We start from the raw sequence: 72,089 nt of genomic DNA, 5'->3' as shown, positions 1-72,089 counted from the left end.
CAAACCTAAGACCATGGAGCCTCCTGTGATTTCCTCTCCTCTTTATCCCTGCATCTGTGATTAAGTCTTATCACTTACATCTCCTTCGGATTTCTCACACCCATCCCTCAAGATATTGTCGCCTGGCTGCAGGCTTATTTCCAGGGCTGCTGGAATAGCCTTCTACCTGGACCTCCATCTCCTTTCTCCAATCCCTTCTGCACAGGCTATCCCAACTACAGTGACAATAATGCAGCAGTAATGTTAAAGAAATGTTTGAGCTTTAGTATTATATATACTGTAAAGCCCCATATTATAATGTTGAATGTCCCTATACTATATATGCTAAAATTGAAGAGACACACTAGAGCAGTAGTTATCAATCTTCGCAGCACATAATAATCACCTATATAGCTATGAAAAGGCCCTGCTGCAGGACCTCACCCGTTACTCCTGCCTTACCCCCCAGTGATTCTGATTTAACCCTCAGTCAGACAGAGCTCCTGAAGTGCCGGCCCTGTTCCCGCCTAGCTCTCTAGCGTTGGCATGGAGCATGCGCTGTGCGCCCCATCCAGCTGCTGATGGGTCCTCTGATTCCCATGATGTTCCCATGACATCTTGCATGCAATGCACTTTTCCTCTTTGTCTATTCACTTTTTTACAGTATCAGCTCAGTTCTTCTAGGAAGAATTTTCAGTCTTCTCTGGGTAAGTGGCCCTCTCTTTCTCCTTGCCCCATCTTTGATCTGTACGTCCTTGTATCACAGCAACTGTAAATTTTTAAACATGTGTTCCTCCCTCCCCCTCACAAAAAATGACATTGGAAAGGAAGCCATCTCCCTCATGTCACTTAAAAAATATATTTTCAGTGATTTTAAAACCATGCATGCCCAGCTGCTACTATGTGGAAATACACTGAAGCTGGAGTACGATTTAGCTATTTCTTTTCTATATTTGCTTATATAGTATCTTATCCATCAATCTCATTTTATATTAGTATAAGTAATAAGATCCTGTTTTTTCTGAGGCAGACATATTTGTAATAAAACATATATGAGAACTCAATTGGGAATTTTGAGAAATGTATCTTCCTCATTTGTTATTTTTTAAATCCCCCTTGGAATCATTATAAACATAGCATGATAAAGTTTCTATCGAAGACGAATTAAGCCCAGATGCCAATCTTTTATTTTTCTCCGGAGTTTCACATCAACATAAACCAGAGAAACAGCAGCTTCTACTTTTACAAGTGGTAGAGTCCCCTGGCAGATGGGCCTGGCTCAGCCTTGGAACCTTTGGAGGCTGTGGGAGGAGGACATTCTGAGCTTGCATTTGCAATTCTGGGCAAAATTTGCAAAATGGCTTCTCAGCAAGGAGTCTCTATTTGCATACTCATATTAGATCAGTGCAAATATGAATGCCTCCCACCTGATTTCCATGTCAAATCATCACTCTTCGGCAACTTGATTATGTATTATACCCTCTAGCTTTAAAAATTTAACCTTAGATTTTATGTTATTTCCCCTATGTCTTCATGATTTGCAAGTCATTAATCATAGTCTAGAGAAATATAAGTTCTCACTGCATTCTCTTATATACCCTAAAGGATATAGACCTCTCCAGTAATTAAACTTATGGGATATGTTTTAAAATGGATTTATTTCTCAAATAAGTTTTGCTGAATCTCTTTATCTCAGTCTTACCACTATTAGATTGTATAGTGACATTGTAATGAAAAACCACACTTATATAGGAATTCCTACTTTCTATATGCTATTTTTTAAATGTGGTCAGAAGACCACTTGTATAAGAGTAAGACACAGATTCTTGTTCCACCCCTAACAAGTAATTTGCTCTCCAGATGATTTCTATAAACAGTCAAGTTAGGGAACTACTGCTCTAAGTCATTTTGAAAATTACATTCTCCAGATAAAATGGCTCTTTCAATTTCCCTTTTCATAGTTTGCCAAGTGCGACTCTAGTTTCTGCTGGCATTTTCACTTCTCATGCTGGGTTGGCCATAGTTGACCCTCAAGATTAAATTTTAATAGGATTTAATTCCATGGGGCCAAAGACAGACTCCAATTATTATTAACCTCACCATTGGCTGTTTTTGTTTGTTTGGGGCTTTTGTGCACTTGACATCTTTCACTTTAAATCTTAGGTTCTTAAAATATGATTATTCTCTTGCTTAGTCAGCTATAAGTATTCTTTTAGAAACAGCAAGAATTCTTTTACAAAAAGCCCATATGTTTTAATGTCTACCCAATCTCCACCTAAATTCCAATGGAAGGCTTTTGGAAAGTAATGGTCAATACCTGCAAGAGTTATGATAATTATTGAGCATAGAGATCCTTCACTATTCTCACTTTCATAGTTTTAATTGACTTCTCTCTTTAATTCTAAATGTGTATCCATTTTATATTTATAAAAAGTTTTATTTTTATCATTGCTGCCAAGTAGTTTATAAAAATTGTCAAAAAGTGTTGGAGTGTTTAGATGACCACAACTTTATAAATATAATGTTTCTTTCTTCTTAGGTAACATGTCTGGAATTGCACATTCTTATAAGAAAAACTCTCTTCATAGTCTTAGGGTTACATACATGCTCTGAGGAGAAACAAGTGTATGGTTACCTTCCAAAAGAGCACTCAGTAACAATCTAATGTTTCCTGCCAAATACCTTAGGTTGTGGTAATTTTCAAACATTGTATAAAATGACACACATTCCATATATGAGGTGTGATTAAAACATAAGACAAGTCACACATGAAAATGGCTCTCGTTACTTTATAATCACACCTCATACATAATCTTAGGCAATCAGTCATGGAATATACTTTTTAAAACCCTCACCCTACTGCCCACCTACCTCTAATCCAACTTCCCCTCTGGCCACCCCGAGGTGAGAGAAAGTAGATTGCCATCCAAAGACATCTGGTTTGGAACAGAGGGGCGCAATCAAACATCCTCGGGTGGGATGTCAGCGGGGATCTGCCGCCACTAAAAACTCAGCATGTATGTGGTCTTGAAATTATTTCTGGCTGTTTCATGCCGGGCCAGCTCTAGGCAAAATCGTGCAGTCAGTGAAGTCTGGTTTCTGCGCTCCATCTCCCGTGGCTTCCAGAGCTGCGCTGCTGCGCCTGACAGTGGAGAGTCCTCCTCTGGGCCTGTGCCCCACAGGCAGCTCTGAATCGCTCGTTCTTGCCTCGCTTCCTACTCATCAACCTGTAGCATCTCACGTGCTTTCCCATCATTTGTTTCCTTTCAATGCACAAGAATTTATGCTGAGCAGCTATTATGTGCCAGGCACAGTGCTTGGTGCTGTAGGTACAAATGTGAAAAAACCATGGCTGAACTTCATGGAGTTTGTAAATTTAATTGCATGAAGTTAGAACAGTTTGTTTAGTTAATTGATGCATTCTGGGAGCTAAAACAGTGCACTGTGCACAGCATCTGCTCCATAGTATTTGTTGATGAAATAAAACTATTGTAAGTACTACGCTAGAGGTCAACAGTGGGTACCATGGGGCTGTGATGGCTCAAGGATCATATTCTGACAAGATGATGCCTGAGCTGGGCCCGAAAACCATGAGTACATTTTTCAGAATAAAACAGGCTGAAAAGGTGCTCTGGGCATAGGGCAGAGTGCGATGACCAGCAAGGCCCAGGGCTTTCATTGAAGCAGTGTGAGGACATTTTAACAACTGGGTATTGCAAGACTTTAAGGCACAAAACAAAGACTGGTAGGAGATGAGGCGAGAGAGGTATTTAGGGATGGGGTTAGGTTTTATCACGTGTGACACTATAACACAGTTTCTGTTTTAGTTGTAGTCAATAGGGAGTCATTGCCATATTTTCCCATATTTACTCTTTTTCTTTTTCTTTTAAAATATATTTTTATTGATTTCAGAGAGAGGAAGGGAGAGGGAGAGAGAGAGAGAAACATCAATGATGAGAGAGTCATTGATCAGCTGCCTCCTGCACACCACCTGCTGGGGATCGAGCTCACAACATGGGCATGTGCCCTGACCAGGAATCGAACCGCGATCTCCTGGATCCTAGGTTGATGCTCAACTGCTGAGCCACGCCGGCCAGGCTCTTCTTAATTTCTTTGATTTTAAGTCAAGGAACAGGTTAGAGGGAGACAAGAATTGAGGCAGATTGCACATGTAGGAGGCTATTGCGATCAATAATCCTAAAGATTGGAGGTATACATGATGGCCTTGAGCTAGCTTCAAGGTGATAGCTAGTGACTCTTATATCTTTACCCATGCTAACAAGCCTTTATATGTCCAAGACCTTTTCTCTCTGTTAAAATATGAACATTCTCTTGATCTTAGTTTCCAGGAAGCTCAGAACGATTGTTTGCATACTATTATACAAGCGGGTTAGAATAGTTACTATTAAGATTATCCCCCCACCTATAGAGTTTCAATATATGTGTTTTAATTTTACATTTTTTGAGATAATTAGCATACAATAGAATACACAGTTATTAACTGTGTATGTCGTTTGATGAGTTTTTAAATTGTATACATCCATGTAAACACTAGCTAAATTGAGATCTAGAATATTTCTATCACCCCAGAATATCACTTCTCACCCTTTCCAGTCAATCCTTTCTGCTCCAGGCAATGAGACTTTTGGATTTTAATACCATAGACATGGTCATTCCCAGGGGTCTTGGACTCCTTATAACCAAAGCCATGTAATATGTGTTCTTTTGTGTCTGGCTTCAGTCACTCAATATTATGTTTGTCAGATGCATCTATGCTGTTGATCTATCCGTAGCTTGTTCGCTTTTATTGCTGAGTAGTATTCCATTCCCTGTTGATGGACATTTGAATTGTTTGAAGTTTTTGACTACTAAGAACAAGGCTACTATGCACTTTCTAATAAACGTAACTTTTTTTGGTGGACATAGTTTCAATTTCCCTTGGGTAAATACCAAGGAGTGAAATTACTTGGTTATCGGGTAGTTATAAGAACTTACATGTTTAGTTATAAGAACCGTCAAGCAGTTTTCCAAAATGGTTGTTCTATATCTTTGTTACTATTAATTCATTTCAAGTTTTTCTGATATCAGCCACTTAGTGGGTATGAGATTGTAGTTTTGATTTGTATTTTCCTGATGACTAATGATATTGAGTAAATTTTTTATGTGCTTGTTGGCCATTGGTATATCTTTTGAAGTATCTATTTAAATATTTTGTTATTTTTATATTGGTTGTAATTTTTTCTTCTTGATTTGTAGGAGTTCTTTATCATTCTCAGTATAAGTCCTTAGTCACATATGTGTATCACAAACATTGCCTCCCAGGTTGTGTCTGACCTATTTACTTGCTTCATAGTGTCTTTGGATGAACATAAATTTTAAATTTTTATGAAGTCCAAGTTATCATTTTTTCTTTTATTGTTAGTGCTTTTAGTGCCCTAAGAAATCTTAGGATAGGCCATGAAATTATTCTCCTGTTTTTTTTTTCTAGAAATGCTTTGGTTCAAGCTTTATATTTAGGTCTATAATCTACCTTAGATTAATTTTTAAACATAGAATGAAGCAGGGGTCTAGGTTCATTTTTCCCCCATATATATATTTGATTGTTCCAGTTTGCTCTAAGAAGGTATCTTTCCCACTGAGTTGCACTGATACCTTTGTGGAAAATCAATCAACCATTTATACCTGGATCTATTTTTTTTTAACCCAATCGTGGGGAATAATAAAAGGAAACTAAAAATAGAATAATATGAATCCATAAATGTGGGTAAACTATGGGTTCTTTTTTCCCCCAGCTCCAATTCTCCATGCACAAACCCTTCCTAAATCCCGTTTCAAAGACTCTCTTTCCTTCTACTGGGAGGGCTATTATTAGCTACATTTATTCACCAAATTACAGGTCAAGAAAAGGAAGACAGAAGAGCAAGCTTAAATCCTCCTTCCTGCCTGCTTAAGTCCTGCTCCCTGGGTCCCCAAGTCCTCGTCAGGGTCTACTTTCTTGTCTGCATAATATTGAGAGTTCCCTCATTTTCAAAAGAGAAATGGTCTACCACCCAGGTGTGACCTAGGCTTAGAGAATGCAACAGGATAGCCAAAGCAATGCAAAATGACCACAGCCAAATAGCAAAATCTACACCGTCAGTAGCAAATTTTCTTTACCACAAACATGCTGTAAGTATTATGCTCAGTCCATTACCAAGGCAAATTATATGAACCTGCCATTTTTCCTCCCACAGGACAGAAGACATCCTCATTCTTTTGTGATCTCTTTCTGACCTTGATGTTTGTTTTAACCCAGTTTGATGAGTATAAGACTGTTGGGGGTTGGGAAGAGCATGCTGGGATTTCGTAGGTTCTGCATCCCCTCCATTGACAGGTGCTTTGGTCCGGTTGGGACCAAGACAACTTGTAGTTCTGCCATCGACATTCTACGAAGACAATGGCTTACTCTTCCCATAGCTTTGGTTGCCTCAACCTGCCTTCATGTTCTATCTTCTCTCTCTAGCTCAGTTTCATTTAGTGCTTGCACAAGGTAGAAGCTGAAGTAATAACACCTGGAATTCAGGTAGGTATAGTCACAGAGCTGGGTGAGATCATAGAGTCAATATAGACCAACCCAGACACTTTACATATGAGAAAAGTGGTTCAAGGAACTGAAGTCATGTCCTGCAGCAAGCTGTGGAGCAGTGGTAATGTTGACAATGGGTGCTGGTTAGCCAACAAATGGTGTCTACCTCAGAGACTCTGTTCATTTTTTACACATCATTGATTATATCCTTAATGACCAGCACAGTGCCTGGCACATCGTAGGTGCTCAAAAACATTGACTGACTGAATGAGTATGTGAAATGTGCTGAGAGGTGACTTAGCTAAAGCCACAGGCCTAGTAAATAACTGAGCCAGGATATATATTGAGGCCTAATGTCTTAACCACTGCTATTGGCAAGGAAACGATTGGTTATTTTGACTTTGCAGAAGGGCTAGACTTCTCTGTAGAGGCAGAGAATAATAGGAGTTACCAGCAGGAAGCACGGTGGGAAACGTGGTGAGGAACTGACCTTCACTGGGTGGTTCTACAGTCTCTCCTTATGCGGTGACGTGGGTCCCAAGTGTTTGTGGCCATATGATAGTTGGATCTCCCCTCAAAATCTATGAATCTAGATCCATGGTTCTAAGTGGTTTTAACAGAAGGACCCCATATCTTAAAAAAAGGTTGGCCCCTCACACACTATGAATGGACAACTGTGTTATTAAAACAAATATTTTCTTGATATTATAGATTTTGAATAAATAGTTATGGATTCAAGCTTATTTCATTTGAACTTGGAAGCATGAATTATTGATTTTTGTTTGCTATATACTTTCAAAACAAATTTTAAAGTCCTGAATCACTTCTAAATAACAATTGTATTGTTTTCAAATCACTGAGCACAAAAGAAATCATTATCTTGGGAACCATTCTGGTTTAAGGGTTTTGCTTTGTTTTTTTTTCTCTCCTTACGGATGTCTCTAATCTAGGGCCAAGAACTTTTTCATTTTCTTCTTTAACTGACTGATTTTCTCACTTTCTTGTTTTTCCAATAGAGAGTCTACATTATCCTATCATGATTAAAAAAAGAAAAAATACACACAGCCCAACCAGTGTGGCTCAGTGGATTGAGTGTCATCCCATCACCAAGAGGTTGCTGGTTCTATTCCCAGTCAGGGCACACACCCAGGTTGTGGGCTTGATCCACAATAGGGACCATGCAGGAGGCAGCTGACTAATGTGATATTTCTCTCTCATCGATGTTTCTATCTCTCTCTCTTTCCCTTCCTCTCTCTCTAAAAATCAATAAAAAAATATATTTTTTAAAAAATCACACAGAAAAGGAAAAAGCAACTTCTGAAAAAAGATTCTGTGACTTCGGGTGAATTTAAATAAAAGGAAATTATTTTAAAAGCTTTGTTAACATTTGTACTGGCTTCTGTAGTGGATATGAAAAACAACAACTTTGTCTCAGTTCTTTAAGGAATAATTTCGGCCAAGCTGTAGGCATATATTTAGTGGACAACTGTCTAGTTGGGTGATTTTAGAAACCCCAGATTGGCAAATAAGAAGTCAGAATCTATTGTGGTATTTGAGAAAAAGCATAAATATCAGGATAGAACTTGTTAAAAAATAAAAAGTCACGATTGTTAATATTAAAAAGTATTAAGCTCTTTTTTATGTACAAGGCTCTCTGGTAAGAAGATATTATTAGTTATGTCCACTTTACAGGTGAGGAAACTGAGGTTTGATACTGAACAAAAAGCTACCTAACCACTTTCTGTCTCAGAAGAGAATTAGTCTTGAATGCAAATAGGCAGGCAGATAAATTCATAAACTCAATCATAACAGGGAGTGGATTCTGGAACTGAGAAAAGGGTGGGATTAGAGTCCAGGAGTGAAAGACACAAGAATCTTGATATGCTTGAGTCTCTGTGGTGTCAGCTAATAGTAGGTTATAACGATGCTGAAACGAATGCATTAAAAACTAACAGAGTAGCATCTGGCATAAGCCTTAACAGTACTTACTTGTGTTATTTTCCACTGTAGAATCTCATTTGGATTTAAGTTTCTGCCTACAGAAAGGGCAGAACAAATCATTCTAATTGTGATGAAAATAAATGTTAAGTTCGCTTGCTTCTAAAATTAGGTCATCCTGAACGCTGGGTTTAAGCAAAAGAAATGACAAAACCAACATTAAAAAAACTTCTAAAATGTAGGCTGTTTCATCCCCCACACTATAAATAGAGATATTTTAACAGTGTGGTATTAGGATAGTGGCTAGTATCTAACTAGTAAGAACTTCTGAGAAATGGAATAATAATAACAGTAATAATAATAATAATGGATAACCTTCAAAAGCACTTAAAGTATGTTAAGCACTGTGCTAAGAGCTTTACATGGGTTATTTCAGATACTCTTCATAACAAGATCTTATGACTAGGGAATTAAGATTGGAGAAGTTAAAGTAGAGCTCAAGAATAATAAAACTAGTAACTGGTGGGGCTGAAAATAAACGCAGGCAGCCAGAGATAGAAATACAATCAAATTCATATCATTCAACAAGTATTTAATTAATACCTATTGTCCTTAAAGCAGAGACTTAGGCTTTTTCCCCTTTTTTCTTTTAGTTTAATCACTATTCATGAATATTTAAGAATGTTATCTTACATCGTTTCAGTCATTCAGGCTAATTTTTCCATTAAGGCAAAAGATAACAAAATGTCTCACATTGATCTCTGAAAGTATAACCCAGCATGGCCTTTGTGAGCTACCAAACACTATGAACAAGTGAAATGATAGATATAGCCCAGTCTCTAGGTGCTTCCCTACTTGTATCCCTAGACTGTTTGCAGTGAGCAATAATCAATTAGTCAGGTGCATCCCCCTGAATCTCCCGAAGAGAGGAAGTAGTTTTTATGAGGGGGTGTACAGTGTTCACTAAGTGCCACCCCCTACTCCATGGAGGAGAGAAGGAGATGCTTGGCTTTATCTGAAACCAAGAAAAGGTTCCAGAGAATCACTTATAAAGATGTGGGCAGGTGTGCAAGAAGGGAAGACTAGTATCTTGTTCCCCCATTGGTCAGCTTGGAAGCAGACTTGCTGCCCTGTCCTTGTGGTACTGGACTGGGGAAAGAGGGCTGGGAGGGAGGGCACTATGGATGGATCACAGGGGGTTGCCATCTGTCTTCCACCCTTAGTTCTTAGTTGCTGAGAGGTACGGAAGGCCCAACCCACAGGTCTGACAACCGGCCCTAGAAGATGAGATTGGAGCCCCTGGCCCTTGCTTTCAGGGATCATGACAGCAGCAGCATGGGCAAAGAGGGGATCATCACAGGAATTTGGCTTGTGTCAGTGTCAGCTGGAAGAGGTGGCCAATTTTGCAAGAGGTGACCAGTGCTCAGGGGAACTGTGTGGGTTCTCCAGCTCTCAAGGACCCCTTTTTGGTCTTCTGACCAGAAAGTTGGGCTTCTCTTAGACTTTTTTGCCATTTGCATCCAATAAAGAGTGGCCGCATTCAACCCGCCCTCCAGTCAAAGTTGGGAGAAAAATGAGAGGAAAAAATCAAGAAATTCACTACTATTGATCTTATTTTTGAAGTTTTAAATTTTCTCTCCAATCTTCCTGCTATTATTTACTTTTCTAAGTCTTTAGGCAGTTTCTTTTTGTATCACATCCAGAGTTTTACATTTTAGCCAGTGGGAGAGATAGGCAGCCATGGACTTAATTTATCTTGCCAAAATGGGAAGGCCCCTCACTTCCCCATTTTTAAGTACTCTCGTTTTTTTGTGTGTGTTTTTAAAATATATCCTTATTGATTTCAGAGAGAGGAAAGGAGAGGGAGAGAGAGAGATAGAAACATCAATGATGAGAGAGTCATTGATCAGCTGCAGCCCACAACCCGGGCATGTGGCCTGACCAGGCATCGAACCCTGATCGCCTGGATCCTAGGCTGACGCTCAACCGCTGAGCCACCCCTGGCAGGGCTTAAGTACTCTCGTACTGAATTAAACCTCCAAAAATGATGGGATAGTTTCTTGGGGTCATTTGGTTTTAAATCTGCGTTGGAGGGGTCTGTCTCTTACCTCTTTGGGTCCAGAGAGCTGTCATCCTGGTGTAGGAGAGCCCCACCCTAAGAACCTGCTGCTATGCTTGGGCACATCTGACCAACACCTGTGGCATGGGCGGTGACATTCCCAGGAAGGGCTGGGGCACTACTGAGGCATCTCCACATGGCTTTGCAAATTGTGAACTTGGACAAGTGGGTTGGGAACTGGAGCCAGGTAGAAGGATAGAAATGAAGGGAAAAGTCTGAGGAAGGATTTCCTGTTCTGGAGTCAGTTGCGTGGGTTTGTATATTCTCACCCGGGAAACCGTGAGGTGTTTCCTCTCTAAGGTTCATTCCCTTGTCTCTAAATTGGGAACAACTCAATGCTTAGGTGAGTGTTAGGATTAAACACAGGTGAAGTGGTTGTTAAAATGATCCACGCAGAGTAAGCACTCAATAGCATTTAATAAATGTTAACTATTATTATTGTTATGCTAAGTGCTACCTGCAGCTGACAAAGTGCATTGTGGGTGCCTGAAAGGTACCCCTTTGTGTGTATCCAGAATTATTGGGGTGGGGATATGAGGTGGGGCTGAGCTCCTGCTTTTACTCAGTTGGCTATAAAGCCAATAGATAGTTGGTTTAGCTTTAGACAAATAGGTACAGATTTTGCCCTTGTGAGTTTACAGTGTAATGTAGGAGGCAAATAAAAGTGCCCTTGTGATAACTCAGGATCGCGGTAACCTCTGGGGAGTAAGAGGAACGGAACCACGGGGCGGGCTTCAACTGTACCTATGAAGGTGAAAAGGAAAAGGGATCTAAAGCAAACAGAGCACAATATTAAGATTTGTAGGACCTGGGTAAGTTGATATAAGGTTGCTCTTTGTATTACATTCTAGACTTTTTATATGTTTGAAATAATTACATTAAAAAGTTGCTTTTTCCCCCTCTGTTTCCCTGCTGGCACCTAACATGGACTTGCAGAAACAATGCTGCATTAGCAGATTATTTTGCACAAAATAATCAATGCACTGGGGAGACAGAAGATCACCCTGTGTCTTCAGAGAAGTGGGGCTTGGCTGATGCATCAAAGACAGACTCGAGGAGAGATTAGGATTGGAAGAAGAATAACATATAAGGCCTCTTATTTTCCTTTTCCCTCCCCCAGGAAAATTACTTAACACTTCTAGGGTGGAGAGAAGGGGTCATAAATATTTTCTCCATTTTCAGGGATACTGAAGAGGTACATTTAGGGGCCTCAAAGGGAAGCAAGAGAGGAATAGAGCTGGATGGACACTGGGCCGGAAAGCCTGGAGGCAGGGCTGACCTTCTACTGCTGAGCCCTGCTTGTCTGCCTCACAAGCTGGCAGAGCCCCAGGGCAGAGCCCCTCAGCAACAAAGATGGGAGAAGGCAGGACAAAGTGCTCAGAATGCAACATCAGGAAGGAATTCCAATAACTTGCTCATTGGCAGAGCTAAGATTTTATTTATAGGTGAGTGTTCTCTTGTCTCCACCTGTTAAGGTCCTTTCCTTTTGCGCAAGCCAAGAATTCTGGTTTTTCATGTTTTTATTCTCAACTGGGTCCTAGAATGTGTGTGATAGAATCAGGAGGAATGGGCTGGGGGGAAAAGAAAATCTTGCTGAGAATGGTTCAATCAACATCATAAAGAGACTTTCTGTCATAAATAGATAAAAAGGGAGGGAGAACTGAAACTTGGTAGCCTGGGAGAAGTTCTTTGGAGGATGCTGTTGAATGAGAAGCTTTGGAACAACTGAGGTGCTTGAGAAGACTGGAGAAAAGAGAAGATGTGGGAAATGTGACTGTGCATTGATTCTCAACCTCTCTAAATGCTCTTCAAGAGCACAAATGAAAAATGGAATCCTCTTTCATTTCTCTAGGCAATTAGACTGTGGATGTTTATGTGCAACTTCCAGCAAGATGAGCCGTGTAGGGCTCCAGGAATCATTCAGGGTATAGCTGTGCATTTACAGTGTACAATATCAGCTTTAAATATCCTAATCACAGGCATGAGAATGTCTCTGTGATAGACAAAACTACCTATGTTCCAAATACTATGCTGTACATGTGGGAAAATGTAATTTTAACGGTATTAGCTCCCAAGAATAGAAAATATAAGAACAGCAAAAATGTTGAAAACCTGGAGTTAGAAAATAGTGAAAAGGCCAAGAGTGGAAGGCCTATTTCAGAAAGGCTCTTAGAATAGAGTTAAAGGAACTAGTGATACTTTTCTAATTTTTTTAATATTACAAATTAGAAAAAACAAATGCCATGTGGTATAGGACTAGGCCATATGGTGCAGAAAGTTGGCAAAGAAGTAGCAAGTGCCCTGGAGAGGTACCCAGATGAGCCTGTTCCTGAGAATTAAGGAAGTTAATAGAATGCTCTGTTTGACTTTCTGCCCAGACAACTGTTCACCCTCACACCTGGGGTCATGTAACTCCTCATAAGGCTTGGCTCAGACCTAGATCAGTAATTTGCCATTAGAAAAATGAAAGAGCCCTGGTCGGTGTGGCTCAGTTGGTTGAGCACTATCCCACGCACACAGGAAGTTGCTGGTGGTTCAATTCCCTGTCAGTGCACATGCCCAGGTTGAAGGCTTGATCCCCGGTAGGGGGCGTGCAGGAGGCAGGCGATCGATGTTTCACTCTCACATTGATGTTTCTCTCCCTTTCTCCCTTTCCCTTTCTCTCTCTCTCTAAAAATCAATCAAACATCTTAAAAAAGAAAAAAAAAAGAAAAATGAAAGAATTCCTGGGCCAGTGCCTTATCATCTGTAATAATGCTGATTATAACTAACACATATTGTGCAAATATACATATATTGATATATATAGAAATATAGGTCTATCAGTCTCTCTCACTATCCTACAAACTTTAGATACAATATCTAACTTAATTCTCACAATATCTCTTTGAATCATCTTATATAAGAAGAGACTGAGGCTTAGGAAATGAAGTAAGAACGTCACAGCTGGTGTTCAGTGCAGGAAACAGAAATGACTTCGGTAGTTTCAGATAGGAAGGGATTTGATTTTTCTGAAATTTAACTATGAGATACCTAGGTGTAATTTTTTGTTATTTATCCTGATTGTTGTTTTCTGAGTTTCCTGGATCTGTGGTTTAGAATCATTTATTCTGGAAAATTGTCAGCCATTAACTTCAATGATTTTTTCTGTTGGTTTCTCTCTTTCTTCTTCTTTTGGTGTTTCCATTATGTGTATGCTGCATCTTTTGTAATTATCCCACAGTCCAGGTGTATTCAGTTTTGTCTTTTTCATGCCTTTTTCTTTTTAGATTCAATTAAAAAAATTTCTGTTGACATTTCTTTCTTTTTTTTCTGTTGACATTTCTTAAAACTTGTTGAGTCTTTCTTTGTCTGTGCCCAGTCTATTGATGAGCCTGTTAAAGTTTTCTTCATTTCTGCTGTTACCTTTTATTTCTAGCATTCCTTTAGAACCTTTTTTTGAGTCCCCATCTTTCTGCTTTTATAAAACCCATCTTTTTTTTTCATGTTGTCCACATTTTTATTAGGATCCTTAGTATCTTAATCATAGTTATTTTAAATTCTTGCTCTGATAATTCCCAAATGTCTGCCAAATCTGAGTCTGGTTCTAATACTTGTTTTGTCATTTTAGACTGTGTGTCTTGCCTTTTGGCATGCCTTGCAAATTTTTTTTTTTGAAAGCTGAACATGATACATCAGGTAAAAGAAACTGAGTTAAATAGGCCTTTAAAAACATTTCAGCTTTACTGAGGTGTAATGGACAAAGAAAATGGCAAGATATTTAAAATGTATACCATGGTGATTTGTTGTACATGTACATAAACAGGCCTTTCACCTGAGGTTTATGTTTATTTGCCTGGGAGTGAAGCTGGGTTTACTATTGACTGCAGCTGTGATGTCAGAGGCTGAAATTTCCTCCAGGCCTTGCTTTTGTTTCCCTTGTCTTTATGTTTTGCTAGAGACTCCTGAAATGGGGTCTGAGGTTTGCTGTTTTTTCAGCTATAATCTCCTGATTTTTTACAGATGCCCTACTGATGTTGGTGAGGTGTAGGGGGAAGGGAAGCATTCTATAGTCCTGTGATTAGGTCCGTCTTTTAGTGAACCTGTGTCTTGAGGCTGTAAAGTTCACTGTGCTTCTCAGTTCCCCTCCTGTGTCTTAGGTGACACAGGAATGATAGAGGGTACTGGAGGTGGACATTTCCCTCCCCCCATGAAGATTAGGCTTTGGTAAAACCCCAGTACTTTAGGCTCTTATAAAACAGTTTCCCTTAAGGATAGGCCTCATTAAGGATAACAGAGATCTTTAGGCACATTCCAAAACAGTTACTTTTCCCTCTGTGGGAAGTGCTAGAGAATTTTTTTCTGGTTGTCACAGTGAGAAATCTTGTGATGTTCCAAGGATAAAACTTATGAAGGTGTGAGAACCTCTCCCCATTTCTCACCAGTGGCCCCCTTGGAGTTTTTAATGCTCAAGCTAATTTACACTGAGCCTCCAGCAATTCCTCAATAATAGCTTGAAGCTTGAAGCGTCCTACCAAGACTGGCTCTAGGTATGGGTTGCATATTGACTCCTGTTGTGGGTTCTGCTCCTAATGAGCTGTGATTCTCTGTATTGCCTGTTTATCTAGTTTCAGAGGCAGCAGTTTGCCCTGTGACCTCATTCTCTGATCATCTAAGAACTGTTGATTTTTCAGTTTGTTCAGCATTTTTCCTTATTGTGAGGACAGAGTGACAAACTTTCAAACTCTTTCTATGTCCAACTGGAAACCAGAAGTCTCCTAGAAAGGAATGTAATACAAAGGATTAGATACTCACCAGATCTTAGGAAAGGCTGAAAGAGTGGAAGTTGGAGTCTGCCACTGAACTTTGTGTCTCAAGGTCTCACCAGCATAACTATAATCAAGAGGTAAGGAAGATGCTGCTGTGACAGTCATAACTGCCTCCAGTCCACAGCTGACCCAACAGTGCAATGTGGAACCTGGTCCTAAACCCTCTTGCCTGTCAGTCTGAACTGCTTGTTCACCACAGTGGCATCTAAACATCAGGACAATCTTGTCACTAGTCCCAAGTCTAATAACTGTACTCTGTATTATTTGTGTGTTTCTTTTTTCTTCTGATTTGCCAAGTCTCTACCTTGGTATTCCAATTTTAGCTCTTGGGTGTCTGTCTTGTTTCCTGATGTCTGATTCTTTCTCTACCTTACAATCAGCTGCTTATCCTGCACAGCATCCTCCCTTTCCTCTGGCCACTCCTTCCAGTCCTTGAGAGGTTTCCCACAACCTGTGGCCTTTTTGCCAAATCTCCACCTATCCCCACCAAGATTTGTTCCTTTGTGACACCTACTGTGAGTGGGAAAAGATTCACAATATATTAAATGAAAATGGTCTATTAGTAAATAGGATGTCATGCATAATCCAAATTTTATTTGTGTGTGTGTGTGTGCGCGCGCGGGCATGCATGCATTCACCTGGAGCCTGGAATTAAACATATCAAAATATTAACTGTGATTATCTCTGTGTGGCTGAATTAAGATAATTTTATTTTCTTTTTGATATGGGAAGAAATTTTTTTAAAATTTCCTATACTGAATATGCATTACTGTATGAAAAATGTAAAGTACTGTTTGGGGAACATATTAAAGATTTTGATGTTGATCAGCTTATTTTCTGTGGTTGATAGCCTAGGCACTCATTTTTTCCCAGAAGTAAACCAAATAGAGAAACAAGGACAGAAATATATTGTGTCTTTGGCAATCTCTGTGTGTAAATATCAAGGCATAAGAAGGTCTATCCCCATTCCTGCTTCACTTAAAATATGTAGAACAGAACTGTAGCAATAACCTCATGAGATAACTGGAGGCATAGCTCTTACAGCACCATCAGTCATTTTTCAAAGGTTTAAATTTCACAAATGAAATCATCAAACTGGTAAGGGCATCACTATTTTATTTTGTAAAACTGCATTATTGTCTAATGCGTTCTTATTTTGAGAATTCCTTAAATGACATGAGGTTGTTGGCAGATTTCACAAGAATGAAAAGCTTAAAAGCAGTTTCTCTCAAGAACTAGAGGGACCCAGTACGATTGTTTTCAGTAAACTAGTCCCTCACTTCACTTGAAAGTCAGAACAAAATATAATAATAGTCACCATTTATTAAGCATTTACTATGTGCCAGGAACTGGTATAAATATTTTTTAGAAATGGTAGTGCTATTATTATTTCAATTTTTATAGATGAAGAAAATGAAATACAGAAAAGTTCAGTATCATGCACAAGATAAGACCTTGAACTTACAAGCATATGTTTCCCATCAGTTTCACAAGCCTAGGAGATATATCAGTTATGCTAGCACCAAAATCATGTAAGCTAAGACTATATTAAGAAGTATGCTATTTAGAGAATGCTCTCAATAAATTCTGACTTTTCTCCCTGCTGTGGTGGAGGCTTTTGCAAAACTTAACCTTTATAGCTTATCAACAGTGGCTCATCAGCAAGTAAGTAAAAACAGTTGGGGAACCTTGACTAGCACAGAGGTTATCCAGAAGGCTGCATCGTTATTCAGATCCTCCCTCCCTCCCTCCCTCCCTCCTCCTTTCCTGCTTCCCTCCTTTCCTTTTACTAGAGCTAACGAACTGTTCAACAAGGAGCCTTTGGAGTCAAATACCAGAAACTTCTGTTGTAGCTAGGATATTGCTTTTTTCTTTTAAATTAGAATATAGATTATAGAATTCCAAGAATTACTTCTAATTTTCACGATATGAACATGGATGAGTAGCAGCAGGAGATGAACTCACAGAACATTTTCATTTCAATAAAGTGATGAAAGGAAAAGCGCTTCTTAGGCACCTATAAAAATGACGTGAACCTACTCAAGAAAGAACACATAAAATCCATGATACTCCTCAAAAAAGAAAAGCTTCCAAATACCTAAGATTATTTCGTTTCTAAAACTTTTTATTTTGTATTTTATTTTATACTTTTATTAATTTTCAAAGAGAGGAAGGGAGAGGGAGAGAGAGAGAGAGAAACATCAATGATGAGAGAGTCATTGATCGGCTGCCTCCTGCATGCCCCCTGTTGGGGATGGAGGCCGCAACCCGGGCATATGCCCTGACCAGGAGTCGAACAATGATCCTCGGGATCCTAGGTAGATGCTCAACCGCTGAGCCACACTGGCCGGAAAGTCTCTAACATTTTTTCTCTTCTCCTCCAAGAGGCTCCATTTGGTCACACACTCTACAAAGACCCCCTATGGTTTGAGCTTCCAGTAGAAGGGTACTATGTATAATCTCAAGTTATTATTTGTCATAGATGGTATATTATGAGGAGCATAAGCCTGTTTCTCGTCACTGTTGCTCTCCCAACACAAAAAGTGAGAGGACACTGAGTGATCAATGGCTTACTAATTAAAACCTGTGTCCATCATTTCATCCCAAGAGGAACAAGAGGGCGGTGTAGGTAACAGCTGCACCCGCCGCCTCCCGCAACCACATCAAAATCACAACTAAAATACAGAACCACCCTCACTCAGAACCTCCTGAAATCTGGCTGCACAGAAGCCCCACAACCAGGGAACCAAAGGAGCATCGAGAGGGTAGGAGGGGGGGAGACGCAGGCGGATCAGGGCTGAATCGGAGACCCGAAGCGGGCCCACATCCAGTGCCGCGGTTTAAACCTGGGAGGGAATCTAGGTGGTTTCCGGGGGAGGGAGAGGTCCCAGCCCCACATCAGGCCCCCAGCCCAGGGCTCCAGGGCCGGGAAGAGACGTCCCCACAACTCTGGGCTGTGAAACCAGCGGGGACTGTCCCTGAGGGTCGCGGAGGCTGCGGGAGCCCCAGCAGCTCCTCTAAAGGGCCCGGCACGGACTCACTCGGACGCTCCCTCTGAGCCCAGCGCCGGGCAGCAGCTTGAAAGGACCTGGGACACTCGGGGAGGAACTAACCTGCCTGAAATTGGGGAGAGACGTGGAGGGGCAGCTTCCTCCCAGGCAGAAGGGCTGGCAGAGGCCATGGCTCCTTAGGCGAGTCCTCCCCACACACATCCGGCAGGCAGGCGCCATGTTTGAATCCCCAGCACCTGACTCACCTTTGGCCCCGCCCCGTGATTCCCGGAGGCCCCGCCCCTGCCCACCTGCAGCTCATCCAGGCCATTTCCAGGGGCTTTTCTATGAAAGTGGCCTCTCAAGCCTCATGCTTAGGACTTTCCTAAAACCTCTCAAACAAGCAGCAGCGGGCCCCATAGGGCTTGATAAGTGGCCCCAGGCCTGGCACTAGCGGCAGCTGCATTGGCTCATAGCTTGGCCTCTCCTGGACACCTCGAAGCCCAGCACAAGTAGCAGCCAACTACAGTTTGCTGTGTAGCTCATGCTGGGTGGCCCTGGGCAAGGCACTGGCACAGGCTGACTTTGCACCTCCAGGGAGGCCCCAGAGACAGTGCACCTGGTGGTCAGACTCGACCATGCTGGGTTCCAACCCTACCACATCCACGAGTGATACACTCAAGGGGGGCACTTGGTGAACACCAAAGCTCCACTGAAGTAAATCCTGCTCCATAGGGGTGTCTCCAGCACAGCAGCTCTTTGGCTGTAGTTGCAGCTGGTCCTCACAGCTGTTTGGTCTGGGGGTCAATTCCTCTTAGTGACACCAACAGCAACCAAGGCCCAACTACAACAGGACAGTGCACACAGCCCACACAGGGGAGCACCTAGAAGGGCCAGCTCAGGTGACTGGGAAGGCTGAGCCACTGGACCCTACAGGACACCTACTACACAAAGCCACTCTACAAATTCCAGGAGACATAGCAGCTCTATCTAATACATAGAAACAAACACCTGGAAGCAGCCAAAATGTGGAGGCAAAGAAACATGTCACAAAGGAAAGAACAGGAGATATCTCTAGAAGAGGAACTAAATGAAATAGATCCAAGCAAGATAACAGATACAGAGTTCAGAATTTTGGTTATAAGGATGTTTAAGCAGACTATTAGGGAAATAACTGAGAAAATCAATAACATAATAAAGTATCAATTTAAAATGAAGGCTACATGAATTGAAATGAAGGATAATTTACAGGGAATCAACAGTAGAGGACACTGAGAATCAAATCAGCAATTTGGAACATGAGCAAACGAAAAACACCAAACCAGAAGAGCAAAAAGAAAAAAGAATCCAGAAATATGAAGATAGTATAAGGAGCCTCTGGGACAACTTCAAGAGGCCCAATATTTGTATTATTGGGTTGCCAGAAGGGGAAGAAAGAGACCAAGAAATTGAAAACCTATTTGAAAAAATAATTATGGAAAACTTCCCCTACCTGGGGAAAGAAATAGTCTTACAAGTCCAGGAAGCACAGAGGGTCCCAAACAAGAGGAGCCCAAAGAGGCCCACAGCAAGACACATCATCATTAAAATGCCAAAGATTAAAGACAAAGAGAGAATCTTAAAAGTAGCAAGACAAAAGCAATTAGTTACCTACAAGGGAGCACCCATACGACTACCAGCTGATTTCTCAACAGAAACTTTGTAGGCCAGAAGGGAGTGGCAAGATATATTCAAAGTGATGAAAAACATGGAACTACAACCAAGATTACTCTACCCAGCAAAGCTATCATTTAGAACTGAAGGTCAGATAAATAGCTTCACAGATAAGAAAAAGCTAAAGGAGTTCATCACCACCAGACCTGCACTACAGGAAAAGTTGAAGGGTCTTCTTTAAGAAAATGCTAATGAACAAAAGAATCTGATGAACTAAATAGATCCAGAGACATTGACGCAGGCAACAGATGATCATATTTCAGAGGAAAGAGGGAAGGAGGGTGGAGGCTGGGAAGAGATTAACCAAAGAAGTTATATGCATATAAGATAGCCCATGGACACAGTCAATAACGGTGAAGGCCTGGGGAGGGGGAGGGAGCGAAGTAGAGGGGGTCAATTGGGGGTGGGGAATGGGACACTTGTAATACTTTCAACAATAAAGATAAATTAAAACAAAAACCAAAAACCCTGTGTCATCCATAGAACATTAGGCCAACGAAGAAATCCTTGCCATTGTCAGCATGGTCAAAAAGCTCTACAACCTCCTTTATAGTCATGCCTTTTATTTTGTATTGATCCAGTGCCTCTGTAGAGACCCTTTTATATGGATAACCCTATACCCTTAATTAGGTCACTGTGTGAGGAGCTCTGGAGTCTTTTGTTGAGCTCCTATGTCCTGGGACTTGTCGGTGAACTAGGGAGAGTTACTTTAAATATGGATGTCCCGATCCTTTTGCCATAGAACGAGTTGGATTGTGCTGTGTTCTGGCATTTTATAACTGCCCTGACTCATCTTTCCTAGGTGACTAAATAGATAATTGCGGTTTTTCCACACTGTCTCAGTCTTACATTGAGCGTAGATGAGATGCCTGAGGAGCCTAAGGAATTTAAATAACCATATGCATGAGTTATCTGCTCTGAAAGATGCCTTGAGTGGGGAAATTACATTGTTTCTCAGTACCTATAAGGGTTCAATAACAGTTGACTAAGTGAATTCTGAAAGAAGATCTTCACATTACCTTAGCCAAATGATAAGAAGTATATCAAAGAAATTGTTTCTATATGAGCATTAGCTAGAACCTATGTCTGGTAGCCTGGCATTGAGTCAGGTGGTGAAATAAATGGTAAGCCATGTAGCTCACTTATTCTATTTATTGAGCACTCGTTATAAGCCAGGATACTTGACATAAGTCATCAGTGCATTTATTTTAGGTGCAAAGAGACCCAGGGATCTTGATTATTGCACAGAAAGGACTTTATTGAGCTTTGGTACATACCTAATAAAAAAGACATAGTATACAGCTATCTTCATCTCAAACCTATGCAATAAAATCAGAGCTCTCCGCCAGGTATGTCAGACACGTTTGTTTCTCATAATTCTCTATATTTTATCCCAGTTCAATTATCTTCAAGCAACTAGTCACACCAAAGACAGAACAAATTCTAAGGTCGGTTTGAACCGGACTTCTTAGGTCTCTTTTGTTCATCATGTCCCCACTATTTCATTCACAGGACTCAGCACGATTGTTCCGGGTATGAATTCTGGCTCTGTCACCTAACCTGGGGATGACCACGTAACCTCCTTGAACCTCAGAGTGGCTAAACCAATACCATCACAGGTAATGCCTATAATTTGGTGAGGATTCTTTACAAAAATAAGCAGTCTTTCAACTAAGGATAGGCTTTCTTTAGGCAAAGAAGAAATAATATTTCAGGTAGAGGAAGTGTCACATGGTGTTATGTACACAGACAGTATAATATTTATTTGTTAAAAGCTATCATCTAAGGGAGGGGGGAGTCATCACTTGATCTAATTTGGAGGCACACCCAAGGAGTGTGTACACCGTTGTTTAATGACAAGCTATACTCTAGAGGTGGCTGCTGTGAGGACTTCATTTTCATCCCTGATCACCGCTACAGGCTCTCTCTCTCCTTCTCTCTCCCTCCCTCTCTTCTATATGAATACAGAATAGATATCTATATATAGAGAGAGAGAGCAAGTGAGATATCACACATATCCTAATAAATGTTATGTGACTTTCTTTGGTGAAATTAGTGGCTACTTAATTAACATAAAGGAGGTTGGAAATAGGTTTTCCGTGGTTAAATTAGTGGTGTTCAGGATACATGGATTGGCACATATATTTTGGAGATGCTCCTACCTCGCATGGATGGGGTACAGAAATTTGGTAAGGTTTTTTACTCTTAAAAATAGCACCCTGGATTTGATCTCCACTCAGTTCTGGGTCTAATGGCTTATTCCCGATTCTTGTTTGCCAGAATCTGAGTGTATAGTTAGCTGAATCTTGCCACCAGGATTGTCTCATTTGCCTCAGGGGAACTTTCAAGTGAGATAAGGTGACAAAGAGCTCAAACGTCACTGTTTTATGACGGCTTACTAATAAACTGTTGTGGAAGAATTTGGCCTGAAACTTGCTTTCATTATGAATGTTTTCTGGGGCTCTCGCTCTCTACCGTGAAGCATGGAAGAGTTGAACATACCCAAACTGGCTCCGGTCAGCTTGGAGCGAACATAAGGGTACAGAGGCCGGAGAGCAGGTGGCTCGGGGAACAGCCTGAGGTGTATAGTCTGTTTGGAGCACGGGAACATTCTGTGAAGGAAGAATAGTAGTAAGACAGGAGTTTAGAAAATAAGTTTGGGGCCACCTGGTGGAAGAGCCTTGAATTTCAGTCTAGTGAGTGCAAAGAAGCCGTCAGAGGCCTTCAAGGAGACTTACATATGTTCGGGCACATTCAGAGAGTCATCTCTGGCTGCCATGTAGAGGGAGAGAGACCAGACAGACCAGAGGTTTGCAAACTGTGCCCCACGGACCGAATCTTGCCCGTCTCCTGTTTTGGTATGATCTGAGAGCTAACAATGGCTTTTATAATTATAAGTGGGGGGAAAAAAGATATTTTATAACATGTGATATTGCATGAAATTCATATTCTGGTGTCCACAAATAAAGTCTTGTTGGATCACAGCCATGTCTATTCATTTATATATTGTCCCTTGCTGCTTTTACACCATCACAGTGGAGTTGAACAGCAGTCATAGGATCTGGATAGCTCGCGAAGACTAAAAACGTTGCTATCTGGCCCTTGACAGAAAATGTTTGCTGGCGCGTAAGTTAGACAATGATTGTCATAGGTAACGATAGAGGTGGCACTGTGGTGAGGGAGTGGGAAGGGGTATGCCCTGGTTGGAATCATAAGACCTTAGAAACGGCCGGAGCTTTGGTGATGAGGGAGAGGCTGACGACCGTTCCTCCTCTCATCCATCCTGTGAGGCTGTTAAATGAGGAAGACTATTCGGGAAAAGGGGCCTGGTGAGGGAAGCGTGGGCGATCATTTGGGTTAGGCTCACTGCGTCTGAGCTACCTGTGGAGAGCTGAGGTAGAGGAATCGCATCTGAATGTCCTGAGGGACAGAGGGGCTGGGGATACAGGTTTAGGATTTGTTCATTTACGGTCCTGTTTGAAACCTAGAATGAGTGAGTTGGCTTAAAGGTAGAGAATGTAAAGAAGAAGGGTTCAGGGGGGAAAAAGAGGAAAAGAAAAAGAGAGAGAGAAAGGGCCAAGAAGTCACTCTACAAATCTCAAACATTTTAAGGTTAGACAGAGGGAGACAAACCAGAGAAGGAAGAGATGCAGAGGGGAACCGTGCTCTAAGCAGAAACCGAAGACAAAGAGCCCTTGCGTCCAGGGAGGAGTGACAAACATGTCAAACCGCAGGTTCAGTGAGCTGCCTACTGCAACGGACCTACCACACTCAGCAAGAGGCATGCTGTTGGCAGTACTAGGCAGTTTTACTAAAGTTGAGGATTGCCTACTTCTAATTTCCACGGGCACCTCAAAGTCGGCGTATTCTAATTAGGACTCGTCATTTTCCCAGGCCTGACACCCGCCGCTGAATGGGCGTTTCTCCTTTCGGCGATGGCACCAACCTCTGGCTATCCAGCTGTCTAGCCAGGAACCTGGGGTCGGGCTGGACATGTCCTGACTCTTCACCCCAGAGAGCCCGTCAACCACCAAGTAAAGTCGATTCTCTCTCCTTAATATATATATTTTAAAAATATATCTTTATTGATTTCAGAGAGAGGAAGGGAGAGGGAGAGAGAAACGTCAATGCTGAGAGAGTCATTGATGGGCTGCCTCCTGCACGCCCCCGACTGGGGATTGAGACGCAACCCGGGCATGTGCCCTGACGGGGAATCGAACCCCAATCGCCTGGATCCTAAGCCGATGCTCAACCGCTGAGCCACGCCCGGCCAGGCTCTCCTTAATATTTTTTCAATATTTCCATTCCTCTCCTCCCACTGTCATCATTATAATGCAGTTATGGGGTCTCTCAGTTGGACTCCCATATTGCGTCTTAACTCGTCCTTCCCCTGACTCTCTACAATAAAGTCACAACAGTCCTCTTTCCGTTTCTTGGAAATACCACATTTGCTTCTGTCCCACGATCTTCCCATTCATGAGCCCCTTGCCTGGAATCTCTACCTCCCTCCCCACGTAGTTAACTCCCCTGAATTCTTTCTTCATCAGGTGTTGCGACTTCTTTAGGGAAACCTCCAAGTCCTCAGTCTAGTCATGCTCTTTCATAGCTCTGGAGCTTCTCCTCAGTGAAGAAGTGTAGATATTGTTTGTACTGCTTGGTGTCTATAGTCTTGAAATCAGAAGCTACATCTATCTGGTTCACTGCTGTGACCCCAGTGCCAGGGACAGAGGGTGCCTTTTCACGCAACGATTCCTCATGGAATGAACACGTGGTAGAAATGCAGAGACAGTGGATTTCATACATTTTGGGTTCAATAACTTTTCCATAAAAGTGGATCCTGAAGGGGATGAGAATAACTTTGTAATGGCGAAAGCAGATTCAAAATAGCAAATAGATTTAAAATATTTTTTTGATAACTGGGGAAGGCTTACATATATTTGCAGAATAAAGCAAAGGAATTTAATAGGAAGAGAAGTGAAGTTCTGAGATAGAGGTTGAGAGAGGAGATAACTGGTGAATCAGGGGAAGAGAAGGGACCCAGAAATCAGGTGACAATTCCAGTTATAGAAAGGAGAGAACCAACTGTCTTCTGACACTGCAAGGAAGTACATCAGATTGGAGTCACAATAGATAATTGTGGATATAGTGCCAATAAATCTGTTTTCTCTGAGAAGGAAGATGCTATGGGTTGAATTGTGTCCCCACCAAAAGATTTGATGAAGTCTGAACCCTCAACACCTGTTAATGGGACCTAGTTTGGAAGCAGGGTCTTTGTAGATGTAATCAAGTTAAAATGAAGTTACTTAGGTGGACCTTATTCTGATACGACTAGTGGCCTTATAAGAAGAAAACGTCATGTGACAAGAGGCAGAGGTTGGAGTGATGCAGCTGGCAAGCCATGGGACACTGAGGATTGATGGCCACCACCAGAAGCTAGGGAAAGGATCCGTTCCCAGAGGGAGTAGCAAGAGCCTGCTGGCACCTTGATCTTGAACTCGTCTAGCCTCCAGACCTGAGAGAGAATACATTGCTTGTTGCTTTAGGCCACTCAGTTTATGATGCCTTTTTACAACCCTGGGAATCCAAATTCAGGTTTATGATCATTTTTCTGAGTGTGGTGGAGGATAATGTTGCCTTCAGGACAGTGATGAAGGTATAGAAGAGTCACTGTGGGGAAAGACAAAGGATACTGATTAAAACCTAGCCAAAAGCTAGCTGAATATTTCCTGAGCCTTCAAAGCCATGACAGGGTGATTAAATAAGAATAGAAAGTTAAAAAGGACCACATGGAACAATGAAAACCACTTAGGTAAATATTACATTTTAAGTATTAAATTTAGCTATCCCTTTCCTGTCAGCCAAGTCTAAAAAGACACAAGTTGTATACGTCTCTTGATCTTTATAAAGAAGTATAACAATTCTCAAAAAGAATGGATATTTTCTTGGTAGTGGTTTCTTATTTGAAAGACTGTAACACAAAAGCAACAAATTTCATGTGAGATATAGATTCAATTCATATTTTAGCATCTACTCTGTGCCATACCTCTGTGCTATCTCAGTGACTTTAACCATTACCTAATATAGGAACTTTATTCCCTGATTAATATGAGAAACCTGAGCTTTAGAGATATCACTCCGCTAGTATGGGCACATCATTGAGCCTTAAAATCAAGGTCCCTCAACTCCTGACTTCTAATACCTTCTAATTCTTCTTTCTACCATATCGGGTTGCTGGAAATGTATTTCAGGCAGGTAGCCCTTTAACTGACCTTTAATAATTGCCAGGTTCATGACAATAAAATGTAAATCCACTGAAGATAGTTCTTTAAGGGTGTAAGTATATGTAATCCAAGTAAATAGCTTTCTGTAGATCTATTTTGATGAAGAAGACAGTTTAGAATACCTAAAGAGATGAATGGATAAACTATCTTGCTCAAATATTGCTGCTCTCTGTTACCTCTTGGCAGAAGCTGTGGAGCAGTCTGTTGAAATTAAATTCTGGCAAAAATCCTAGAGTACAAATATCAGGCATTATTGTTCGAAGGAGGACTCCCCTGATTTGGATATCAGCATGCACAAGGCAAGCTTAACATTCTACTGAAAGTTAAAAAGGCTGACTTGTGTTAGCACTTGGATGGAGGGTCATCTCACCTCGATGTCCTAATTAAAAATTCATTAAGTTAAATTAAAAATTGTATATTAGCAATATTAGCTCAGAAATCATAGGGTGGATGCTACATTGCCGCTATTTAGAGGAGCATAAGCTTTCCTCGCCTTGCTGCTATTGAGCATACTAATTTCATTGCTTCATGTGAAGGTCAAGGGCATGAACTTGATGGAAAAAACTCTCCTTTGGGGAATGATTAGAGGAAGTAAGCCCCAGTTCATCACCAGTGATCACAGAGGAGCTGGAGCAAATGGTGCACAAAGCATACTTGCCCTTTGGTGACCCTCAAAGCTCCCTGTGGCTCCATGTGTCTTTGACCAAGTCTACAGCCTTCCCTTGCCCTCTGGGTTATTGTGAAGCACCCAGGGGAGAAAGATGATCTCAGGTAGCCAAGACCCAAACTGTGCAAAATTGTCAAGATCACCATCAACAGTACTGATTATTTACATGCAGTACCAGCAGTGTGATCTTTATCTTTGGGAATCAGGAACCACACTGACATATATCATCCAGCACTGCCTTTTGTACCGTATCTCCTGGGCATCAAGAAGAGAAGCCGTAGGAACCCCGTAGGGGATGTGGATTTTCTAACAACATGATTTCTTTCTGGAAGATCTGAAAAGAATTGCTGAATGACTCAACGTTTGATTAAATCAGCATATCTAGTGAATTATCAAAATAAAAACCACCGCATGCAGGCTTCTTGAAGCCTCTGAAATGTTGGCTGGAATATAAATATCTCAATACCCACAATGCTTTTAATAGCCCAAAATCATGCTACCAACTACTCTTTCACTGTAACTTTTTTATAATGGCAATAAATTATACCTGAGTTTTAAAGGAGAGAGAGAGCTTTGACATTTATTTTACAACTTCATATAACTTTATTTGCTCTGGGTGGTTTCTCTCTTTTCTTGGTGCTGGGGATGGATCAGAGCAGAGATTAATGGGGAGGAGACAGAAGAGTCTGGGATATTGCACTGATACATTATCCTAAAATATGTTACCCTTAAACAAAATATATTTACTTACTCTTGCATAAAATTCTTGAGCTGGAATAAAGAGTAGGTATGAGAAAGTAAAAAAAGAAAAGAGGGAATGTGACAAGTTTCTATCTGAACCAAATAAAAGGATGTAACTATTTTGGGGTAGGAATTATATAAATGAAACAACAGAATGGGCATATCAACACTGTTTAAGTGATATATAGCATAGCAAATAGCCATCAAGAGATGGAATTATTCAAATAAGGTTGCTGTTATAGGAATTACTAGAAACATTTATAAAGAAAACCAACAATTTGCTGGAAACAAATGAGCTTTTCTATTAACGACATAAAAACTGGTAAAAGAGAAGCAGTGGCTTTTTAGGGTAAATTTGTTACATTTTTCACAATGAGAAGTAGGAAGATCATTGATGAAAAATATCAAAGGTAGACAAATTTTTCAGTATAATCTATTGTGAAAAAAAATTTAATTCTGAGTACATAGCCTTTTGACCTTAATTCCCCTGGCTGGGTTAAAAAAATATGAGCAGGCTAGACTGTCCAGCTGATAACTTAGGGGAAGGAATGCTGTTATTTTTAACTAGGCAAATACTTACAGAGTCATCTGTTTTGAACAAAGAAGACTGATAGTCCTGTCCTGCATTTTCCCTGCGTCTGGAGTCTGAACTTGGCTGACTCCAAATTAGGAAGAAAACACCCTTGACTTCAACACAACTTTAGAATCATTTAAGAGTCCCTGTTAACTATAACATTTAAGGTTTCCCTTACAATAATAAGACACTGACACATTTTCTAAGAACAAATGAAGAAATGAGACCCCTAAGAGTTTTCTGATAAGAGGGACTCATAGTCTAAGTATTTTCAGTAAATCATGAACTGATGTCACAAATGACAGATTCAGAAATATCAAATGGAGCAAACATCTAGCTCTGCAGCAACGTCTAACTGCCCTACATAACATGTTGGCATTTAAGAGAATGCTAAAAAACTGAATCAATTGTTTTGAAAGTTCATTGCTAATTTCTAATTACTTATGTTTTATTTTCAGAGATATACATCTTGAGGTAGTTGGCTCAACAAAGAGAAAAATATATTCAACTATTTTTTTTTGTAGACAGTTCACACTCAGTCTAAATTTATACAAATATAGGCTATAACCTTTTACAGCATTGTTAGAAATTCCTATTTATTTTACTTCACCACATTTAGGTGTATCAAGGCCACACTGCACTTTGATAAGTGCTATGGACTAAATTGTGTCACCCCCAAATTTATAGGTTGAAGTCTTATTAACTCCTAATGTGATGAAATTTGGAGACAGGATCTTCAGGAGGTGATTGAGGTTAAGTAAGTTCATAAGGGCGAGGCCCTAATCTCATAGGACTGCGGTTTTATAAGAAGAGAAAGAGAGAGAAAGCTCTCTCTCCACCATGGAAAGACTTGTGAGAAGACTGCGGTCTACAGGCCAATAAAAAAGCTCTCTCCAGAAATCAATTCAGCCAGCAACTTTGATCTTAGTCTCTTGTACTGCAAAAATAAATTTCTCTTGTTTAAGCCACCCAGTCTATTGTATTTTGTTATGGCAGCCCAAGCTGATTAAGGAAGTAAGGCTCAGCTACCTCTGATTGTCCCTTTTCCTCAGACATGACCCTGCAGGGCTTTTATCCAAAGCTTGGCACCGAGAAAGACAATGTGAAAGCTCTGCTTGAGAGATTTTAAATTTAGATTTTTAAGTTCTTGCCTCATGCAACTGCAAAATTAGTGAAGTCTTGGATGGTTAACTCTCTGTGTGTGAGGCTCCTGAATTCTCCCATTTTTGTCACTCCAGTCCTGGAGAAAGTGTCAACAGCTTACTATTTTCTCTGCCCACTGGATAGCCTCTGCCTGGGCCAAACTCCAAATCTCAGCCTCAAGTTCCATCCAGAATTAGTAAATGGCCTCAGGACCAAAGAGGCTGAGACCTTTAGTTCACCTCTGAGAGGCTCTCCCCTCTGCAGAATTTTAGTCCTTGAGTTTCCCTCACTTTTGAAGCTCTCGCATGCCTTAAAAATTATGAATTTTGTATTTTATTTGACTTTTCTGGATGAATTGGTGGGAGCATTGGTCTGCCTCGAACTGTTCCATTCAATTCTATCCTTTGCAGTTCCGTTTCGCTCTCATTTGATTAGGCATTCAGAAAGTCTAGGAGTACAGCCCCTCCATGGTCTCCAGGCATGGACCAGAGCTAGAGGAAGTAGAGTCTGGCAGAAAGAGCAGGGAGTCTGAAGCCAGGCAAGCTGGAGTCCTCTTTCTGGCTCTCCTACTCACCTGCAGGACTATAGATAGCTTCATCCCGTGGTCAGGCGAACCAGCTTGACAAGCAGGTGGCCTGGGCCATACACTGGTTCCACAGCTAGTGTGTGAAATTGCATCGTTTACTTAACCTTCCCTCACTCTCTGTTTCACATTATAGTATATGAACAATAACAGTCCCTACCTTTTAGGATTTTATAAAGATGAAACGCGATTTAATGTACTTGTCCCTACAAAAAGTAGCTCTGCCTGGCTGGGTGTGGCTCGGTGGTTGGGCATCAACCTGGGATCCAGGCGATGGTGGTTCAGTTCCTGGTCAGGGCACATGCCCGGGTTGCGGGTTTGATCCCTGGCTGGGGGCGTGCAGGAGGCAGCCGATCAATAACTCTCTCATCATTGATGTTTCTGTCTCTCTCTCCCCCCTTCCTTTCCTTTCTCTGAAATCGATAAAAGTATATTTAAAAAAAAGGAAAAAACTTAGCTCTTGCTATTATTACTAATTTGGAAAACTTACATAGTCTCCCTAAGTTGATTTCCTCATAAACAACAACAAAATGAATACAGTGGTACCTCTGTGGGTTTTTGAACCTAATCGGTTCCGGAAGCCCGTTGGAGTTCTGAAAGGTTCGAAAACCAGGGATCCACGGCGGACAGCGAGGCCTCAGCATCTTGCCCTCAGCGGAAGCCGTGGGGCGGGTTCCACTTCCGGGCTGTGTTCCACTTCCGAGGCGTGTTGGAAAACGAAGCATCTCCTTCCGGGTTTATGGCGTTCGTAAAGGGAAATGTTCGCCAACGGAGACGGTGGAAAACCGAGGCACCACTGTATAATGCTTGTCTCATAGGCTGAGTGAGTATAGAGATTAAATAAAAATGAATGTTAGTGTATGTGACAGTGTCGTTCTCTATAGTATTCTGGTCATGATGGCTACTCACTAATTAGTTTACTTCCTTTCTCAGAAACTTTCCCTGAGGCAAATTAAGACTGTTTACATTTCCAGTTCTGCTGGTGTGTCTCCCATGGATTCGGACCCTGGACGCCTTACTCACGCCTGCGTTCCCAGCCCCGGCCCAGGCCTGTGGTGCCCGCGCGTGTTTGCCGCAAGGGTCAACCAGTGAATACTACCTCCAAGCCCATCGTTCATATTCGCTCCAGCCCCCAGCACGTCTCCTTGTTCAAAGTAAGGGCCAACCAAATATTGGTTGAATAAATGAATTATTCAGAGTTATAAAAAAGCTTAATAGTTTATTCAGGAATAATATCAATCATTTTTTTCAACCTGATTTACTTGACAATGATTTTCATTTGGACCCTGATCTACTTGGCTCTGATAAATGTCTGGGGCTTATAAATATCTGGAGGGTTATAGAGAAAATGGGGCCAAGAATATTTCCTCATCAAATATAAGATCTTGACTTCTATTTACCATTTTTTGGACACCAAATACATTTATGTATTCTCTTTGATTATAGGGTGATGTAACAGGAATGTAAATTAACAAGACGGGGCAGGGTGTAGCTGGATTCAGAGTGGAAGCCAGATGGTTTTAATCCTTCAGGATTAAAACCTAAAACAACAATAATTAAAAACTTTTTTTTTTAAAGTGCACATACCATATGGACTCTAATCAGAATACAGGGCGTTTAACATTCAAAGGATAGACACACGTATACTTCAACTGACTAGGAAAATAATCTCTAAACCATTATCAGTTGCTACTCAGACTGTTAAAATAATATTTGATAAATTTTATGATGTGCCTGGTATTGTGCTACACATTTTCTGAACATTATCTCAGTTAATCCTCATAGAAATAACAGTACTTCTGTGAGATAGGTTCTGTTGGTGTGCTGTTACGTAGATAAAGACACTGAAATGATAAATGCTTAAGGACTTTCCCAAAGATACACAGACAGTATTGGGGTGGGGGGGTGTTGGTGGTGGTGGTGGTATTTAACCAGGTCTGGCCATCCATCTCCTGGTTCCCTATTAGTTGTTGCTGCGTTGGCTCTCCTCTCATTAGAACCAGTCACCTCTTTTCAAAACAAGTATCGTGTAATGTCTTCTTTACTACCTTGAAATGAAATTCACAGAATTTCATTAAGCTCCCTACACACATAATAAAAAAATTCCCTGGCTTTAATATAAAGGAGGATTTCAAGGATAGTAACTTTTAATGAAATAGTATATATTTCAATATGTAAGTGCTTTGATTTGATTACACTGGAAGACATGAAGTGGTCACATGTTTACACCCATCTCTAGAATCTTCGTGAATGGTACTGGTGTGACATATCGTAACTCAAATACCAGCTGTGCCACTGCCATTAGTTGAGGGATTTTTTCCAAAATGGTTAAGAATTTCTGGTAAAGATTCAAATTAAACAAAGTGCGGTATTCCTTCTATTTATACTCATGTTGTATTCCTGGAAAATTCAGTTTACATAAAAACCATGCAAGGACTTTGTGTTTACATGTAAAACATGAGATAATTATAAGCAGGCTGTTCACATTCATGAATGAGCAATGGGGCACTGGAAAGTTATGAGGGAAGAAGAATAAATTTTTCTTGGGCAGGGTGGTTCCACACCTGGAGGGACGCCAAGGATGAGTGAGTGTCCTGGCTGTCACTCATTAACGCCAGGAGCACCCTCCAAATCATTGCCCACAGGGGTGGTCCTGCCGTGGGTGAGAACTGCGCTATTGAATGCTCACAAGAAATAAGCATTGCAAAACTATGGGAAATTACATAGTGCTGGGTGAGCTAATGGAATATGGGACAGAACTGTATTAATGTCATTAATTATTGAGTCGTATTTAAGAGTAGAAACAAAAATAGAGTTTAGAAAGAATGACATTTTAGGAATAAAAAATAAGCATTTTCCAGAAGGACTTGAGGAAAACTCCTTTACCCTGCCCCACACCTGGGGCAGGTTTTCTTTTCATATCGTGTCATAACATCCTGTACATCTGCTTTATAATACTCATGACAATTGCCATTTAAGTAGGTAATTGTCTAGGGCTTATTTGATGTCTGTCCCTGCTATTAAAAGGTAAATGTCAATATCTATATTGTTTACACACACACAGACATACATATGTATAGGCTGCTTTGTGCATAGCAGGGGATCAATAAATATTTGTAAAATGAGTATTTTGCACCATGTTTCTGGAGGAGGAGGATTCTGAGAAGTTTGATTGACACAGCCTTGACTCTGGTAAATATATTCGAAGTCTACAAACTGACTTGTATACATCACGATTCCCCTTCTAGCAAGCTCTTTGAAATCTGGCTAATTAAACACTTGACATTTAGCAGTGGTTTTGCAAGCATAACTCTAGTGCCACCTTCTGCCAGGCAGAGAAATGTGCTCAGATCATTTGCATTCTGAGAATCTGGATTTGATGCTCATGCAGTTCTTTATGCTGCATAATTAACTAGATATTTTAAAAATGTTAAAATAATGGGGTTCTATAATTTCCCATTTAAAAACACAAATTTTTGGCAATCTATAAATAATGCTGACTGGAGTGAACAAAATTTCTATATTCAGTGACTGATATTAGAGAAGAGAGAGGATTTAGGTTTTTTCCCTATTGCTTCAATGTCATTGTGCATAGGTTTAAAAAGTAATTATTACAACATGCTCCAATTATTAGAAAAGAATATATACAGGGAGTTGATATAGGAAAGCAGCTTTGTGAATAGAATTCTCATTGAAGTTATCAAGAGTAGGTATCATGGAGAGAATAGTCTGAACCCTAGTATCTCTGAAAATACTTAATCAGAAGTTCTATAAATCAATGAAGTGTTTCACCTATAATAAAACTAAAATAGATGTTTCTTTATGCACATTCATGGTTAACCAGGCAACTTAAAATGCTCATTTTATCTCATAATAAAGTATCTTCTCTTTTTATGTCACTTTAAAACTTCTTGCAACCTTCTCTTCTTTCATGCAACAACCGGAGCTCTCTGAAGGCACATATGCCGTAGAGTGAATGAACTTAAGTGGTATGTTTCCACCACAGAATTCTGTAAAGCAAAAAGAATGAATGAACAATAACAGAGCTCAGTTTCACGTGCAAAAAATGCCCAGTGAAGGAATCCAGACACAAAGGCGAACATTGTGTATGATTCTGTCTACACATAGTGTGAGAACAGGCAAAACTTGTCTATGCAGTTAGAAATCAGAATAGGGGTTATTAGCCTCGACAAATGCTGGAAAGGGGGGGTAGGGTTAACCGGTGCTGGTAATTCTGTTTTTGAGATCTGGGTGCTAATTATCTTAGTGTTCTGCACACTTAAAGCATGTGTGTTTTTCTGCATGTGTATTATACGTTCCTAAAAAGTTCTTTAAAATCACACATGTCTGTCACTTTTGTTGCTCAGTATTCTAGCCGTATTTTTCTAGGTGTGTATGAATAGACTGCATCACAGAAGCTGACTGGTGTATTTTTCATAATTTCATTCAGGAAATACCTTTTATAGTAGGTTTAATGGCAACTACTAAGATTTCCCATGCTGTGACCCTAAGCTTAATATAATGTAGGTTTTAGGTAAAATATTTGAAAAGCGATGGGGCCATTATGTACTTTGTCACCCTGCACCCTGCACCCTGCACATGTAAATGGGTATGAACTGCCTTTTCAGAGTTAACGTGTGTAAACATTTCAAAAAAATTATTACAATCTGTATACTAGAGCGCATTATGTGAATAAACAATAATATCCCAAGACATTATGGGGTTAAGTAATGGTTTGTGATGCCGTTACACAGTAGATGTCTTTGTGCTGCACAAACGGGGGAATAGTTTTCCATTTGACTCCAGACGGGAAGAAAGACCCCGCTCCACTGGAAGCAGGGTCAAAGCCCTCTTCTCATATAAAAGCATAGAGCATACTTTTTCCTTAAAATATCAGATGGTAAATATTTTAGGCCATATAATCTCTATCACAACTGCTCAACTCTGAAGTTGTAACTTGAAAGCAGCCATAGACAATGTATAAACAAATGAGCATGGCTATGATCCAATAAAACTTTATTTACAAAAAGGAACAGTGAGCTGGATTTGGCTCGTGGGCCTCAGTTGCTAACTCCTGCCATAGAGCATTGAGAATGCAGCTTCAGAGTGGAAAACTCTGTTCTCATAGGGAGGAGCAGAGGGCTTGCTCCAGGAAGAGAGGCAGAACTCCAGGACCTGGCACTGCACAGTGAGGGGAAGCAGGGCTTTCACACTGAGCCCGCAGCTACAGACCGTGATGGAGTGGATAAGCTCAGACTAAGACATCACTGCGCTTAAATGTAAGACCTGAAGCCGTAAAACTCCTAAGAGAAAACATAGGTAGTAAACTCTTTGACATTGGTCTTAGCAATATATATATATATATATATAATATGTCTCCCCAGGCAAGGGCAACAAAAGAAAAACTATGGGAGTACATTAAACTAAAAAGTTTTTGAATAGCAAAGGAAACTATCAACAAAAATGAAAAAAAAAACAACAACCCACCAAATGGGAGAAGATATTTGCAAATGATATACCCCACATGAAGTTAATATCCAAAATATATAAAGAACTCTGCAATTCAAAAAAACAACAAATAATTTGATTAAAATATGGGCAAAAGACCTCAAAAGGAATTTTTCCAAAGAAGACATACAGATGGCCAATAGATATATGAAAAGATGCTCAACATCACTAATCATCAGGAATTACAAATCAAAACCACAATGAGATATCACCGCACAACCATCAGAATGGCTATTATCAAAAAGTAAAAAATCACAGGTGTTGGCAAAGATGTGGAGAAAAGGGAACCTTGGTCACTGGTGGTAGGACTGTAAATTGATACAGCCAATATGGGAAACAGCATAGAATTTCCTTTAAAAATTAAAAGTAGAACTACTATACAATATAGCAACTTCACTTCAGGGTATTTATCTAAAGAAAATGAGAACACTAATTTGAAAAATATGTGCCCCTGTGTTCATTGCAGCATTGTTTACAATAGCCAAGATATGGAAGCCACCTAGGTGTATCTATCAATAGACAAATGGATAAAAAAAAAGTTGTGATATATGAATATTACTCAGCTATAAAAAATGAAATCTTGCCATTTACAACAACATGGATGGAGCTAGAAACAGACTCAGATACAGAGAACAAACTGATGGTAGCCATGGGGGAGAGGGAGGGGAACAAGGGATAAACGTGAAGGGAAATAAGAACTACAAACTTCCAGTTTCAAAATAAATAAGTCACAGGGATGTAATGTGCACCATAGGGAATATAGCCAATAATACGGTAATAACTTTATATTATAACAGATGGCTACTAGACTTAGGGTGATCACGTCGTAAACTATATAAACATTGAATCACTGTGTTATACACCTGAAACTAATATAATATTGTATGTCAAATATACTTTAATGAAAACAAAACAAAAGAAGAAAAACCAAAACTGCAAATGGCGCAGATGAACAAATACGGACTGCAGTAGTCAAAGGGCGAGCAAAACAAGTACTAACCCAGAGCTAGTGTTAAAATATAACCCACATACCTCGATAGGAGTGGGGAGGAGCAGGCTTCCCTGTCATTAGTCTCTAGGGTCGGCCTCATGTTCCTGGAGACACTGCTACTATCAGGTCTCGCTTCAGACCTTCCCCGTAGTAGATTTCTGATTGCTGGTTCAGAAAACATGGTCATCATTTATTATTTAACACATACTGTGGGTCAACTATGTGTCAGGAACTAGAGGTATGGCAGGGAGCAAACACTCTGTCCCCTCTGGAGTGCTGGGGTAGGCAATGAGCAAATAAGCAAGTGAATATATAGTATAGCCATTCTTTATCTTTTTACCTCACTGAACCCTTGAAATAATTTTCAGGTGTCAGGGAACCTCTGCATAAAATTATATCTGCAGGTCATGGTATATTACCAGGGTCAGTAACTTGTAGATATGGTAATCCAAGGATAATTGCCGATGATCTTTGAAATAGAGAATGCTGTCTTCCCATGTATGTGTTTATTTTGCCCAGCCTATTATTTCTTTTTTTATGTTTAGTTTCTCATCTCCACCAGGCATATATCCTCGCAAAGCAAATCAGTAGTGGTAGGCAGAGGAAACAGGTTTTCTTTTCAATTTTTTAAATTACCTGTTTGTGTGTATTTTTAGCCTTATCAAATTAAGCCTATGTATTAGTTTCCTATTCCTGCTGTAACAAATTACTACAAGTTTCATGGCTTAAAGCAACACAAATTTATCATCCTACTGTTTTGGAGAGCAGAATGGGTCAGCAGGGCTGTGGGGAGAACCCATTTCCTTGCCTTTTCCAGATTCTAGAGGTGAGGACATTTAAAAAAATAAACAAAGCAAGAAAATTTCCCAGAATGGGAGGATATTAAGTTCCAGATTGAAAGTATCTACTAAGGACCAAACACATTAATGGGAAAGAGACTTAAAGCAAAGCACATAATTTTGAAACTTTGAGTAAAGAGAAGATCCTTAAAATGTCTAGGAAAGAAAAGTCATAAGTAAAGGATCAAGATTCAGAATAACACTGGATTTCTGAATAGCAACCCCTAAATCTAAGAAACAATGAAGAGTGACTTCAACATTCTGAGTAAAAATTATTTCCAATATTAAATTTAAGTCATCAACTTATTTTTTTCCAAAAATGGCTACAATAAAATCATTTTTTATAACTAAGTTAAAAAATACATTAACCTCCTATGTATTCTTTCTAAGAAAGCTTCTGGAAATCTATCCCACCAAAAGAAGGAAGTATATTAAGAAAGAGAAAGAGGTGAGATTTGAGAAAGAGGAGCAACAATATAGAATCTTGGAGGTCAAGGAATTCCTAGGATAATAAAGAGATGTACTAACATGACAGCTGTGCAGTAGGCCGTGCCAGTCCAGATTGGAGTGACAGGCCAGTGGGCTGTAGAAACTGACAGATTGTTTAATGTTTTTGTTATAGTGAAAGGAATTTTACAGCTTTGCTGGAGAATTTTCAAGAGGAATTATATGGAAAAAGAATTATATAACTAAAAGAAATGCATAGAAAAATAAAATCTCCTCAAGTCCCCAAAACAAAACTCTGAGGCAATTATTAACTCTAGGAAAAACAAAAGTCTGTATAGAGTAGGAAGTGTAATCAATGTACACCATAAGACTCATCTCTGAACAATATTCACATACTCATAATAAAATATTGATTCAGTAAAAAATTGTGCTATCTATTTTAGGAAGATGGTAGGAGAGAGAAAAGTGTATGTATGTGCATGTTTGTGTGCATAGTTGTGTAAATATAACATAAAATTTACCGTTTTACCCACTTTTGAGTGTACAATTCAGTGGCACTAAGTACATTCACATTATTGTGCAACCATCACTACTATCCATCTCCAGAACTTTTTTATCTTTCCAAATTGAAACTCTGTACCCATTAAACAGTAAGTCCCCATTGCTCTCTATCCCCAATCCTGACAACCACCATTTGACTTCTGTCTCTATGAATTGGACTACTCTAGGCACCTCATATAAGTAGAATCATACAATATCTGTTCTTTTGTGTCTGCTTGGCTTATTTCACTTAGCATAGTGTCTTCAAGCTTCATCCACGTTGTAGCATGTGCCAGAATATCCTTTTTTAAAAAAAACAATAATATTCTATAGTGTGTATCTATCTACCACATTTTGTTTATCCATTCATCCATTGTTTAGCATTTCAGACATTTGGGTTGCTTCCAGCTCTTGCTTATTGTAGCAGAGGCATACAAATATCTCTTAGAGTCTCTGCTTTCAATTATTTCGAATATATACCCAGAAGTGAAATTGCTGAATCATATGGTAATTCTATTTTTAAATTTTTGAGAAATTGCCACATTGTTTTCCATGGTAGCTGTACCATTTTATATTCCCACCAACAGTTCACAAGAGTTCCAATTGCTACACATCCTTGCTAAGATTTTGTTGTTGTTAATCCTCACCTGAGGATATTTTTTCCCATTGATATTTAGAGAGAGAGGAAGGGAGGGAGGAAGGGGGACAGGCAGTGAGAGAGAAAGAGAGAAAAACATCGATGTGAGAGAGACGCATGGATTGATTGCTTCCTGCATGTGTCCCGACCAGGGCCGGGGATTGAACCTGCAACCCAGGTATGTGCCCTTCGTCAGGAATTGAACCTGTGACCCTTCAGTGTGTGGGCCAACGCTCCAGCACGGAGCCACACCAGGCAGTGTGGTGTGGTGTGTTTTTTTTAATAGTAACCATCCTAATGCACATGAGGTGATATTTGATTTTCATTTCCCTAATGATTAGCCTTGTTGAATAAGTTTCATATGCTTGTTGGAAATTTGTGTATCTTCCTTGGAGAAATAGCCATTCAAGTCCTTTGTCTGCTTTTAAATAATTAATTTTGTTGTTATTGTTGAGATGTAGTAGCTCTTAATATATCATGGATATTAACACCTTATTAAATATATCACTACAGATATTTTCTCCCATTACTAGAGGTTGCCTTTTTACTTTCTTGATAATGTCCTTTGATGCACAGAAGCTTTTAATTAAGCTTTGATGTAGTTCATCTTATCTATTTTTATTTTTATTGTCTATGTTTTTGGTGCCATATCAAAGAAATCATTGCCAAATCCAATGCCATGAAAATGTTGCCTTGGTTTCTTCTAAGAGATTTATAGCTTTAGGTCTTAGGTGCATTTTGAGTTACTTTTTATATATGGTATAAGGTAAGGGTCCAACTTCATTCTTTTGCATGTACTATTTCACTGTTTAAAGTATATATGTGTATTATTTTACTACAAATAAAAAACCATAAATTTCAAAAAAAGAAGAAGCAATTTATTATTTTTAGTCAGTGTACAGATATATGTTATGATTTGGAACTCTAGGTTATTTGCTATGACATCTTCCTGTTGCATACTCCTTAGATTATTGTGGAGCTGGTGGTAGCACAGTTTTAAGTAAGGTATTCAATATTTGAAGACCTCACCTAAAATATTTTATTTATCATTAAAATATTCAAATATCCAAAACTTTTCTGTTTTGGAAGTAAAGGTGTTTAGGAAAACACACACACACACACACACACACACACACACACAAAACTGTTCCTAAACCTCACTCTTAAAAATGTTTCCAGATTTTTCTTAGGCCCTCGACATTATAATTTCATCACTGTGAAAATAAATAACAAATGAATGAAAATAAATTGTAAAACCTGAGTTATATGAAAAGAGATCAAATATTATTTTCATAACTAACGAAGTTTAACAAATTGTTTTGCAGATTATTAACATTGTTTTCTCCCTGTATAATTATAATTCTCAAGTAAGAGGGTGGGATGGAGAACTGGAAAGAGGAGAGGAGGAACAAAGTGGCAGGGAATGAAATGCTTAGAGTATGGAAATCACAATTCCCTATATTTCAAGAGGTTTTCAATTCTTTTTCTTAAATGAATTTCCAGAAAGGATATCTAAATATTATTTAAAATCTGTTTTCAAACTAACTAATTTTTCTGAATGTAACTGCCTATCAAGATGCCAATGAAATGTATATTTTAGGCCAAAGGAAAAGAAAACTGATGTTGTTTCCACTAGGTTGGTGGCAGAACTCAGGAGATTTCAAATAAATCTTTTTCTTTTCTTTTTTTTTAATGCAAAATTTTATTGCAAAGCGTTATTCCTAAAATCTAGACAATTACACTCCAGGATTTCAACTAATGAATACCACATGTTAGACTCAATAACTTCAGCTGCAGGATAGAGAATACTGTGTTAAAGCCATTCAGATAATAAATAGCTATCTAGGTCCATTTCAGCTGGAGCAAGTCAACTGTATTGAATGTGAGTGAAACATTAATTCTTTATAAGAACATACCCAATTGGCAGAAACTTTGACATGTAATATACATTAGCCCGCCATTCCGCCCCCGTGGAACCATTTCACCCTTTGCCTGAGCCTGCCCTTATGTGCATGCCTATCTCCAATCTCCTGAATCTGTCTTTGGGGTATCGCTTACATGTACTTACAAAACATACATTTTTAAACAGACACATGAATGAGAATGGTTCTAGTTTTCGGAAAGTGTTAGTTTGTCATTATTTCTGTTTGTTCTGAAAATATCACATGGTTCTCTTCTTCCCTCCGGGGGTGCCTCTGGGTTCCCCCTTCCCTATCTTTGGGACTTGGACAACTTTCGCCTCTTTCTTTTCTAAAGTCTTATACAAACAGAGGAAAGAGATTATTACATGTTAGAATTGGACACATGGGACACCTGGGGCTTGTTTTGGCTCCAGAATTAAAAAAAAAAAAATTTCAAGAAAGGAAGAGGGAGAGGCAGATCTTTCTCCAAAAGGGCTGCCCCGCCGTAGGGGTTATTCTCATGGGACGAAGTCTTGCTTTTGAAAGCCGGCCTTGGGAAGCAGCAGCAACAAATGCAGAAAGGAATAAATCTGTCAGGCTCACTTTCCTGCCTGTTTTACAGTGGAGTTGTTTTTGTTTTCTTCCCCCTCTTCTCAGGTGGAAGCCAAATTTCCCTGTGGCCGATATGAATCCCTTAACCAGAAACACTGAGAGGGTGGCCGGGGCCAGCGAGAGAGAATGCAAGGTCTCCACATTCTGGCCGAAGCAGTTAATTTTCTCTAATGATGGGGATTTCAGACTTTCATAATATAGTTTCCTTCTCACACAGCATTTCTATCATACTTTTTATCATGTTATTGTAAGCTAATTTCATTTTGTTCAAATTTTGAAATACATAGTTTATATTTTAATTTTATATCATTATAAATAATCTTATCTATATTATATATATCTCAAAATTTGAACAAATTAAATTATATATAGTGGTAACTTTGGCTGAGATGGGACTCTAGAAGGCCCCTCAAGATCCAAGTTCATTTCTTTTCTCCCCATCAGGGTTTTTTAACTGGCCTCCAAGGAGCTCTTTGGGCTGCTCTGCCTATGAAAGGTCAAGCCAGGGTTCAGCCGACCCCTTCCCTCCAGAACAACACCAGGGTTTACTTGTTTTACTTGTTTATGCTTCTCTGTGACGTTTCTGAGGACCGTGGATTCCCAGTCCTCTCTCTTTCCCTGTTTTGAGACCTCGGTGCTACGCTGTGCTTAGCTATAATTTATGTAGTTTGAACATGTAGTAGATCTTTGCCTTTCACAGACTGACTCTTTGACGTTTCTCTCATTTGTTAGGGACCCTGTGGTCATTTGAAACTTTGCCGAAGCACAAATTTGAATGTCAAGTGCTGAGAGGCTACTTGGGAGCTGGTCAATTAGCCAGAAAGAGGCCGGCTTAAAATAGAGGTTCTGCAGCTCCCCTCGGCTTTGTTGTTTATGATAAACTGACCAGATAGTATCCTCTTGGTTTTAGGTCAGAGTTTAGCAAATTTTTTCTATAAAGGGCCAGATAGTACATATTTTAGGTTTCGCAGGCCACACAAGACTTCTATCAAATCTTCTTCCTCTTCTTTCCCTCTATTTTTTCTTTTTCTTTTTAACAACCTCTAAAAAAAAATGTAAGAGTTAAACTTGTCTGGAAGGAGGGCCTTAAAAACAGTCCATGGGAGCCGTATTTGGCCTGTGGTCATGGTTTGTCAACCCCTGTTTTAGGTAATACTATGCTTGCTTTAAGGATTAGGCATCACAGTTTAGAAAGGGGAAGTCATTAATCTGGGTCACACAGCACAAAATGAGGCAACCTTGGTGCGTTCAGCCCCCAACGCATTTGTTTTCCTTTATACCTAATGTTATAGTCTATTTCCTAAAGGATTTCCTTTCACATTCCTCAGAAAAGGAGAGACACCAGGTTTGAGTGGGTTTTCTTTCTTTTTTTTTTGGCTTTCATTATCATTTTCCTGGAACCTCTTACTACAAGAAACACATCCAAGAGAATGGCCCCATTTCTCAGAACCGTGATGAAAAACTAATGTGAAACAGAACATAGAACCTCGGTTAGGTACCAGAACTCTGGTCTTGTCATTGTCAGGCAATAAATATGATTCCGACAAACCTCTCATACTTGGGAATACAGTCACTTTTAAGTGAATTGCATCCAATTAACACATATTTTTGTTCACCAATTTTAAAAAGCAAATAAATAATATTAATTAAAAATCCCAACAAATGGGCTCAGGAAGGTGCGTGAGAGGGATACCTGGGGCGTCTCGCTGGAACACTAGACTCTGGTCTAAGCTTAGGTTTTTTTGTGGGTCAAGTGTTCCCTAGAAGCAGGGGATGAGATGATAAAGGACCTGAGGCCCCTTCTTGAACCTGCTTGCTCGCTCTGTTCTCAGTAAGTGGAAGACAGTATTGCTCAGTGGTTCAAAGACGACCTGGCCTAGGCCTGCTTCCTGGGCCTATGCTACTTCACCACTGGGCAAGTTACTTAATTTACATGTGTATGTCTCCTCCTAAGTAAACTGGGACTCACGGGCTAGCACATTTCAGGCAGGCTTTCCAGTTGTAATGTCTGCTTGACTTGCAGCTGTGACTTCTTCCTTTCATTATCCTTGTTTTGTCAAATTTTTGGATTTTCCTGATCTTCATGTGCTGTGGTCTCAAGACCAGAGGAATCCCTCTAGTCCCAGTCCCAATTCCTGCATTCCCCAGAGGGGAGAGGAGTTAAAACACGAACATTAATTAATTAATTAACTTAAGAACATGTAGCCAGGTTATTATGGTAGGCAGCATAGAAGGTCATAATGAATATAGGAAATTACAAGGTTGTTCTAGAATTGATGTGTGTGATGGCTTAAAGTGGTGAAATTTTAAGACTGGCACTAAGAGGCCCTTTTAGCAATTTAGGTTCTGGAGCAGGGGTTCCCAGCCTGCCAAATTATAAGCATTGCCTAGGGTGCTTTTAAAAAAATTTTTTTTAAATTGATTTTTAGAGAGAGAGGAAGTGAGAGGGAGAGATAGAGACAGAGAGAGAGAGAGAGAGAGAGAGAGAGAGAGAAATATCGACATCCAGGCATATGCCCTGACCCGGAATTGAACTGGTGCCCTTTCAGTGCACAAGATGATGCCCGACAAACTGATGGGCCAGGGCTACCTGGAGCGCTTTTGAACATACAGATTCCTGGGTTGTAGCATGGACTCACTCACTGAATCAGAGTAGAGAAGAGGAGAGCCTGGAATCATCAGTTTTAAGATTCCAAACTCTGGTGAGTCTTAAGATTATAGGTTTTGAAAATACTGTGACAAAGCAAATGATAATGTTCAGACAGGGATGAAAGGTGCTTCATTAACATGCAGGAGTAACAGCTGCTAGTGCGGTGGCCTTGGGGTGCAGCAGGTGCTCAGAGGCCCTCTGGCCGTCTGGAAGCTGCAGGCTCCTAGAAGAGGTACCTCTGCTCCTCTGCTCTCTGATGTATGTGTGTAATCTCTTCTGTATATTTGCAGTACTGTGGTTATCAGTCCCCACTGCACATTAGAATCACCTCGGAAACTTAAAAAATACTAGTTCCTAAACTTCATTCCAGGCCAATTAAATCAGAACCTCTTCAGTTGGGTCCCTGTCTTTTTTTTTTTTTAAGTTTCCCAGTGATTCAAATATGTGTCCAGGATCCAGAACGACTGCACTGAGTGCTTTGTGTGTACCTCTTATGTTCTACTTATTATTTTTATTTTCAAAATAAACGTTATTAAGATATCTTACATGCAGTCTGTTCCAGTTGCTTTTGTACCCCAATCATCAAAAGATATGCTCTTGGTTCACGCTAGTTTTGAGGGGTGGGTACAACCCGCTTTAGGTAGTGGCTTTAGAACTGTTTTGAAAACAGAAAAGCCCTTTCCTCAGAATAACGGGAAGGCCATTATCTAAAGCTCGCCCTGCAGGAGAACCTCTGGGCCCCGGGGAGCAGGCCTTGAAGGTAACAGTCAGAGAGAGACACAGGAAGCGTTCAGACCCAGCTAGAATCCTCTCCGGTGAAGAGTCCCTGGCTAGCGAATAGCACCCCTTAGGCATTCTGCCTTTCGAGGGGATCTGGCCACGCTTCTGGGAGAGTCCTGCAGACGATAAATTATCAGCTGCTGCTGTTACTCTCGATCCTGCTTTATACATTGTGGCTCCAAGAAGCTCAGCGAGGCATTCAGGCTGGTTAAGTGATGACTGAAGACGTCATAACAATTAAACCCTGAGGGCTTTTATGAAATCCAAACCTTGAAAAACATTAGGCCCCCAAATGGTTCTGTTATTTTAAAATAACGTAACCTTTGAAATATCTAAATGACTGGAGACTATACTTTGTTCTCCTATGATATTGATTTTTTTACTTTAATCTTATGCATTTGGATTGTTTTATTGATTTTCTAAGATACAAGGTCCTTTGTAGCAAAGAGTATAATTCCCCACAAAGGTTAGGTGGCACCTATAAGCGTGTCCTTGGGAAGGTTGGAAAAATTAACACCAAAACCTTATTACCTGAAGAAACAAGAGCCCCTGGGTTAGTAAACCGATGTCAAAGAGGTTAATACAGCCTCACCCGGCAGATTCCCACCCAGGCCTGTCTGCCTGATGGGCCAGGGCTAGCAATGGTCACACTGAGAAGAAACAGAAACAACATGCACATTTCAAATTTGAATGTTTTGACCATGAAACTTACAGCTGAAGCAACTTTTATTAGCTGTCCTTAACAGCATAGCTTCTTTTTGCCCTTCCCACCCAAATGGCTCCACCATGAGGAGGCAATGATTTTCTGTCGATAGTTTTCTTTCACAATGATTTTGTTTTAGCTGCCAGTTGTAGCTACTTTTAACATCCTTTATGTGCTGTGTTTTCTGAGGTGAGGCAACTGACTTTATGTTGATGTGGAGGGAAAAATGCGTTGTTGTCATTTTTAAGTACAACATTCATTAACCATGCAATCAAAATTAAAAAAAAAATGAAAAACAGGAGGTTACTTGTTTCAGATGTTAAATTGGGCAATCAACCTTCTTTCACAGATCCAGATGCAAAGCACATTTTGATTTCAGGATTAAGTTTTTCTCACTTCCTATATCGTTAACATTTTAAAAATGGAAACTCAAAGGTATTTTGTGTCAAAATAGTAAGTTTTCTTGTCTCAACAAGACAACTTACTTTGTCTCCTTATTTTTGGTATGCAGGGCCTTTTACTTTGCATTCAGTAATAATATTGATAATGAGAATAGTTGTGCTATGAGCCAAGTTCTATTTTTTTATAAATATTTTTTTTATTGATTTCAGAGAGAGGAAGGGAGAGGGAGAGAGAGAGAGAGAAACATCAATGATGAGAGTCGTTGATCGGCTGCTTCCTGCACATCCCCTACTGGGGATCGAGATCACAACCCTGGCATGTGCCCTGACGGGGAATCGAGCTGTGACCTCCCGGTTCATAGGTCGATGCTCAACCACTAAGCCACTCCGGCCGGGCCCAAGTTCTATTTTAAACACTTTACACATAGAGTTCTTAACCCCCGGAAGTGATAATATTTGAAAAATGATTTATCTTCATTTTCCCCTAAATCTTACTCCCTTTTAACCTCAACTCAGAGAGGATAGGCTAAACTCTGAGGCTAAACAACTCTGAGGCTTACTTTTCCCAGTGAAGGAAAAGTGATACCAGATAGGAACAAAGAGGTAACACCAGGTTTCTTGACTACCTTAGGTCAAGGGGCAAAGGTCTTTAAAGTAAGGCTTTTTGGACAAAGGGATGGGATTTCTAAATTCCAAAGACCTAAGTTTTACATATGGAGAGTCAGGTCTGGTAGAAGAAAATAGTCCTAAAGTCATAATTAGACCTAAAGGCTAAGCAGTGGGACTTAATGCCCCCAGAATTGGAAATGAGACTGGGAAGTCCCAGGCGGGCAGGACAAGGAAGTGTGAGCCTGTCCCTTCATGTGTGGTGGCTGGAAAACCAGAAGGAGCCAGGGAGGCAGGGAGGCAGTCAGACCTCCAGGGTGTGTCCTGGCTTTCCTGCTTCTACTAACCCCCAGAATGTGTATGTGTGGGCACGCGTGTGTGTGTGCATGTATGTGTGTGGACCCTACAGAGTTTGAAGTCAAATGCAGAGGGGTTCTTGGTTGCTTTCACATCTGGTACCCCGAGAGCAGCTACAACCTGGTAAAAGTCAGGGCATAACTTGGGGAGGTGGAGGAAGGACCTGACTTTGGCTCCTCAGAGACCCCCTTGCACCGATGTGGGTAGAAAGCACCCAGATGTCCTGGCTTGTCCTGTGGAGGATGAGGAGAGCTGATAATCTTATCAGGAATGTCCCCGCAATGGGCGTGAGGGGGTCTTGAAGCCAAAGGCTGCGAGTGGACCACTTGGCCTGGAAACCAAAGACCCACCTCAGGAGGGCTCTTCAGTTGAGAAAAGAGCTGGGGCAGGTGCTGTTAAATCAGCAGGGGGGGCTGCAGAGCCAGGAGGGAATGGAGAGAGAGAGGGTGTCAGCAGGGAGAGTGTGCCCAGCTGCAGAGAATACAGCATTCTCCAAGGCCAGCAAGGCCTGGGCAGCACCTGTTAAACAAAAACATGCACGGCTGAGAGCTTTTCTGAAAGATCGGGTTGACTGAGGCATATGCGAGCCAGAAGAAGGACCAGGTCCCCGGGCATGAAGTCTAGACCAGCAATGGCAAGGCTAGATGGGAGAGACAAAGTGTCTGTTTCCCTGGAGTTCATGGGCTCTTTTATATATCATGTTTTGGGGAAGCAAGATGGAAGTTATTTTTTGAAAACTTACATTGGCTATGGATGACAGGGGCAGGAAAAGGCGAAGCGGGGGGAAATTCTAGGCTAGGTGCACAGTTTCTAAGGAAAAGATATATCCTACTTTTTGATTGGTTTGGGGTGGTAGCCCTGAAGGTTCATGCATGTGCAGGACACGGTGGTCGGGTGGCCAGTCACTTCTCTAGCCAGCCCCCTGGAAGCTGATTCAGAGCTTCAGCATCCACTCAGGAACGTGAACAGCATTTCCTCAGCTGGCTGAAGCTATTAACTGGCTAATTACTCTTGTCTCTTTCACTCCCTGGCCCACTGTCATTTAATTTAGGACATGTCAGAATTTTTCTCTTGTCATACTCCAAGGTCTCCAGGGCAGGCAAAGTTTTTCTGACCCCATTCTAAGATGCCACCTTGGAGGGCAGAAGGTAGGGGAGGGAGGGGGAAAATTTCTGAAAAGACTGAGTTTTACCTGAGAAGCACTATTGCAAACTGAAAGCAGACTGCTTAATAAGAAGTGACTAGGTATTATTTCCCAGCAAGTTTAACGTTTTCCTTTCCCCACAAGGAGGTTGGTAAGCTAGATTAGCTAGAAAATAGAAAAATAAAGAAGCTGTATTTTCTTTTGCATATCTCAGTACAGTGTGAATACGTTTTGCCCACTTCAGCTCCAATAATATAACAAATGGAAAGAAGCAATCTTATACATTTGTTCCAAGAACAGATCAAGATCGATATTACTTGAAGCTGATGACTTAGCAAGTTACGAGAAATTGGAACTTCTTAAGATGCTGTATTTTTCTATCTTTCAATGTATATATTCATTGTAGAGACTGTAACTGATGTTAAGACATGGAATGCATTACCCAGCCCCTTCCTTTTGCTCCGTCTCATACCTCTCAAGTGTTCTTCATCTTTGTCCCTTGCCCAGAGAGTGGTATGTCATTAAGTATGGAAACAGGCTTTCCACTGCAGTGACCACATTGTGGGGCCTCAAAGGAAAAAGTTCCTTTTGAACACACTTAATAAATGACTCTCTGAGGCAGGACATCAGGAAAGATCCCACATATGTAACAGCAGATGATAAATTCTGGTAATTTACATCCGTAGGTCACTCTAAGGACATTTCTGATTTATGACTTTGAACTGAGAAAAATCTAACTCAATTCAGAATCTTACTAAGGCCGAGGCAAACAAATAGCGCTCATGTCTGCCACCTGGTGTAAATAAGAGGTAAATGCAGCCGTGCCTTAAGGGCTGGACGCAAATGAATGCAATTGCCTGGTAAATACTGTTTTCCTAAGGCCCTTTGTTAAAATTCTTAAATTCACAGAAAAACAATGCTTTAAATTCTAAGTGTTGTAATGTAAAAATTGCCCTTACACGTTTTTTCTTATTTTCTTTTCTGTGTTTAGGGCTTTAAAAAAATTCATGTTCAGTAGTACTTGTAAACTGGCGGGGCCGGAGTTTATAAAACAATACCCTCATGCCGGTATTTTAGTTTTCATAATTAAATTTCCTTTTGGTTGGAATTTGTGGGAGTAAAGGAAAAAGCAAAAAGAAAGCAGCAGAATTTTCCTGAGAGTTAAAGTAAGTTTTGGGCTTACAGAGCAATGAAATTCAGGGCCGGGAAGGGTGGCCATCGCTCTGGTTTCCTGGGACTGAGGTTTCTCAGGACTCAGTGCTGCACCGGGGACGGTAGGTCACCTTCGGCCAGAAGCTCAGACGAGGATCTTAGAGCCATTTACCGGAGCACGCACGGAAGCTGTGTGGAAGCGAGGATTTCATACTGGACAACAAAGCGGGCAGAGGATATTTGTACCTATTTTCTACCCTTTTCACTTAATCTGTAGGGTGTCCCCCCAAAATGTATACACACTTAGAATCATTATAAAGGCAGTGTTTATTAAAATACATTATATTTTCAAAATGTAATAGAAATCAGCTGTGAAAGTGTGTATACATTTTTGGGGGGTGGCCTTGCGCGGATCTGTGCTTTCGAAGGGGTCTGAGAGCCACTCGGCAACACTGGGAAGCTGGAGGCAGGCTTTCTCTCCAGGGACATCTGGTGCTGACTCGGCATTCTTCCACGTTCTGGAAGAGTTTGTTTAGGATTGGCATCATTTCTGCCTCAACTGGTTCATTGAATTAATCAGTGAAGCAATCTTAGGCCATTGAGCTTTGATCCACCACTCAGTTTTGGTCGTCTGTATCTTTCAAAGAATTCCTCTGTGTTATCTAAGTTGTTGAATTTATTGGCATAGCTGTCAGCAATATTCCCCTTGTCATTTGTTTAATGTCTGTAGAATGTGTAATTTCAGATACTGATAATTTGTGTTTTCTCTCTTTTTTCCTGAATAGTTTAGCTAGAAGTTTATTATTTTTTTAAAAAATTTTTCCCCCCAAAGAACCAAATTTGGAAATTATTGATAGTTTTCTATTGTTTTTCTGTTCTCTATATCTATGATTCCTACTTTTATTTTTATCATTTCTTTCCTTCTGCATAGTTTAGGCGTAATGTACTCTTCTTTTTCTATCATTTTAAGAGGGACTCAGGTAATTAATTTTAGGCTTTTCTATTTTCCTTCTTTAATTATTAAGCATTTAAAGCCTTTAATTTTCCCCCGAAGCACTACTTTAACGACCTACCACAAATTTTGATAAATTGTTTTCATTTTTATTAAGTTAAAGATGTTTTATAATTCCCCTTGTTATTTCTTCTTTGAACCTTGGGTGAGTTACAAATGTGTTTTTTAATTTCCATGTATATAGGGATTTCCCCAAACATCTGCCGGATTTTAAATTTTAATTTAATGAACGTTTTGGTCAAAGAATGTATATGATTTCCAATGATATTTATTGTGGCCTAGCATGTGGTATATTTTGGTGAATACTTCGTGTGCACTTGAAAAGAGTGTCTATTCTGCTGGTTTTGGGTAGAGTGGTTTATAAATATCAGTTAAGTCGAGGGTTGATGGTGTTGTTCAAGTCTTCTGTACACTATTCTAGAAATTACTGGGAAATGTGTGTTTACATTTTTAATTGTAAATTGCAGATTTATTTTTCCTTTTAGTTCCTTTAGTTTTTGCTTCGTGCATCTTGAAGCTCTCTAGTGTAGTTTTAATTTAATATTTTCTTAAAGGATAATTTGTGAGCTTTTGCATTTAGAAATATATTTTAAAACTATTTGCCTTTCTTTTTTTCTGAACTCTTTATTTTTTTTTCTTTGCCCATTTATTTTTCTGTATGTTGCTGTTTTAAATAAGAAAATTAGCTCTTTGCTTATGATAGTTGTTGCAAACTTTTTACTTTGGGCTTATTTACAAAGGCTTTTTAAATACATAACTTGTTTTATTTTTATACACTTGAATTTTTCAGTCTTTTAAAAAATTACTTTTGGGTTATGAGTTATACTTAAAAAGAATTTCCTACTTTGATATTTCAAAAATAATCTTTATACAATTTTAAATTTAAATCTTAACATTATACAAAAATAATTTTAATAAACTTTGGCTTCATTTCCCTGATGATTAGTAATGTTGAGCATCTTCTCATGTACCTGTTGGCTATCTGTATGTCATCTTTGGAAAAATGTCTATTCAAGTTTTTTGCCCATTTTTATTTTATTTTTTCACTTTCAATTTTTTTTGTTAATCTTCATCCAAAAATATTTTTTCCATTGATATTTAGAGAGAGGGGAAGGGAGGGAAGGGGGGTAGAGGGAGAGAGAAAGAGAGAGAAACATTGATGTGAGAGAGACACATTGATAGGTTGCTTCCCGAACACTCCCCGACCTGGGCCGTGGATCAAACCTGCGACCCAGGTATGTGCCCTTGACCGGAATCAAACCCATGTCCCTTTGGTGCAGGAGCCCACAGTCTAACCATGGAGCCACTCCGCCCAGGGCTTTTTGCCCATTTAAAAATTGGATTATTTGCCTTTTCATTTTCTGATTGTTTTTTTTTGCTGTGTAGGAGCTTTTTAGTTTGATTTAGCCCTCCTTGGTTATTTTTGCTCTTGTTGCTTGTGCTTTAGGTGTCAGGTAAAAGAAAATCATTGCCAAGACTAATGTCAAGGAGATTTCCCCCCAAGTTTTATTCTAAGAGTTTATGGTTTCAGTTCTTACATTTTAGGTCTTTAATGCATTTATAGTTGATTTTTGTGAGTGGTGTAAGATAAGGGTCTATTTTTGTTTTTTGTATGTGAATATCCAGTGTTCATAGCATGATTTATTGAAGGAACTGCCTTTTCTCCATTGAGTATTCTTAGCTCCCTTGTCAAATATTAGTTGACTGAACATGCAGGGGCTTATTATGGGCCATCAATTTTTTTCCATTGGCCTATGTATCTACTTTTATGCTGGCACTATACTGTTTTGATTGCTATAGCTCTGTAGTATAGTTTGAAATCAGGAGGCATGATGCCTCCAGCTTTATTCACTTTCTCAGGATTGTTTTGTACTTGGTGATCTTTTCTTTTTGGTACCATATACATTTTAACGGTATCAGTTCTTCCAATCCACAAAATAAACCCATCTTCCCATTTGTTTGTGTCTTCTTCAATTTATTTCATCAAAGTCTTCCAGTTTTCAGTGTGTAGATCTTTTACCTCCTTGGTGAAGTTTATTCCTACGTATTTTATTGTTTTTAATACTATTATAAATGGGATCATTTTCTTTATTTCTTTTTCAGATAATTTGTTGTTACTGTATAAAATTGCTACTGTTTTTTTTTCTGGGTTAATTTTCCATCTTTTAACTTTTCTGAATTTGTTAATTAGATCTAACAGGAGTTTGTTTGTGTGTGTGTGTGGAGTCTTCAGGATTTTCTATATATAAAATCATGCCATCTGCAAATAAAAACAACTTTATGTGTTCCTTTCTAATTCTGATGCCTTTTATTTCTTTTTCTTTTCTGATTGCTCTGGCTAAGGACCATGTTAAATAGGCACTGTTGTCTCATTTATTTAAAGGAAAAGCTTTCAACCTTTCACTGTTGGGTATGATGTTAGCTGAGGGCTTGTCATGTATTTATGACCTTTATGATGTTGAGATATGTTTCTTCTATACTCAACATTTGTTGAATGTTTTTATGACAAAAGGATGTTATGTTTTGTGAAATGCTCTTTTTGCATTTACTAAGATGATTATATAATATTTATATTTCATTCTATTAATGTGGCGTATCACATTTATTGATTTGCATATATTGAAACATCCTTGCATACCAGGGATAAATTTTACTTGATTATGCTGTATGATCCTTTGACTGTATTATTGAATTTGCTTTGCTAATATTTTGTTGATAGCTTTTGCTTTTATATTTATCAAGGATATTGGTCTGTAGTTTTCTTTCCTGGTAGTCTCCTTATCTGGCTTTAGTATTAGGGTAACATTGGCCTTGTAAAATGAGTTTGGGAGTGTTTTCTCCTTTTTGGTTTTTTTGGAAGAGCTTGGGAAGGATTGGCATGAATTCTTCTTTCAATGTTTGGTAGAATCCACCAGTAAAACCATCTGGTCTAGGGTTTTTCTCTGCTGGGAAATTTTTGATTACTGATCAACTCCTTACTTGTTATTTGTCTCTTCAGATTTTCTCTTCCTTCATGATTTAGTTGGTAGGTTGTGTGTTTCTAGAAATTTATCTATTTCTTCTAGGTTATCCAATTTGTTGGTGTATAATTTTTCACAGTAGCCTTTTATAACTACTATGTATAACCTTTGTGTTTCTGTGGTATCTCTTGTTATGTCTCCTCTTTCATTTCTGATTTTATTTGAGTTTTTTTCTTCTTTTTTTCTTAGTTAACCTAGCTAAAGATTTGTCAATTTTGTTTATCTTTAAAAAAAACAAACAGCTCTTTGTTTCATTGATCTTTTAAGTTATTTTTCTGGTCTTTATTTAATTTATTTCTGCTCTGATTTTTGTTATTTCATTCCATCTGCTAACTTTGCGCTCATTTAGCTCTTCTTTTTCTAGTTTCTTGAGTTGTAAAGTTAGGTAGCTTAATCGAGATCTTTCTTTTTTTTCTTAAGGTGCATGCTTATTTTAACAAACTTCCTTCCTGGAAGTGCTTTAGCAACATCCCGTTGGTTTGGGTATGTTGTGTTTTTGTTTTCATTTGTTTCAGGATATTTCTTGGTTTCCCTCTTGAGATCTTCTTTGGCCCAGTTGTTGTTTAGGAGCGTGTCGTTTGATTGCCACATGTTTGTGATTTTCTTCTGCTTTTCTCTTGTTATTAATTCTAGTTTCCTAGCATTGTGATCAGAAAAGATACATAGTAGGATTTCAGTTTTCTTAAGTTTACTGAGACTTGTTTCCTTACCTATCATACGATCCATCCTAGAGAATGTTCTGTGTGCACTTGAGAAGAATGTGTATCCTGTTGCTCTTGGATGGAATGTTCTTAAATGTCTTTTAAGATAAACTTGGTTTACAATATGGTTCAAGTCTAACATTTGTTTATTTATTGTTTGTCTGGATGATCTATCCACGTGTGAAAGTGGTGGTATTACAGTCCCCTTCTATTATTGTGTTTTGTCTATTTCTCAGTTCATCTCTGTTAGCATTTGTTTAATACATTTAGGTGTTCCAGTGTTAGATATTCAATTGCTTATCTGTATTTTATTTAGCTCTCTGAGCATCTTTAAAACAATTATTTTGAATTCTTTGCAGACAATGCCTGGATTTCCATTTCTTTGAGGCCAGGTACTAGAGGTTTCTGTATTCCTTTAGTGGAGTCACATTTCCCTGATTCTTTAAAAAAAAAAATTTTTTTATCCTCACCTGAGGATATACTCATTGATTTTAAAGAGATAAAGGAACATCGATGTGAGAGAGAAATATCGATTGCCTTCTGTGTGCACCTTGACCAGGGATCAAACCTGCAACCTAGGTTATGTGCTCTGACTGGGAATCAAACCCACAACCTCTTGGTGTAGGGGATGACACTCCAACCGACTGAACCACCTGGCCAGGGCTTCCCTGCTTCTTTATGGTCCCTGTAACTTTGGCTAGGTGTCTGTGAATTTGAAGATGCACTCACCTCTTCTAGGCTTTATGGACTGACCTTGGTAAGGGAGGACTTTCACCTGCAGGTGGGGTGTGCTGGAGCATGCTGTGAGCCTGGGTCTGGTGTTGCAGGGTGCCAAGCACAGGGTTGTGTGGTGACACCAGATCTGAGGGGGCACAATGTCTCTTTGGCTCAGGCTTCTGAGGTCCACGGCATTGGCTATTCTTAGTGAGCACTGTGCACTGGTTTGTAGTGCTGCAAAGACTATGGGGGTCCTTAGTGTCGCCTTTAGGTCCAGCACTTAGGAACCAGGCAACAGCAGTGGCTGGAGCCAGTGGTGGGCACATCTTAGTTGCAGGGGCCAGCTGCAAGTGCTGGTTGCAGACACACACGTGGTGGTGGGGACCAGGACAGGCAGCAAGGGCCAGGGCTAACTGTGAGCACACTGTGGCTGCTGGGTGTCACCACAGCACGTGGCACTGGAGGCTAGTGACAGGATCAGCAGGGGATGCAGGTACACAGCTGGAGGGAACACCTGCGGGCGAGTGCAATGTTTCAGGCCAGAGATAGAAGACAAGGCCCGTCCCAGGCCCACAAGCAGCTGCAGGGGCTCTGGAAACTGGCTTGCTCTGCGACACCATCATTTTGGTGACATCACCTCATGCTGGCCATTTCCCCCAGTTGTTTTTCCAGTGCCATCCAGTCGTTTACTCCAGCCAATGTGAAGTAATGCCTTTATGATATAACAAATTCTTACATATGTTTGGACCTCTTTCTGTTCAGTTGCTATGTCTGCTTGGTTATGCTTTCATATCTCACTTTTAATTGTTATTACATTATTATAGAGGTATATTTTAATATCATTAGGGCTAGTCTTCCTCTTTTCTTCTTCTTTTTCAGAATTATACTATCTTTGTGTATATATTTCACCTGAACTTTAGAATAAGTGTCTCTAGTTAAAAGAAATTGGTTTGCTATTTTAACAAGATTATATTTACAGGTATATCATCTTCATGATATTTTATCTTGCTGTCAAAGAATATGATAGGACTTTCCAGTTGTTCAAGTCTTTTTTTAGGCCTTCATAGCATTTTAAACTAATAATGTAGATCTTGCATGTTTTAAAAAGTGTATTTCTATTGTAAAATGGCTAGACTTTCTAATTGGTTGTTGGTTTCATAAATGAGCTATTGATTTCTGAATATTAATATTTCATTTAGTCACTCTGATGAATTTTTTTGTTTGTAATAGTTTTTTTAGTGAATTATCCTAGGTTCTCCAGATATAGGATCCTGCCATATTCAAATAATTTAACCTATTCCTTTCCAATTCACATATTTTATGTATCTTTCTCTTCTCTCTTTGCTTTGCCTGTTATGTGCAGAAAAATGTTGAATAGTGATGGTTTAAAGGACATACTTGTGAGGTTTTTCCTTTAATGAGATATTTCTTGTATTTCCTCATTAAGCATGGCACTAGCTTTGTAATTGGATGCATATATTTTATTATTAATTAAAATTAAAAGCTTAATTTTAGCCCAGGCTGGTGCGGCTCAGTTGGTTTAGCATCATCCCTTGCCCGGGAAGGTCCCTGTTCCCAGTCAGGGCACATGCCCAGGTTGCAGGTTCGCTCCACGGTCATACGGAGGCAGTCGATCATTGTTTCTCTCTCACATCAATGCTTCTCTCTCTCTTTCACCCTCTCCCTTCCTCTCTCTCTAGCATCAATAAAAACATTTTTGTAAAAAGCTTAATTTTATTAAGAGCAGATGTTGAAACATAAAACTTCTTCAGAATTTTTGGAGAATGATGCTTAGGTTAAATAATAAGAAACAAAATGGAAAATATTAATATATTTGGTCAGACTAAAATTAAAAACCTCTGTTCTTCAAAAGAAACCATAAGGAGAATTAAAAGACAAACCACAGACTGGGAGAAAATATTTGCCACAGAGGAATTGCATTAGAATATATAAAGCACTCCTACAAATTAATATTTTTCCCATATGAGCTCTACAAATTAATAAAAAAGACTTATAACCCAATAGAAAAATAGGTAAAAGACATTAACAGATGGATGCCAAATTTATTAAATGCCTTTGCAGAATATTTGGAGATGATCCTTGATAACTTCCTAACATTAAATATATAATCTGTGACTATACATATATAGTCACATGTTTTAAAAAGTGTATTTCTATTGTAAAACTCCACCTTTCTAGAATTATGTATATATTTAATTTCTAAAATAAATTTCACTTGTTCATTTAATGTAATTCTGGATTCTGTTTGCTGATACTTTATTATTATTCTTTGTTTGTTTGCTGATACTTTGATTAGGCAATTTGCATTGGACATTCTTGAACTGGTCATCTGTAGTTTTATACTATTTTTTGTGCTCTCTCTGTCAGGTTTAATATCACTGCAATGTTTTATTTATATATGCCTTTTGTCTACACTTTGAAATAGTTTAAGTAGCACTGGAATGATTTGTCTTTAAAAATTTGATGGATTTTCTTCAGTGAAATAATCTGAATAAGGTACTTTATAGGTGGTGGTTGTGTGTGTGTGTGTGTGTGTGTGTGTGTGTGTGTGTTGATGAGAGGGTGGAAGTGAGTAACTCTATGACAAGGTTGTCTGTATCTTCTATCTTAATTTTTCTTTAGGTTTTCTGTCTCCTCCAGAATTTGTTTTGTAAATCAAATTCCTCAAAACTTACCTAATTTCCACTTCTGCTTCCCTCTTATATTATGCGTTCACTAAAAAATAGCCTTCTAACTTCTCCATACCAGTCCTTTCTCCACGGTGCTGCCAGGGTTATATCTCTAAATCACGGACCTGGTGCTCTCATTTCTTCTGCCCAAACAAAAACTGTAAAAACCTTTCAATGACTCCTTATTGGCTGTAGATACGTTTAGATCAACCTATTATGTGCTTTGCTGTTTTCATATGACACCCTTGGTTCCATGACTCATGTGATTTATTACACCTGAAGTGACCTCATTTCCTTCACTGTTCCTTAGCTGGTGAAGTAGTTTAAGGCCTTAGATTCATTGTGAGTTCCTGAAGTTACAGCTTGTGTTCTGTATGAGGATGCCCTCATATCTCCAGTGCTGCTGACTAGGAGGCGTGTACTCATAGCATATAAGTGATTAGTATAAGTATTTGCTGAATCACTTTGGCTTTATATATTTGTTCCCATGTTGATTGTATATGTGTGTGGTTATCAAGGTGAGTCCTTATAAGATAAATACATCTGAGAGGTGTTGGTGGGGGAGGTGGGTACAGACACTGTTTATGGATATCAGGATTTAGCTTTGAGCATATCTACTATTTGATTAAGGGTGATAGATTCCTCCCCTACCTACATATCAATACAGACACACATGCACACACATATATAAACAGATACACATGCACACACATATATAAACATGTACCCTTTTAGGGTAGTAACTGAATCAGTTGATCAGTTCAGGTCCATCCATTTGAATATCTGCCTGAAGTTGGTGATCCAAGATAAAGGTCAAGTCTTAGAGTTTTTTTCTAAGAGCAGTGAAGAGCCTCTCTCCTGTGGTTTCCTCATCTGGAGATTGAGAGTATTATTTCCTAGTCTGTTCATTAGCACTGACTGAGCATTTTAATTTAGGCTGCTACGGGTCACGCTAATATTTCTGTTGGCAGCTTCTTCCTTCTAAGGTTGTAAATCTATGTTCTAGGTATCATGTAGACATTCAAAAATAAATGCCACATAGGAAACCAAATAATTCACTCTACTTTTCAACAATATCAAGCTCTGCCAGCATTTCCAGGCAGCTACTAGGGTAAGTGGGGCTGACTTTCTTTGCCTTTTACTCGAACTCTTCAGGGCTCTGCTTGCCTGGGCAGTGATGCCAACCTAGGGCTGATGTTTGTATACTATTTGATCTCTGAAGTATAATAAGAAAAATAAACTTTGCTTGAAACAACATTCAAAATCAGATCATTTTAAATTAATGCTGCTTGGTACTTTGATTTAGAGATGAAGAAAATAAACTGTATGAGCTTCATAGATATTGAATATTTTTTCATGAAACTAAACCACACATCTTGCAAATAGTATTCACATGTTTTTAGGCTCATTCTCCTTGATAGTTCCCACGACAACCTGGATGAATTATATTTGTGTGCTCCACTATTGATTAAAATCTAAAGTTATTATTAATGTGTATACCAGAACTTGGGAAACATAGTTTTCTGGCCTTTAAATATTTTTTATTTGTCTAGAATAGAAAAAAAGCCCACTACACACAATCTATTTTTTTTCTTACACACAATCTTATTTCCCCCTGAAATTATATTTTGGTTTTTCAGTTTTTATCTGTGTACTTTAGGAAATTGTTCCTGTATGAATTCCATACTAGATAACATAAATAGAATATCCACAATAACTCCCAGAATCTTTCAGTGTTTTGTTCTCTTTTGTTCCCTTCACAGTCATCACAATTCTTTTATTGCAGCTACATAAATATATTTCACAGATCTCACATTCCCCCAAAGCCATATTAGAATCCAAATAAAATCATACCAATACAATAGCAATAAGATCTTGAAACAAAGTAATATATCAGTAGCAGAGCTAAAAATGTTTCCTTTAAGACTCTGAGTCCTAAAATTTTGTTTACATCACTGTGATAAAGAAAGGGGGCTAGAATAATGGATTTAGACTTTCTTAGGGTGATACGTCTGGCCTTATGAATTCTCAACATTATGCTTTCACGTTTTTCAGATTGGGGAAAAAGATCTTGCTTTGGTTATTGAGTGTTCCAGAAGGAGTTTGGTGGATGTAAGAGGGAGAGCCATAGAGAGGCAGGTAGTGCGGTGGGGCTGACCCAGAGGGCAAGGAAAAGAAACAATGAGAGTAGAAGAAAAATCAGCAGCTCTAAGTATAAATCAGCCCAGCTTGTTTTCCCACAAGACCCTGATTCAGCTCTTGACTTGGCTATTTACTAGCTTTTACTATGAGAAAGTTATTTCACTTCTCTGAGTCTTGCTTTTCATGTTTTAAAATGAGAAAAATAGCTCTGGCCAGTGTGGCTCCATTGGTTGGGTGCCATCCCAATTCTATTCCAGGTCGGGGTTTCCACGTGCCCAGGTTGCGTGTTCAATCCCAGGTAGGGGACAAGCAGGAGGGCAGCCGACCTATGTTCCGCTCTCACATCAATGTTTCTTTCTCACTCTCCCTCTCCCTTCCCCTCTCTCTAAAAATCAATTTTAAAAAATCTTTAAAATGAGAAAAATAATGCCCATTTCCTAGGGTCATTGTGAAGATTAGGAGATAAACACAGATAACTCTCAGTCTAGTGCCTGGTATGTAGTAAGCACTTGACAAAAGTTAATTTTCTTTCCTATCTTTGGGTCACTGGCTTATCCTCTGCAATACCCAGTGGTTAATGTAGGAATGTCTCCAAATGCAGAATTTGATGGTTTTTCCATTTTCCTTTTACATATGGCCCCGCATGGCCTTCACTCTAGTAGAACCAATGTGTTGATGCAGACCCAGGAAATGTCAGGAGTGGATCTTCAGCAGGCTCCTGGGATTGTTCCCAGAACACAGTAGGTTTGGTGAAAGGAACCTTTAGTGATCCCAGGTTCTCAGGCTCACTGACTTAGTGAGATGCACCTGAGTTGGCTGGAAGCTGTGATCTCCACACAGACCATTTCAGGTAGTTGGGTACTTTCTTTAGACACCACCATCACCCTGGATTTTTTTGCTACTATATCTTTACTTCTACTCCCAGTATAAGACCAAGATATTTATTTTGGCTTTTGGTAAGTGCAATTTTTAACCTCATGTTCTTCCTCTTCATTAGGCCAAGCCTAACTCATCCTTTAAATTTCAGATTACTTATGAGTAATCAGGAAAATTTCCTTTATTTATTTATTTATTTATTTATTTATTTATTTATTTTGACCAGGCTAGGCCTGCTGTTATATGCTATCTTAGTATTCTGTCCTTTTTTGCTAGTATTTATTATAATTATAAATAAAATAATTATTTGTGTATATAGTGAACTCCATGTCTTGTTCTCTGCTCTATTTTTAGTGCCTTACACAGTTCTTGGATCATAAGAGGAGATCAACAAATACTCATTAATTGAATGCACATGTAAATACACTGACCGGTATCAGAAATGATGAATTAAGTGAATAAGTGGGTCCTCACTTAAGTTTAAAATTTTGCTTTAAAAATAAAATTTGGCTTTAGTTAAAATTCCAAAGCTTCCTGGGTACTTTCCCATGTGCAGTTCTGCTTGGGGTAAACCTGCCCCCATAGGGGTAGTTGTGGCGCAAGTGATTGCTTATTTTAATTATATATGGGAAAGCAATTAGGGTGAGAGCTTACCTTACACTTCTACCTTCCTAACATGGAATAACTTTTTCTACTCACTGAAAAACAGTATGAAGTTCATTACAAAATTCTGATTTACAGTTTATAAAACAGTGAAGTTTTTCTCAACTCAGCTAACTTTAGTGAGCTACTCTGCTCTGGGCCAGTGGTTCTCAAACTTTAGTGCACATCATAGTCACCTAGAGGGCTTGTTAAAACACAGATTGCTTATACTTAGGGACATCATTCAACGTTATAGTCTCAACAACTGATAAAACTACTATAGAACTCAAACAACACAATCAAGTAGGATCTAATTGACATTTACAGAGTACACCATCCGACAAAAACAGACTATATTCTTTTTAAGCTCCATGGAACATTCACCAACATAGAACATATCCTGGATCATAAAAAAAACCAAAACAACCACTAAGCAATCTGAAGACTTGAAATCAAACAGAATATGCTTTCTGACCGTAATGTAATAATGTAACTAGAAATCACTAACAGAAGAACAATAGGAAAATCTCCACACACTTAGAAATGATACAAGCCCTTTTAGATAATACATGGGTCAAAGAGAAAATCTCAAAGGAAATTTAAAAATACATAAAACTGAATGAAAGTGAAAGCACAGTGTCAAAATTTGTAAGATGCAGCTAAAGTGATGCTGAGAGGACTCAATGCTTACATTAGGGAAGAAGAAAAATCTCAAATCAGTCCTCTAAGTTCCTACCTCAAGAAATTAGAAAGATGAAAATAAACCCAAAGGAATCAGAGGGTTGGATAGCAGATAACAAGATAGCAGAAAAAAGTAGAATTCATAGTAGGAAGACACTAGAGGAATTAATAAAGCAAAAAGCTGGTTCTTTGAAAAAAAAAATCAATAAAACTAATAAGCTTCTAGTAAGACTGACAAAGATAAAAAGAGATGAAATAAATCACCAATATTTTTAATGACAAGGAATATAATTATAGATCCTATAACTATTAACAAGATAATAAGGGACAACTATGAACAACTTTATACTTAAAAATTCAACAACTTAGAAGAAATGAACCAATTGCTTAAAAACCACAATCTGCCAAAACTCAACCTAGATGAAATAGAGAACCTGAATAGACCTACAATAATCAAATGAATGGAATTTATTATTTAAAACGTCTTTATAAAAATAAATACCAGGCCCATATTTGTATTTTATCAAACATTAAAAAATTAACACAAATTTTAAACAATGTCTTCTAGGAAATAGAAGAGAAGGGAACAATCCCAATTCATTTTAAGAGGCCAGTTTTACCCTGATAACAAAAACTAGACAAATGCTTCCAAAAGAGAACTACAGATCAATAACCCTCATGAACTTAGGTATAAAAATATTTGACAAAATTTTAGCAAATCAAATAGAACAAGTATAAAAGGAGTAATACATCACATCCAAGTGGGATTTATTCCAGATGTACAAGTTTGGCTCAACATCTAAAACTTGATCAAGGTAATACACCTTGTCAATGGCTAAAGAAGAAAAATCACATTACTATGTCGATTTACTGAAAAAATCATTTGACCCAATTCAACACTCATTCATAATAAAACTCTCAGTATTCTAGGAATACAGAAGTACATCCTGAAACTCAAAAAGAGCATCAGCAAAAACCTATGGCTAACATCAGACTTGATGATGAAAGACAAAATGCCATGTCTGCTCTCACTATTCTTGTAAACATAGTGCCTGAAGTCCTAGTCAGTGAAATAAGGCAAGAAAAAGAAATAATACACATGCATATTGGAAAAGAAGAAATAATGGCAGATGACATGATTGTCTATGTAGAAAATCCCCAGGAATCTAAAACCTACCAACCAATGAACAAGTTTTGTATTAATAAGTGAGTTCAGTAAGGTCACAGAATACTAGATCAGCACTCAAAAAATCAATAGCTTTTCTCTATACTGACAACAAACAAGTGTAAACCAAAATTAAAAAACACAGTACCATGTACAGTTGCTCTTCCTCTGCTCTGCTATCAAGACCCTCATGGCCATCAAGACCCTGGGTTTCCTTTGACATATGTTATCACACAGGTTACCAGTTACCTGTTCTTGAAGTCTTCCATGCAGTTCATGCCTTTAGTTCTCTATGCATTCTAAGTTTTCATATCTTCCAAAGGTCTTCCGTATGCTGGGCTCTGGTTGTCACAAAAGTGTTGACTTTCTTTTTGAAGAGCACTATAAGCTTTAGAGAATCACAACCTCATCAGCCTTTTCTCTCTTAAATATGACAGTCTCGTGCCACTGTAAGTGGAATGAATTCTGTGTAAATATCACTAAAGTTGTGTGAGTAGCACATCACTTCTGAACCCTTATTTGGTCTTTTAGAGTGGACCTTTCAGAGTTGACTATTAATAGAGAGAATTGATTCCCTGTCACTGCAAGAACTTATAGCTTGAAAGCATGTAATAGGGCCATGATGGATGCTGGAGGAACTGAATTGAATTCTCTAGTCTTAGAGAAATCTTGTCATTGAAAGAGAATATAGTTAATTCTCATAAGAGAAGAAGTATTCCTTGCAAGTTCTTATTGACATATTTGAGCAAAGTAGATTAAAATACCTGCTTGTCGATACAATGATCTGTGTTATTTTATTTTGTTTCCCTATGCAGGTTACCAGGGCTGATTCTAGGCAGAATTCTGAATTCAGAAAACTGTGTCTTCATTTTCTTTCCCTTGTGACCTGATACGTATCCCTTGGTTAGAGGCCGCTGGACCATTCCCCTTCCTTCACTTCTGTCTAAGTTTATAAGTGTTCAGGTCTGATGTTCTATTGTCCCTAGGCAAGTCTCGCTATTTCCTCAAAATCGACTATTAAGATAAACAGTGGACAAGTCATTTGTTTAATAAAACTAAATGCAAACTAATGTGCTGTCAGGAAAGGGTTAAAACCCCAACCCCATTCCTTCCTCAGTAGCTCAATTTCATTTAATTATTGTCTTTTCAAGGCCACACTTTTGCCTAAATTCAAAGGAATGGTTTTTATGAGACTTTCAAGTCAGAAAGAAAGAAAGGCAGTAGTCTCTTTATAGAAAAGAGAAAGTGAAGGGAGGGAACTAGTATTTGCTGAGTACTTACCCTGTGCTAGGGATTTTGCTGTAAGCTATATACACATTTTATCAAGTCCACAGGCCACCCCTGTGAGATAGGCCCTGTTATTGCCCTGATCATATATGAGGAAACAGAGACTTAAAGGAGGTCAAGTAACTTCCTTTAGGCAAAAGAGAGAGCAAATAGTGAAACTGGACCCAGGTCACCTAAGCAAACATGACAACCCATGTAGCAGAAAAATGAAGATTCCTACTTATTCTCTCTGTATTACCCCATTTCCCTGCCCCTTCCCAAGCAGCTAGCTAACCTTTTATTCAGGCAGCAGAAATTGCTTAAAGTTCTTGAAGCTTAGTTTTGCTGTTGTTGTTGTTAAGGCTGACCTCATGTTTTGTTGGGTTCTCAGAGGGAGGCGAGGCTTCAAGGGTCCTAAGAGGAAAGACGGGAGGTGCTTGCAGCGAGATTCCTGGAGACTGGCTGGAACACTGGTGAGGGCCTGTAGCTCATTCCAAGGTGTTGTCTTGGGGTGGGGACAACATTTCAGAGGCTTCTGTGCTTCCAGCCAGAAGCAGCAGGGCCTTGGGATATGAGGAAACCGTTAAGGCTGGGAGATTGGGCATCTCTGATAACCAGAGTGGATCAGTTACTGGAGGAAAGTCCCAGAAACTTTGATATCATGTAAAAATGATGGTGATGGTGGTGATAAATATTTACCACACACTTTAGGGCCACATGTTATCCTAAGAACATTGTATAAATTCATCTGACCATCTATGAGGTAGTTACAGTCATTATCTCCATTAATCATGAGAGAGATTAAATCACCCAGCGTCACTGCTACATGGCAGAACCAGTATACAAATGTAGATAGTGTGGTTCCAGAGCCTTAAAAAAAGTCCTGTTCTCTCTAAATGAGCCCAGGAGACCCTTGCATGACCTTGGTTGTAGGTAGTAGTGAGTAGGAGGAAAAGAAACCCCATAATGAATAAAATTGAATTTCCTACCACCTGGTGGGAGAGAGATTTTTAGTTAGGTTCACAAAAAGGAAATAAAGAAATGTGACATTTCTTACATTCCTGTTCTGTGGGCCAAAATTTAAACATTTTTCATATATAAAATAATGCGTTTTCTAAGTATTAGCATTGCCACCAATGAATACAAGGGAGGAGTGGACTTCAGACTGCACGATTAATTTAATCTTACGTATTTTGTTCTCTTATCAGGCCTAGGCTGCCTGCTGGCTTTCTAGCTGTGTGGTTCCCTGAGAGACCTCTGCCCACTGAGGCCCACCAGGGAAACCCAGCTGGACGGTAAGCGAGCCGCGTGCCTGCAGATGGGTGCCGTGGTAACCTCGGAGCAGGGCCCCGTTCTGAGTTAGGTGGGTGGGCGGCTGCAGAGACACAGGCAAATGCATTTGCATTCATTAGATAACTTCCTGGTGTTTTCCAGTATTTTAAGTACGTCATTATACTAAAACAAAAACAACTCTAAAGAAAAACAATTTTAAAGAAAAACCTATTTGGTTTATCACCAGCTTGAGGTCATGATGTAGACAGCCCTTTTTAAGGAGAAATAAAACAAGAGGAATAATTTAGCCACTCCAGGCAGCCCTGCTCCCAGGGTGCTCCTGAGCTGTGGTACAAGCCGCGAGGAGCCCCGGCTTGCGGCCACAGGGATTTTCTCGCCATTCTTTGAACAGAGTTGAGTTTTTCTTACTTCTGGTTCTTTGTCTGGAAAACTTTCTCCGTTTTTTTCCTGGCCGGCCTCTCATCCTTCGTGCCTCAATTGAATGGGACGTCAGGCGGCCTTTCCTTGCCACTCTTTCTAAAACAGGCCCCTCTCCTGTTCTCCCTCTCAGCATCGCGCTTGTTTCTTCCATTGAACTATTATCATCTTAAATATTTTATTTCTTTTTAATCAGGTTACTTATTTATTGCTTTGATCTGCCCACCCTGCCCCTTGACATAGTATAAACTCCATGAGGTTAGAGACCATGTTTGCTTTGTTTACTCCAGTGCTCAGTGTAGAGTTTTGCTCAGAGAATGTCACCAGTTAATATTTGTTGGATAATGTGTGAATGAAGCCCTCAGGGGTCAGTTGGATGTACCATTGTCGTTCCTTTTTTTCTTTACTTGGCAGTGCTGCACTTGAAAAAACACCTCTCTGCTTATATTCCCATTGCTTCTTATAGAATTCTTTTCATATTATTTCTTGATTTGCCTGGGCCATAGGCTGCAGCTCTGTTAGACGCTTACTCTCTTTGCTCTGTGACAACCTGATTCTCCATCACGGCGTTTGCCTCTGGTTCTGGATACTTAAGGTGGTGTCTCCCAGCTTCTGCTGCTTTCGTTCTTAGCAATGTCTCCTGCCCTTGTCACTGACTTGACTGGATCTTCCTTCTTCTCTCTACTTTTAAATTCCCATGGTAGATGAGTTGCAATAAAAATAAAAATAATTCAATTCAACAAAAATAAGCTATACTCCCACAAAAGAAAAACAAGCAGATCCCAAGATAATTTTATATCAGTAACTCATCTTGATTTAACAATTTCAAAAAATAAACAAATTACTTTTTCAATTCCATACTCCAGTTTGAGGCATAACAAATCCGCACTACTATGAGCAACTTTTGAGTTTCTCTAGAAAAAAAAACTATGTTCCCCTCATATTCTCTAAGGACCTCAGAGGGCCCGGATTCTTTGTGTCAATTTATGTGATGAGAAATATGCCTAAGATGTCCTTATTAAATCTCATCACAAGTTGAAAACCAAGGCACTGGTAGTGAGAGATTTCTTATCTGAATCTCACTGCTTTCTCAGAAGAGACCAAAGTCTTCATCACTAAATGCCTTCATTCTAAGGAGAAATTTGTGATTTTTGAACTTCAGCCAAAAGGAAAAAAATCCTCCCCAAGATCACAACTTCCTCTACTTTCTGATTGAAGCCAGGGCATTTCTATTTTTGTGTCTGACCTGAAATCATATTATCTGCCTGCTACCTAGCTTTTGAGATCTTTCAAAACCCTCTGCCTCAATTGAGAACAGAACCATCCCTGGAAATTTACCCTCGTCTTGGTTGATGTCCCTTCTGTGCATCAGATGGAGGCTTTACATTATGTTTTCAGGAGCAGGTGGGAGGAGCAGCTGGTATGAGAAGAAGTGAGCAGCCCGACAACAGTAAAACTGAGAAGAGTGTGAGCGTGTGTGTGTGTGTGTGTATGTGCCTGTGTGTGTGAAAAGAGCAAGTGACACAACAGGAAAATTTGCCATAGAAATTGTAAACCTTACAGTCTCTGCACTAGAGCAAACAGTACAGTAAGTGTGACAGGTAAAAAGTCATGAACCCTCAACACTATGAAAGTCAGAACAGTGGAAAGTTGGATTCATACTTATTAAGACAAAGCTGGATCCAATGAATTTCAATAATACAATATAACATTATATTTCTGGTTATTTCTTTTAGTATAATTCCATTTAAACCTTTAACTTGATCTGTGAGTATTTGTTGTGCCCTGTTCCATGTCAGGTCTGGGGATGGCCGATCAGTTGCCTCCTGCACGCCTCCGACTGGGGATCGAGCCCGCAACCCGGGCCTGTGCCCTGACCGGGAATCGAATCCTGACCTCCTGGTTCGTAGGTCACCGCTCAACCGCTGAGCCACACTGGCCAGGCCTAAAAGTCTTTATTACTTATCTAATGTATGCTTTTTGCTGTCATAGAAAGTTTGGTGATAATTTTCATCAACTCTGTGGCCACCTTTAACTGGTCCTTGAGTTTCATGTGTGACTTTTTCTTCTTTTTTTTAATACTTTAGCATAGATCTGATGAGGACACATTTTAATTATTGATAATGTTTGAATGAGGAAGGTTCTTCTTGGGCCAGCTGTTTGCAGGAGATTTGTACCATGGAGGAGTCAGGGCTGTGCTTCAGAGTTGCAGGCTCACAAAGGTGACGTATCTGTGAGATTACTCAGGCAGCTCCCTGGCAAATGCTGGTAGGCTTTGCCCTTCCAAGTTGCCCACTTAGTTTGGAAAACTCTGCTTCGTTGTCTTTGCTGGAGACATCTTCCTGCAGGCACTTCCTTCTTCCCATTTCTTGGTTTGGCCTTCCCAGAAATTGACAGCGAAAAGATGAAACAGAGCATTTGTTAGAGGTCAAGCCCTAGAGCCATATTGCCAAGAATCTGATTTCTGACTCCTTTATGAACCAGCTGTGTGAACTTGGGCAAGTTGAACTGAGCTTTTTTGGGCCTCATTTTCCTCATCTGCGAAAGGAAACACAATAATACTGATTTCATAGGGTTTATGGGAGTCTAAAATGCATTATTACATGTAAGGTGGCTAGAAAGGGGTCAGGCAAATAGGGAAATGCCAACTTCATTGCCATGTAAAAGCCGGAGCTATAGAATGAATCATTTCCTTTTCTACTTTAGGTTTGCAGCTCCCCTTCCTTTTCTTCCTTTCTGTTCTGCAGGGTTTGTAAACCATTTCCATTTTAGTTGAGAAGCAATTTGAACACTTTTCTCTAGCTCTTCTGGACTGACAACCCCCAGCTGTGTTGCTAAGCAGTTCGTGGATGGTCGTGAAGTTATTTCTAAAAGAGAGCAGTTCACCCTCAAACGATTTTGTGCCTCCTTAGAAGTTCATGGCTCTTTCTCTTTTGCTCACCTGCTCCCTCTCTTGGGCTTCTCTTTACAATAGAGTTTACTTTCTCATTAACACAGGCACAAAATGTGGTTAATAGATTTAATAGTAAAAAAGTTTTACTTTTTTTTCAAATCTGAGTATTCAAAAATAAAATTTGAGAAAAATAGTCTCACACAAAACATGGATATACACTAAAAGATGAAGAGTAGTAATCTTTTGGTGGTAGGAACATGGCATTTTAATTTTAATTATGCTTGTCTGTATTTTCTAATGTCCTTCAGTGTACATATATGACTTTTTAAAAAACAATTTTATAATAAAAGAAAACTGTAGATCAGCTCAAATTTATGGTAACATTATTTGTAACATTATTCTTCTATTTAAGTAAAAAAATTTATATAATTTTGAACTTGATCCTAAGAGAGGGAAACTTAGAAATTCTTCAGTCTGGAGGCGGAATACAACAAAATTGAATTTTTTTGTTTTTGTTTTTTTTAATTCTCACCTGAGGATATTTTTTTTTCCATTGCTTTTCAGAGAGAATGGAAAGGAGAGAGAGAGATGCATTGATGTGAGAGAGACACATCTATTGGTTGCCTCCAGCACGTGCCCCAGGGGCTGGGGATTGAGCCTGCAATCAAGGTATGTGCCCTTGACCAGAATCAAACCCAGGACCCTTCAGCTTGAAGGCTGAAGCTCTAACTACTGTGCAAAACCGGGAAGGGCAAAAAGTTGAATTTTTAAATAAGATCTCATTTTTTTCTTTTAAATTAGTTAAATATAGATGGACAAAATGAAAATAACAAACACTTTTGTCATTTTATAACATTATAGTACTAAAATTGTTCCTCTATATTGATATCAGTAATTCAAATATTCATATATTGGCACTTTGTCCCATTTAGTTGTGTATTAAGTGAAAAGTTTCTGATAAATAACTTTATGTAAGGAGGCTTAAAACAGGTTTTGTAAGGATAGGCTTCACAATGGACATGAAAAGGATGATGACGGGGTCTTGGATGCCAGGGTTTATGTTTTGGATGGAAATCTTTCTTAAAGCCATTGGTAATTATTGGAAATTCTTAATTAAAAGAGATTATATAATCAAAGGAAACTATGCATACTTTTCTTCTGTAATTATTTGATTTTTATATCCCCAAAGTGAACTATCTTTGTAACATGGGTACATATTAAGAAGTGGAATGCATGAGGTTGAGTTGATAGTAACTCATTGGGCCCAGATAAACATAATCCTGAAAAAAAGTAACATTAAGGATCGTGATGTAGCATCCCAATTCAAACTTACTGCTTCTTCAAACAGTGGTGATTGCCATTCTAATCACGACCCACTGCATTCATCTGAGAGCATTGGGTTTCTGGGAAAAAGAATGAATTTTGGAGACAGATTATTATTTGAATATTAATTGTCTAATTTTACTAGTTCTATCATCAGGTGAACTTAATCTCTGAGTTTTAGTTTCTTCACCTTTAAAACGTAGAAGTAATGTTCATCTCACTTGATACAATGCTTGTCACACATAAGTGCTAAATGAATTAAAAGTAATTCCAAACCCCCAAATCCCCAAATCAAAGAAATTGAAGATTAAGTTTTATAAATAGGGGGAAATGAATTGAAGGAAGTTAATACAGTGCCCTTCTTTTGTACCAGAGACAATTGCACTTACCTCATTGCGCAAAAATAATTTCTCTGCCTATCCCCCCTCTTCAGACTGAAGTTTTCAAGAGCAGGGAGAATGTCTTTATTTTTATATGCTCATACCTAGGACAGTTGCTGGCATATAACACATAATCGGTATTTCTTGCACTATACTGGACTTGACCACTATTATCTATTTCTCATTGTCAGCTTCTATACTGTGAGAAAATGTCTGGACAAGTATATCTCAATTTTTTTTTTTTCACTTAAAATAGGGAGTATGTGATGGACACACCATTCAACTGCAGGGATGACTCTGGGGAGTACCTCAAAGAGAGATGTCATCTGAAACTGAGGCCTTAAAGATAGACATGTTCTGTATTAAGATACTTTGGACGGAGAAAAGGTGTAGAAAGTGAATCTTAAATGGAACAATCGCAATGACAGGCACTCTGCTTCGCCAGCGTGCAGTCAGGCCGTGTCCCACACAGGTAAGGGACAGAGAGGATTTCCTCTCATTCTTCCTGCCGTGTGCGCGGTGCTGAGGGTGCAAAGGGAGCACCTCAGTCTCGCCCCTCTGAGCTGGCTGAGTGCGAGTCAGGGTGTGCAAATCTCTTACAGCGGTCCATCACATTTTTGTCAAAATAACCCCTAAAGTTTTCCCTAAAAAAACTTTTTTTATCCCTCTTTTCTTGCCCTCAACATTATTGTACATCTGGCTCAGCCAAAGTGTCCCGTCTCCCACCATCCCTGTCACCATAGTCCTGGTGCAGTAGCCAGATTGCAAAAATCGTGATCAGTTGTTACAGTAGCGTGGAGGGAACGATGGGCGGATTTCATTTCTTTCCCATGCACACGTCTGTCTTCTCCAAGTTCTATGAAATTAATGGGCATTACTTTTTGCAATTAAGCAAATTGTTTTTAAAAAGAGAATCAATTTTTTCTGAAAAATCCTGCTCGTCCACCTCTTTTAAACATTTAAACTCAAATACGTTACCATTTTAACATAGAAAGCCACTGAAGTCCTCCCCCACCCCCGCCTCCTGAGACATTAACGTCTTACACCCATCGTTTTTTGGGAGATGATACAAGATTGGGAAGTTACCCAAGACCTGGCACGATTACAGCTCAGCAAGATCGCTGCTCCATCTGAGGGCTCTTCACAGTCCAGAATGTTGAGAGATGCAGGATTGACTCCAAATGCCGACTGAATCTGTGGACTTTGACCCAGTAATTGCATTTCCTGACAGGGGCTGCTAGCTATTTTTTGAGAAGCCAGTTGGTATTAATTAATATTACTATTTTCTTGTCAGCTGCTTTTGACACTTTATAACATTATTCAGTAGCTAGCTAGCTCTTTCCGCAATTCTCTTTACTGTGTTTGCATTAGTTTACTTTGGAATTCTTATAACCTTTGCCACCTTTTTTCATTGTGGCTAAATATTCTTTCTGGTCTTCTCTCTTCAGTATAGTCTTTTTTTTTTCTTGTGGTAAAATTGCTATTCAAGATTACATATATGT

Source organism: Miniopterus natalensis, chromosome 4 (assembly GCF_054644295.1).
Source record: "Miniopterus natalensis isolate mMinNat1 chromosome 4, mMinNat1.hap1, whole genome shotgun sequence".
NCBI lineage: Eukaryota > Metazoa > Chordata > Mammalia > Chiroptera > Miniopteridae > Miniopterus > Miniopterus natalensis.
The sequence above is the reverse complement of the archived record's forward strand: the minus strand, read 5'-3'. Positions refer to the sequence as shown.